The sequence below is a fragment of the Zootoca vivipara genome, chromosome 8 (genome assembly GCF_963506605.1).
Source record: "Zootoca vivipara chromosome 8, rZooViv1.1, whole genome shotgun sequence".
Classification (NCBI taxonomy): Eukaryota; Metazoa; Chordata; class Lepidosauria; order Squamata; family Lacertidae; genus Zootoca; species Zootoca vivipara.
In genome coordinates this window covers 62,823,634-62,895,722 of record NC_083283.1, presented here as the reverse complement: position 1 = coordinate 62,895,722, position 72,089 = coordinate 62,823,634, and the positions used below count along the sequence as shown (strand labels likewise).

Below are 72,089 nucleotides of genomic sequence, written 5' to 3'. Positions count from 1 at the left end.
ATGATGTCATGCCAGTCCTATTTGTACAGTGGTACCTCTGGATATGAATGGGATCCGTTCCGGAGCCCCGTACACATCCAGAGCAGTACTTGCCCTGAAGCGCCGAATCTGCACATGCTCTCCGCGTGATTTAGCGCTTCTGCGCACGGGCGTGACGTCATTCGGCGCGTCTGCGAATCTCCGAACCCAGGAGGGTGGGTGTTGATCTGGTTTCAGCTATTTTTGAAATTTCCTGTGTGGGTTGTGCTTTTGACAGGGGCATGAGAATGGATTAAATGAGTGAACGCTCCCCACATCAAATGGGGGGCACCTTTTAGGTGGTCGTGCGCAGCCCCCCGAATCCCAGTGCAGCTCCTGGTAGTTCGGGCTGGCTTCATCCTCCCCAGGCTGGATACTTGGAGGTCTCCGCCTACCTCAGCCAATCGCCCAATCCCGTCTGGGGAGGCGTTGCCAGGGGATCGGCCAGGTAAGGGGAGGGACTGCCCTGCCCACACAACAGAAGGTGAATCTTACCTGCAAAGCCTCAGTTGGCTCCAGAGCTTCTCCCACTCTGCCCTCCCTCAGTTAAGTCTTCTTTTGCAGGTTAACCTCTTCTCCATAGGTACGCAGGCACTGCTATGTCAGGGTCGCTGTTGAAGGGCCAGAAAGGAATTTTCCTGCATTGGCAGGTTTTGCCTTTCCAGTAGCAAAACACCATAACTTTGGCTGTTTCAGGGGGCTTGGGCGGAATCCTTTAGTCTGTCTTCCTAAATAGGGAGGGGGCATCAAGCGGTTACCTATGCCCCCCTTGCGGCGGTGATACCAGGGTTCCCCGCTAAAGGGGTCTTGAGGGGAGGCATTGGCCATACGCCGAGAGGCTGTCATTGCTCTCCCCTGCAATGGCGGCGAAACGGGGGGCAGGCTCTCTGCTTGAACATATGTTCTCCAGAGCCAGCCCAATCCCCACACATTCTGGATAACCCTGATGTCTCCCAGATCCCCAGCTGGGGACTGGGAAGGATAAACGCCCAATGCCTGAGCCAAGGTCTCCCGACACCTGAAATTTAATAAAGTTGTGGCCAATTTTAATCCCATAGCACTTTGTCTTGAGTCATTATTCCGCTTTGGGGGTCTCCTGGGTTGGGGGGACTCCGCCTGTCCACGCAATATAGGATATGGCATAAATGTGCATATCTCCATCCTGTTTCAGCCATTCCACCAGTTTTTGTGGGAGTTTTAGTAGTATAACTGTCATGGTGGAAGTATAACTTGAGCTCAGCTGAGATTATGGGGCTTCCATCACCTAGATTCCACAACTGTTGGATCTTCAGTACTTATGGCCTGAGTTTATTTTCTCTTCGATACAGGAGAAATCGAGCTTATCTTAGAGGTAAGAAAAGTCTTGAATTCTGCAACCAGACTTCTCCCAACAGAAAGACTAGCTCCTTCAATTCATACCCCATCAGGAAGATAGGAAATCCTGCATTTATTGATTGGATTTCAGGTCTTATTTATCAACTTGGTTTTCAAGTCTCACAAGGCAAAATATGAGATTTAACAATGTTTTCTCTTCAAGATTCTTTTAAAATCATAGCTACAGATGGAACATTCGATATACAGAAATAAAAATCAGGGACCTAAACTGGGTGAAGCAGTTGTGCCCCTTGACTACATTAAATCTTCTTTTGCAGCTTCTGTTAACTAACCCCTGAGTACACCAAACTTGTTTGGCATTGCTTGGTTGCTATCAGAGTTTTTGGGAGACGCATCTTTGGTTCATTGCACAATTATAGTCATGCAAATTCTAAGATCTCTGGCTCATAACAGTTTGTATAAACTGTTGATCTTGTTCAGTGCAGGAGTATCAAACAGGTAACTTAGCATAAGTAGCAGGACTGCAGGCACCCCCCCCCCCATATTGTATTAACACAACTGGAAAAGGTGAAAATTGATTTATTGAGAACTGTGAAAATATCCCCTCTGCTGCTTCTTTTTGATAGGGGTTGACCAAAAATGCTTAGTATTGTCAACTCAAAATATTTTTTTAAATGTGCAAAATTTACATCTCCTCAAATCATTGTATTGGTTTTAAAACGTGTAATTTAAAAATCTAGGGACTTCTCTCCCTGCACCAAAATTTGCATCCCTTGGACTTTAGGATGTGGAGAAGGGAAGAGAGTATGACAAAATATTCCGAACTGAGAAGACAACCTTTCTGTGCTGAATTTTTCCAAAGGCTGAATCAGTCAGTGAATCTGCGGTTGCATCAATAGTTCTTAACAAGGACAACATTACACATTGCATGGAAGACCTTCGGTTTCCAACTCAAAGTCTGCTTCATAATGACAATGTAGGGAGGGAGTTATTTGGAGGGAACCATCAGCTTAACAATTTCTCCCCTCTAAACATGCCCCCGCCCCCGATCATTTTTATGTTGATTTCTCCACAGTGGTATGTGTGCGTGTGTACTTGATGGAAGAAAACATGTGGGGGCATTTTCAGGGTAGAATCAGCAGGCAGGCAGAAGAGTTAAGTATCCCTCTCCCAACATGCTGACTGTCTTGCACAAATTCAGACCCCAGCACATCTCCCAGATTTGCATTAGCTTGTCAAACACAGGTCTGAGGACACATGTTTTCTGAGGAAACATCTAGTTATACCTTTGTGTGAGATGAAAAGGTGCAAAGAGGACACAGTTCTCCTGTACCTTTAATATTTGTGTAGAAGAGGGTATTTCTGCAGCCTGAATGACAAAGCTATACATACTGAAATGTCCACTTCTACACAACTATTGAAGGTGCAAGAGCCTTTTCAGGTTTTCACCATTCACTTATTAGAAATGCTTCTTCTTAGAAGAAGAAGAAAATAAGTATTTGAAAGGGGAACTCCAAGCAAGAAACATAGCATTCAAATAGTGAATCAGATTATAAACTAATTATGAACAATATTGTACTGCTTGCATTTGCCAAAGAATAGAGTCGCATGCCATGGTTTAACGGCAGGACAGTTTTCCTTAACAATAATTTCGGCATGCTAAGCAAAACGTTATTGTAAGATGCAGATACCGGTATACATGCAAGACATGGCAAATGCATATTAGCACAAAGTCTGTTGTTGGTAGCATTCATTCTTTTTCCTGTCATCTGTGAAACAGGTTTGCTAATTACTCTCTTTCTGTCTTCTGTGTGAATGTCAAAAGACATTTAATGTTGGAGGTAAAGGAGGTGCTTAAACACTTCATCGAGCTCAGGATTCCACATGGTCAGATTCAGATGTGCTAATTTACCTGCTACAACTCATTAACATTGGGTTCGGGCAGGTGTTTGATGGCTTAGCTCAAGCAGCTGAAAGGAATGGTGATGAATCCTAACTGTTCTTGTTTGCAATGAATTTCATTGAACTTGCTTTGGTTGATATTTTGAAGCAAAATTGAACAGGGAAGGGGTGGAATCAGCAACAAATATGTAGATTTCTCCTGTGTGCTATTTTCCTGCCATTGACCATCATACTTGAGGAGTATAGACTGAAGCAGCAGAGGGGTCATTCAATGTCAATATTTTTTGGGGGGGGGGGATTTGGTGGGATTCAGGGCAGACTGATGGAAGTACACAGCACACTACAGTGGTACCTCGGTTTATGAACACAATTGGTTCCGGAAGTCTGTTCATAAACTGAAGCGTTCATAAACTGAAGCGAACTTTCCCATTGAAAGTAATGGAAAGTGGATTAATCCGTTCCAGACGGTCCGTGGAGTAACCGTTCATAAACTGAAGCGAACTTTTCCATTGAAAGTAATGGAAAGTGGGTTAATCCGTTCCAGACAGGTCCGTGAAGTACTTAAATTGAAGCGTTCATAAACTGAAACATGGGTGTAATTGGTTCCGGAAGTCTGTTCATAAACTGAAGCGTTCATAAACTGAAGCGAACTTTCCCATTAAAAGTAATGGAAAGTGAATTAATCCGTTCCAGATGGGTCCGCGGCGTTCATAAACCGAAAATTCATAAACCGAGGTGTTCATAAACCGAGGTTCCACTGTATTACACTAATAAATTTGCTACCACAAGGTGTAGTGAGGCTGCCAACTTTTTAGCTTTTTAGAGACATTATATTACAGATTCATGGAGGATAAAACTAATCACTAGTCACTAGCCATAATGGTTGTATACTATCTCCAGGATTTTGTTTTTTACATATGCATCTGATTAGCCACTGTAGGAAACAAGTTTCTGAATGGAGTAAATCTTTCGTCTGATCCAGCAGGGTTCTTCATTATACCTATATTGTGATGTGTGCAGTTCTATTGTATTTTGAAATGCAACAGACTACAACAAACCAAGCGGTCAATAGACAGACCTATACACAACCATTCAGAGAAGAAGGAAGGCAGTGGTTATGGATTATATTACATTTCCAGCAGTTACTTCACACTGTTGGATATTTTCTGCTTACTTTATATGGAGTTAAATCCCATGGGTATAACATTTACTGTAAAAAAATATATGATCATTTTGCTTTAGCCCTAACTTTAAACTCTGAATGCTGCAAAATGTGAGTTTTCCCTTAATCCTTGTATTCTTTCTTTCCTCCTTATAAATAGTTTAGCCACTTGCCCATGACAATAAAAACCGTCCTTTAAAAACCATGAAGCCAAAAATTCACATCTCAGTCCTAGGACTCAAATGTAGATTAAATGTAATGAATTTACAGAGTATTCAAATGTTACTGCTCAAGCAGTGATATACACCCTTGTTCTGTGGCCTTTATTAAGTGCCGACTTTTCCCATACTTCACAATGAGGAAAGAGGGAACCAACTTCTCTCGGCTTTGACCTTTCGGAGCCATTTTGTTGCCTCAAGCCCTGTCATTAACACAGTGGCAAGCAGTAATGTTTATGATAGAATGTAAAAAAAGCTTGCATAGAAAACAGCACCCTTCGCTTCCCTCTGAGTCCCTAAACTTCAGTGGTGTGTAGGCAAATCCTTCACGATGTCTACACTGGGAGCTTGTTCTTTTTGCGGTCTCAACAAAACATGGTGCAGTGCCTTCAAAATAATAGCTCTTTTGGTATCTTTCCTTTAATCATTTCCCAACCTTTCAGTGCATAGGAACTAGCAAATGGGTCTTTTCTTCTGACAAACATTTGCCTTCCTTCATAACATTGCTTCTTCTGCTCCTCTTTGTATGTGTGTGGCTATAAGGCCTGAAAGCAGTGGCCCTGTTTCTTAGCAACAAGGATGCTCTGGCCTCGGCCTTGGTAGAGGGGGAAGAAGGTCAATTAATGTGGCAGGCCTGTCCTTAACAATATGCTATCATGGCACCAACTTTTATTTCCTTACAGTAATATATCATAATAAGTTTTGTAGCTCTTAATACTTGTGGCTCTCCTCTTTGAATAAAAGCATAACTAAGACTTGAGGGTATGTCTGATATAACAGAAAATGTAACTATAAAAAAATACCACAGAATAGAAATCATCTGAGTGCTGACTATCCTGCTGAGTTGCCTGCGGCAGTTACATATTTCCATTGAGTTATTTTATGATCAGGCCAGTATGTTATTGAAATATTATCTCTTTAGCCTTTCTCATTCTGATAAGAAATGACAGGCTCTCAGAACAGTAATACACATGGAGAACAAAATGTGGGGCTGTGGGGAAAATTCAGTTGTGAGGGGCAAAGAACAGGGGCACAATAGTGTCCCTGTTACACCTCCCCAACCATACAGTTGTCTTTATTCAAACAGGAACATATTCCTTGTTTTGGTAACGTAATTAAACAGGATAGCACTAGCCTAGAATTGTCCATCATGTGGAGATGTTATTGCTTAAGGGGGAGATTTGGCACCACACTAGAAGTTAATGGAGACTGGGCACCTAACTGTCCTATTTGTCTGTGAACATTTCTCTTTTTCATATATTGTTGCTGTCTATCTTCATTCATGTGAACAGCCTCAGGTTGAAGGCATCATCCACAACGCTGGGATGAATAAGTGCTTTGCATAGGGCTACACTGCATAAGGATACAAGGGGGCACATCAACTCTGACTTTATTCCACTAATAAAGAGTTGGATAAAACAGTTCAAGAAAAAAAAAGATGCATGGGTAATCGGAAGAGTTTCCACCAACTGGTGCTTTCAGATGACGATGACTAAACTGAGGAAAAAAGTTCACATGATTTCTATGAACTTTGCAGGCATGTGGGGTGAAAGCATGGACACTGGTTACACGGGGAAGCAGCTGAGAGTAATTGCGTCAGGGCAAGCCCAAATTCATGCTTTCTCAATGCCGACAGACATTTTTACCGCCCTGTTTTGAAAACTGTAAGTGTTTGCCTGTGTGGACAATGCTGAAATATCCATGGGCACTAGAAAAATAGGCGTACATATTTTGATAAACATAAATATTTTTATACCGGTATTTGATGGAACGTTATGACCATCACCTTTGGTCCATTCCAACTCTGCCTTACCTGGCAGTGGCTTTCTAGGATTTCAGGCAAGAGTTTTTTCTCTCTCTCTTAATATATATCTTTATTAATTTTTTGCATATATTTTCCAAACATCACATATCATTCTTTCACATCTTATACAATGTTTTGTTTTGGACTTCCATCAACCCTGCCTGATGATTTTCACTCTTCTTCACTTAATCATACATTTTATTAATTTCACTATTACTTTTAACAATCCATCACTAATTATCCTTTTCATATATTCTCCTTGTAATATTTCATATAGTCCTCCTTACAAAACTTCTTGCAGTTCTACTAGCATGATCTGTTGTTTACAGTTGTTTTTCAAATAGTTCACAAATTTATTCCAGTCTTCCAAGAACATCTGGTCCCGTCGGTTTCGAATTCTCCCTGTCATCTTGTCCAATTCTATGTAGTCCATCAATTTCGTCTGCCACCAGCAAGAGTTCTCACTCAGCCCCACCTGGAGATGCTGAGGATTGAACCTGGCATGCAAAGAAGATGCTCTAACATTGACTTAGACTCACTTTTGTGCCAATAGATGCCTGCTTAAGTGCCAGCTGCACTACCACCAGCCTGGCCATTGTGGAGCTACCATGATGGAGCAGAGAATGTAGTGTCTGAGACCTGCTGCTGGAATTCTTTGTTTTAAGACCCATACTGCCTTAAATTGAAATTTTTCCTTATGCTTGGGATTGCTAACACGCCAACTTGCTTCCCCATCCCAATATCTAATTCGAGAGTATTTCATTCTATTGTGAATGAAGTAAATCCCCATAATTTAGCCTTTTTCTGCTGTCACTCGCATTCTTCCATTTGTTACAGTGGAGTTGTTCTTGGTTTTATATTACAGTGAAGTGGAAAGAGAAAAGCAAACCTTGATTTGTGGCTGGTAGCCTGCGAGTAATACTTCATGGTGTTCCCATCAATGTCCCAAATGTACACAGTAGTGTATATACAGACCACCAAAATTGTAGGTAGCCCTTCTCGTTTGTTCAAGCTCTGATCTGCTAAAGTTATGATACTCATGTGTGTTTTGCTTCTTTTCTATATATATAAAAAATAGCATTAACGGGGAAGCAGATGTTCCCATCCTCCCTGAAAATGCTATACAGTGAATCATCTTAGCCTCTCCGTAAAATTTTAAGTTAATGGAGTCCTGGCATTTGTGATGAGCTGAGGAACTTAATTTTATAGAACAACCTATTGAACAAGCTGTTCTTGGACATTCCCATCTCAACTAAATGTTAAAAGTATTAAAATTCACATTAGCGCGAGAGGAAATTTTGCATGGGTAATCCTTTAATACAGTGTTTTATGGCTCTATTAGCTGCACAGCAGCTGGTGACATGATGAATTTAATCCATTAAAAAATTCAGTAAGAGGTTTAAAAGTCAGCTTTTTAAAAACATAATCTTGCTGCAAGGAAAGAGAACTTCTCCTCGGGGCCAGAGACATGGTGGGTTCACAGTGTGGCAGGTATAGCTATGAAAGACACCTGCATGACTGGGTTCCATATGCTCATGGCTTCATACATAGCTGAGAGAGGTTATGGTGATGAGAGGGAACTCAGTGGAACAAGCAAATTCTAAAGGGGGCAGGCAGGCAGACATCTGCAGATAGCTTTCCCTAGCTTTCTAGCAAGGAAAATATATAAATCAGTTGTACTAAATAAAAATGTTTTAGCTCCGAGTCAGGCCCGCAACAGCTTGTGATCCACTAAACTGAATGCAGACTATCACCTTTGCATTGTAATCTGCTGCTCTGTGACGGGCAGCCCCTCTGATTTTGGAGCCCCAAGGATGAAGCAAATGAAAAAAAGAAAGGGGGAAGGGAAGTTGTGAGCTCCTTTTGGGACTTACATATGGCTGGTAGGCCAATTCATTGAATGCATCACAACTTGCACAGACTTACTGTAGCAACTCTTCCTCCTCCAACCCATTCCATAGTGACTTTGGGAATTTCCCCTGCCAGATTTTTTGTAAAAAACAACAACAACCAGAAGCATTTTTGTTAGGGATTCCAGGACAAGACCTGCCAAGGAAGATAAAGAACTTATTTATGTATGCTACAACAGCAGCAAGAGTCTTATTAGCACAAAGATGGAAGAATGAGGAAATCCCAATGAAAGAACAATGGCAAGAAAAACTGTTGGCAAAGATGACATACAAACTATGTGAGGAGGACAACCGTGACTTCAAAGAAGAATGGGAACTTTTCACAAACTATTTAAAAAGACAACAAAAGGATTTGGACTCCTTGGCAGGTTTTGAATAGACACCCACAATTTATCAGTAGAACATATGATAGATAAGGTCATAATGATATGTACAATTTTATAACATGCAGAAAACAATATGTACAAACAAATCAGAGGGGGGAGGGGGTGGGAGAGGGAGGGAGGGGGGATTGTAATTGGCTATGTTATTGGTAATTTGTATTGTTCAAAAATTCTTTTTCTTCAATAAAAATATTTATATATAAAAAAAGAATATTCACAAATAATCTGTAAACAGATAAGAAGATTGGCAGGGTTATTGTAATAACCTGCAGTTTTACAAGAGTATATATTTAAAGTAGATGGAATAAATGAGCAAATTAAGTCAATTTGGATATGCAGAAAATATTAAAAATAAATTTAAGGAATCTCAGAAAGAAGGGGAAGGAAGTCAAGTTTTGAAATGTTAAAATGATTGTAAAAAAATGGAAATGTATAGAATTGAAAATCATAAAAATAAACCACAACTCAGTGATCCACCACAAATGATCTGAAAATGGACTGAGTGACAGTGTGATGAACCGAATGTATGATGGAGTGTACAGGGGATCTCTGTTTCATGGCATACCACAGGGGCAGCCAGTGTGGTGTCCATCAGACATTACTGGACTCCACTTTTCATCAGCCCCAACCAGCATGGCCAATTCATTATGCATCTGCCATATTGATTTTATTCCAGAGTGTCTATACAAATTATTTGCGTGGCCTGATCCTATATACACAGTTTCTTAGAAGCAAATGTCATTAACTTTAATGGGACTCATTTCAAAATAGATGTCCTAAGGGAGAACTTTCTTTGAAAGGAGAAAACAGTGAAGAAAGGTAGGATGGTGATTTTGACTTCAGGTAGCAAAATATTTCACATAAAAATCAACAGCTTTTTTCCCTCCCCAGTCTTCCACTAGGGTGAATGGTACTCACAATTAAATATATAGGAATGAGTTGTTTGTGCCTTTTAAAGCTTTATTAATATCAGCCAACTAACCTCCACTGTGCCTGTTTAGCGTGTAAAAATCTGCACCCACATACTTGGGAGTAAGCCCCTTGAAAGCAATAGTACTTCCAAGTAAACATGATAGAATAGCGTTGTAAAATAAATCGGGTCCTCCCTCAAAGAGGGCACGTGTTGCGGTGAGACCTGGAGACCAACCTCCTGTGTTGTGGGTGGGTAAGTTGGTCAGCCACAACACCCAATTGGTAGGTCCCTTGATGATGGGTTCATTCTGGCCAATGGTGCGCAGTCCAAACGGATCGAGAGACCTACATATACCCATGCACGTGACCCAGAGCTTCCTCTTTCGGTGTGTTCATTCGGAACACCTGCCCACCTCTCCCTACTTTTAGGGCTTGTTGCGCTTGACCTTGCTATGCCGTTGTGTGTTGCCTGTTGTTGGGACAGGGGCACGGCAGGAATTTTTCCCACTTGGCTGATTGGCTGTTGCCATTTGGGTTTCGCCTGCCGCGCAGCAAATTGTCACAACTTGTAAGGTTGCGGATAGGCACTGGTTCAGGTGAATGCTCTTGCCATCCCTATGTGAAGGGTATTCTGTTAAAGGAATCCAGGGACTCAATGGTTTGGTCAACCCCTGAGAGGGGGTTGTGCCCGTGCCTGAGTCCAGGGGGACATCTGGGTGGTGGACATAGCCTGTTCCCGGCTTTCCACCTATCCAAGTGTTCACCTATGCAAGGGTGCAGGGAGCTAGTCGAACCAGTGCCTATGCAACCACTCACTTTCTGTAATCAATAAAGTTGTGGCCTAAATTCTGCCAAAAACCAAACCAAAATTTGAGTCAAGTGTGAATTTATTTAGAGGGGAGGTCTCTGGGTCTGAACACGCAAGCATTGTTGTTGGACTCAGAATGCATTAAAGAAAACCTAACAGCAAATAAAAGAGAAGCGCCACCCCGCTCTTAATTATTGATACACTTGATTTTAAATGCTTACTGTATACTATAAAATATGTGCCTTTAAGCACTGTCTGGAAAGCACGCATTGTCTTTATTGTTATAATAATAATAAATGTTACTGCCTTTTATTTTATGTCTGAAAAGAGCTTTATATAAATAGATACTGCACTTTTAAAGACTTTCTTCAAGAGACATAATTTAAAGTAACTTTTTTAAAAACAAAAAACCCCAAACACCCTGCATTTTAGAGCCTACTATATTTTAAATATGGCCCTGGGCATTCTGCTGGAGGCAGTTTGGAATCGCTCATGGTTTTATTCTTAAAAGGATTGCCTGAGAACAAAATTTTCAAGAAACGCCAACATAAAACACCCCACCACAAAATTCAGAGGAGGGCAACTGAACCTTCGCTGGTGGGTTGTGCTTGCCTTGGTGGGGCCAAGTTGTCCAAACCCAATGAGATGACCCTCTGACCCCCAGTAGCAGCACAAAAGTTAACCAGCTCTTGAAAGCAGAATAGTGATTCAGTTAACACTCTTGCCAGCAACATGGCCGCTTCTGTGAGCTATGAAGAGGACGAGACTCTCCTGAATTTCATTAAATTAGATGGTGAAATACAGTAGAACAGACCTTTAATAACCTGTGTTTTCTAAGCACTTCTTTTCAGCAGTAAGGGATAGCAATACAATCATTTCAGTGTAGTTTTCATGGAAGCTGTGGTGGTATTTTCATAGCTTTGACCTTTTCAAGTGGGGATGAGATATTTATCTTCCCTAACCTCAACTGCCGTCAGCAAGGTGTCCCTCAGCTTTGAAACTTTTTTTTTTTTTGCATTCTGACAAAGGCTCTTTCTAGACGTGTCAGTTCTTGTTATCTACTTCATCTTCTTGACATGTGACACATTTGTCAGCTCACATTCTTTTCAGGCCTCCCTTTGTCCGCCCTGTTATAGGTGGAATATTATAGCAGCTTGCAGTGTACATAATTTATATTTTCTAGTGTTTTAGCGGCTTTTCTCATTACACCCCTACACTGCAGTCCAAACACAACCATTCTAATAAATTCTGGGGTTGGGGGATGGAATCAGAACAAAATTGGTTTTCTAAAATTTCATTTTTATCCCATGAATGTGCCTCTTGGGAGCCAATGGGCGATTTCCATCCCAGTACAAAAAAATAGCTGCAGAACAGAAATCCCCACCCCCTGCTCTGGATCGCAGCATTGTAGGAAATGGTTAAATCCACCCTCCCCAAAATGATCTAATACCATTATTTTATTTCAATATCATTACAGTAGTCTCTAAGCGAGTGACTCAATACAATAATGATAAAAGTCAGTTAAAACTATAAAATCAAAATTTAGTTAAAATGTCTACTGAAGTCTTCAATAGGTGCCAGAAGTTCACTAGGGAAGTTCAACTGGAAGGGAGTCCCATAAAATTGGGCCCACAATACTGAACCTGGCGGACATGAGCAGTTTATCTGATCGATGCAGTCCCGTTAACAGTGACTTCCCCCGAGACCTCAGTGGTTGGGTAAGGATATAAGTCAAGTGGTCCTTTTTCAACTTCCCCCCTCCCCATCTGGTGTATTCTGCATTTTTGAGAACTCTGTGTGATAGACGCAAAAGGTGTATTTAATGTCATATGTAGTGCAGTCCTTAAGACACATGTCTATAAACATATTGAGAGACATCCCTGTAGTAGAAGAAAACTTGTTATGTTTTGGTTTCTGAGTTTAGCACACTCACCTTAATGGAGTTTACTACATTCGGTGGGTATCTGATCAACCTCCAGCAAAAGATGGTTAACATTTAAATAAAGAACTTCCCCACTTGTTTCCCTCTAACCTGGTCTTGGTGATTGTATTGTCATGAGCTGGGAATTGGATGTTAGCTGAAGATGGTACTGCTTTATAAGAATTCAATGCAGGCTCCATGGCTGTGTGTGTGTGTGTGTGAGAGAGAGAGAGATCTCTCCATCTTCACTAACAGAAAGCTCCTTTTTCTCAAGGAGTCTTGTAAGGCATGGTGGACAAAATAGGAAAGGACAATGTCACACTTGTGAAACATGACAGTGCCATCTGGAAAGCGACAGAGGGAGAAGAAAAACAACTAACTCATCATTACAGCACAGGCTTTTCCTCTGCACTGATGATGGACTGCTAATATTTCACATTTCAGCGAATGCAACAGAAGATGAAAGAGGCAATGGCTAAGTTAACAGCAATGGCAAAGAGTAGGCAACACATTTAGCTCGAGTAGTTTTTAATTTTATGCTGCCTGTATTACAAAGGAGAGGAAAGGAACAAGAATATCTTGTTCTGTGTGTGATTCACTAACATGACCAGTGGCCAATGGCAACTGACCTAAAGAAAAAGAGTTCCACTTCCTCGTGATTACATTAATTACTATAGACCAGGCATCCCCAAACTGTGGCCCTCCAGATGTTTTGGCCTACAACTCCCATGATCCCTAGCTAACAGGACCAGTGGTCGGGGAAGATGGGAATTGTAGTCCAAAACACCTGGAGGGCCGAAGTTTGGGGGTGCCTGGCCCATAGGTGCTGCCTCCTTACGCCTCCTTTTCACCCTTCTCCCCATAACTTACTGTTTGTACCTTCAGTCTGCAATTCTATCTCCTTAATTTTCTGCTAGCTGTAGCAGACTCTCTAGAATGTCACCACCATACATACAGCGCTGGGCTGTGCAACATCATACTTGTACCTACGGACATTGCTTTTCTCTAAAAAAATGTTTAGGGCTACTCTCATTTTCCTACTCATATTGAAATACTGCCCCTCAATGAGGCCAAACTTAGATTCACAAAATGTTTAGGGGTATGTGTACCCCTGCATCCCCCCAGAAAAAGGATTGGCTACAGACAAATGTTTCAAATGATGAGAGTATTTTAGAGTAGCACCTTAGAGTTTCACCGCCAGAGAAACTGGCTAAGACGGAGACACCTCACCATAGCATAGCTGGGCAGTCTCAAATGTGCATGGTAGCATTGCTAATCTACCTATGAGGCATGGTAAGCACACCTGGTTGGTAGCTACAGCACAATAAACAGCTTGCTCCAATAGAGGCTGGAGGTGGAGGCCCCTGTCTTCAGTCCACCCCTAGTAAGCTCCACTCCTTTGCTTGGAGAATATAGTTTCTTAAAGGGCCAACTCCCAGGCCTAAAGACAGGTGATTCTTCTCTCTGTGGCCTCTCATGTGGCCTGCTCCCTGCAAAGTTGAACAGGAACAGAAGTGGAGGAGGCATTTGATTCTTTGAGCTCAGGAGAAGGTGATCATGAGGGTCATGGCTGTGGTTTGCTGGGCTCTTGTCTGCCAATTCCAAGCTCAGTGAATTCCTGACCTCCAGCTTCAGGCTAGCCCCCTGGAGCCCAGAAGTCATGTGCCTGGCTGACTTCTGCTCCTCATCTGAGCTTGAAGCTGGGGGGGGGGGAGCGTCATGAGATCCAGTTCCTTGACTGATGGCAGCCAGTTGTGTGCAATGCGTATGATACAGTTCCTGGCAAGCCACAGCAAATTTGCTGACGTGCTCAAAGCTGAATCCTGATTAGCAAATGATACAACCACTTGGTAACGAGTGGAAATGCAGCACACGCTGGATTTTCAAACAGCATTCCTGCAACTAACTCTTACCTAGAGCAGTATGAATTGGACTTCAGCATCAAGCATTGCTGGGGAATAACCATGTAATGAATGTTTCTTCCTCTGTCAAGGACATTTTCTTCCATTTCATGAACATGAAGGGACAAATACAAAGTTGCTCGGTGTTTGCAGAGTTTCATGAACACGGAGGAACACGTACAAGGTTGCTCAGTGTTCACAGAGAGTCACAAATCACATTTCATTTATCAGGCCTATGGATGACAGGATATCATCTAATCTCCAGAGAGTAGTATTCATTAAAAAGAAATCTTAAGTAATTACAACAATTAATTGACTTGAAACAGTTTCAGATGGTGAAGGTTTACATAATTCATTTTCCAGACAAAACAAGCCTGATGAAGTCAGAAAAGCATGTCACTTAGAGCATTATAGTAAACCATCGCAACCATAATCTTGGTAGTGGATTTGCAATAATTACATTCAAGTAGGTAGGACTGGAAATAGGTTTCACTGTACTGTGATCACAGCAAAAATGATGCTAGACAATCCATGGTTTAATTGCTATAAAAAACACTACTGTGCAATCTTTCTGTTTAGAAGTCAGTCCCACTGAGTTCAATGGGGTAAGTGGCTTAAGACTACAGCCTCAAACACTTTCTTCAAAGCTATAACCAAACATGTCATTGCTTCAGGTGTTTCCCATGTGAAAGTGTATCATTCAAAAACATAGGTAATGCAATGTTCCGTCACTTGATGGTGTGTATAACGTGTACATTGTCTTTGTCGAACAATAATATTTCTACATGGCTTCAGTCAATATCCATTATACCCATTTGTCACAATTCAGAGCAAAGACTTCAGGCATGCTTAAACCTGTTGACTTCAGTACAGTCAATCACACCTGATTCAGCGTTGGATTGTGACCAATGTGTCTAAATCCAGGAACATCAAACTTGGTTGAATGGTCAGCTAAACAGAAATACTGGGTTGTATTCAACTATGTCCTACTCATGGTAAATGCGTGGAAATCAATAAACCTAAGTGAGTCATGTTTATTACCTTCAATGGGTCTACTCTGAGTAGGACTAACATTAAATACCAACCACAGTGCATTAGTTTCAAAATATTTAAGGTGAAGTAATATGAAAGTTCTGTCTGTGGCATATAATCTGTAATGGTTTCTCAGTAGATGGAAATTCTCACTTTTTCTCACAAGGGCAAATTCTCTGTGTGTATGAAGTCTCAGGTCCAAAAACGGAGAGCTTGAAATCAGTTCTTTTTCTTGTTTTTTTTACATTGGATGCTACCCATTTTTTTATGTGTGTGGACTACAACTCCTATCATCCATGACCTTTGGATGAGAGTTGGAGTCTGGCAACATCGGAGGGCTACAGGCTCCCCACCCCTGCTTCTCATATTGTGCCCCTGTGTGTAATTTGTCCATGTATTTGAGTGGCTTTTATATGCTATGTACAGATTCACTGTAGAACCTCAAGGACCACATTCCTCAGCCTTGAAGTCCCCACATGCTACTTGATTACAGCTTTTAGTGTCTGTGGCCATTATCTAAGGTCAAACAATATTGCTTTAGAATGAGGTGTTTGTGTGTAAATGATTATGAGAAAGGTCCTTGTTCACATTGCTCTGTGCAAAAATGGGGAAGCCGTGCCATGACATTTCTGAGTGTTGGCCCTGGCTTTTATTTATTCATTAACATCGTTACCGCCAATTAACAATATCTTCTGGGCAGACAACAATAAAACATAACCATAAAAAAGCAGAACCCGAAAAATCAAACAGAATAAAACTACAGTTCAGTTTGAAGCTAGCTAAATAAAACTGTCAGCAGCAAGAACTAAACAAAAAGGACTTAAAACAGCAGAGAAGAAGAAAAAAACATGCTGAAGATCTTTACAGGATTTTGAAAAACCTAGGGAAATGAAAAGGTCTGCACCTGGTGATGAAAAGACGATAACATCAGTACGAGGGGAGCCTCTCTGCAGAGGTGCCACTACCAAAAAGTCCCTTTCTCTGGTGGCTACCCAATATACCTCATTTGGTGGGGGACCTTGAGAAGGGTCTCTGAAGCAGATCTTAGCATGGCAACCCGGCTCCATGCTGTTTGGGACTCCATGCTGTTTGGGTTAAATGCAGCACACTTTGAGTAGGTTCACACTGGAGCCTGGAGGTTCTGTTGATGGTGGTGGAAAATGGGCAACCTCTCAGCCATGGTATGTAAAGGTAGTCAGATGGACATGCCAGGTCCCAGCCACAGAACTGACACCTTGAGGGGAGGGGGGTTTCCATTTCTGTGGGGAAGGACCCATATAACTGGTTCCCTACTTGCACGGCTAAACAATTTAAACATCGCCACAGCAGTTGCTCGAGGAAAAGCAGATCCTACCACACAGCTGAAGTGATGTTTAGAAGAACTTGTTTGGGAGACCCTTAACCACAGCTGGGTTAACAGCCACCCCGGTGAATGTAGTAAATAAGGTGAATGGGTTCTTCTTATCTCATTTCACAGCTGAGCAGCGTACGGCAAGATAAATCAAATCAGGGTAAATGGCTTCATCTAATAAACTGGGTCAACATATAATGTATTTGTTCAAGTTTACACATTCATTGATTCTCATTTGATTTAAGAAGTGATATTTCAGTTTATGTCTGCAACATTTTTAGTATCGTCTTGGAGAGAGATGGAAGGAGGGAGGGAGAAGCTGCATGAACTGGTGACATGAACTGGAGAGAGAGAGAGAGAGAGAGAGAAAGTTTTCCTGCCCTTAGTTCCTTTTCATCTTTATATGACGAGGAAGGAATTGGTAGGCTGGACTTGGGGGTGGGGAGAGGAATCAGAGAGTTACGGCTATCTCTTCATCTGCATTTTCCCAATAATGTTTTAGTGATGTTTGCTAATGTATCATTCATTAACCATCAGCCGCTATAAAAAACATAATCTGTCTCACAAAGTGGACATTATTATCGCATTAAATCATTTCACAATATACCTGAACGGTTCCACATGATGGGCCTGGCCTGACTGCGCTCGGTTGCCTTGGGGGCAAACTCTTCAACAGTAATGAGATACGAGGTCTGTCTGTGATGAATACGATATTACTCGTGTCAGTGGCTGTGGACTGTACCCAGAATATTTCTCATCCTACAGGTCCCTCCTCCTTCCTCCCCCCCCCCCGACTATCGCAAAGGAACTCAGGCAAAGCACTATTAACCCAGTAAATGAAGCTCTAAAGATCACAGAGTGTGTTCATTAGTTGACAAGATTGTGACTAATCCAATTTTTCTTGCAGGGAAAAATACGCATACATCTGCAGCATCTGGGTTATCGCAGACTCGGGAATATTTCAGACATATACATGCAGAAGATGTTGTTTCATTTTTAAAAAAACAAACAAACAATGTCTCTTTTCACCCTCTGTAATAGGCCATTATTATTTTATTCTTCAGCTGTTATTAATATTTTATTCTTTGGAGGAGATTAAGATGTTTGTGGATGGCGGCAGAAATGTGAAGAATAAAAGCCAAGGAAGGAATATGGAAATACTGTAAAATAAGCCTGAATAACACACACACATATATATATGAGAGATAATAATCAATTGGACATCTATAAATATGGAACATGGCCCCATAAGGTGGGGCATATTTTTAAGCTTCTTTTTGTTATTAACATTTACTTTTGTTATTAAATACACTGCATTGAATTCAGTGCAGGTTCATAAGCCAAAGTCTAAAGGGCTTAGCAGTAGTTCTCCTGTACTGCCTTTTGGGACCTCCTTTCTGGAGACATTTGTAGCTACATTAGTATATCAGAATGCTGGCTCCAAAAGAGGATGCGTAAAAGATCATTCCACCCCATTATATGCCTGGACAACCACTGTTCTGTGCAGGTGAGGACCTACTGTAGGTCCATTCCATACAATATAGGAGTTTTGCCTTTAGTGTGGTGGCACCAACCCCATACCCTTTAACTGTCCCGATAAAACCGGGACACCCCATTTTTTCACGTGAGAGCATGGTGCCAAAAACCATGCTTCTTGGGGGAACTGCAATCTCATGCGGGTCACATGACTCGCATGGGAGTGCAGCCATGGAAGACACATATCTCAGTTTTTCGCCTTGACGTGTTGGAGGTTATTTTACCCTTTGGAATTTCTTCTGGGTACATGTCAGGCTCCATCTCTCTCTCTCTCTCTGGCATGTATTGAAGACCCATCCTCTTCCAGCAAGCTGTTAAGTGGAGATCTTCATCCAGGTCTGCATTTGTATGGGAACTATTTCCAACTTTTCCACATATGGAATCGTTTTTAAATATTTTATGCAAGAGAGGAGGGCCATAGCTCAGAGGTAGAGTATCAACTTCCCAGGTTCAATCCTCCACACCTCCAGGTGGATCTTAGAGAGAACCCAGTCTGAAATCCAGATCCTGAAGAGTGTCAAGGGGCTGTCAGGAATGTAGGTTCATCCACAGGTCAGGAAGAGGACTTGAGATGTGAAGTACAATCAGCTTTTATTCACCCAAATAAAAACACAACAGAGTTCATCTAGGCTAATCTGCCCTAGTTGAAGACGTTGCTGGGACTGGTGTCTGGCTCCTGCTTCCCTCTCTAGCACTCTCCCTCTGGACTCCTCCCAAGCAGCCGTAAACTGTGGCAAGCTTTGGGCCTATCTGGTCATTCCTCAGCAACTCACAAGGCTCTTGTGAGGAGGACAGCTAGCTGAAGAAGGACTGTCTAGCTGCTGAGCAACTGAGGCAGCGTCTGGCCTCCTCTCTGTCGGAGTCCGAGCTCACACTGAGACCCTTGGTGCCCCGCCCTGTCATTGCACAGCTTTCTTCTTCCAATCCCCCATGTTCACTCATATCTCCTGCCTCTATCACCTCCCAGCTTGTCTCTTCCACAGGCCAGTCCTCAGTGATCCCACCACCACTTTCCTGGGTCTAGGTCTTCTCCTTCTGTGCCATCCCTAGGGGGATCTTGGGCTGGTGTCTCCCACCACTATTTGTCAGTCCCTGACAAAGAGCCACTGCCACGCATAACAGGCAGCTTCCTATGTTCCTATAATTATTTTTACACTTTTCTTGTTTTATAGTTGTTGTTTTTTATAATTGTGTGTTTTATAATTGTTATCCACCATGGTACCTTATGGTAAAGGGTGGGGAAGGTATTGAGCAAACAAACAAATGCTGACCAAAAAACAAACAAACAACTCATTCCCACATGGAACCTTGGAAGTATGCATCCATGGTACATTATCAAATGCTGCTGAGACGTCCAGGAGAATCAATAGACTATCAATAGTTCATCCATTTTCAAGCATAAGTTGTTCACAAAGGTGACCAAGGTAGACTCTAGCCACTGCTCTAGGCCTAACCTGTTTTGTTGTTGTTTAGTTGTTTAGTCGTGTCTGACTCTTCATGACCCCATGGACCATAGCACGCCAGGCACTCCTGTCTTGCACTGCCTCCCGCAGTTTGGTCAAACTCATGTTTGTAGCTTCTAGAACACTGTCCAACCATCTCGTCCTCTGTCGTCCCCTTCTCCTAGTGCCCTCAATCTTTCCCAACATCAGGGTCTTTCCCAAGGATTCTTCTCTTCTCATGAGGTGGCCAAAGTATTGGAGCCTCAGCTTCACGATCTGTCCTTCCAGTGAGCGCTCAGGGCTGATTTCCTTCAGAATGGATAGGTTTGATCTTCTTGCAGTCCATGGGACTCTCAAGAGTCTCCTCCAGCACCATAATTCAAAAGCATCAATTCTTCGGCAATCAGTTGTCTTGGCAGGGATACTGGAGTGGCTTACCAGTTCCTTCTCCAGGTGGATCACGTTTAGTCAAAACTCTCCACTATGACCTGTCCATCTTGGGTGGCCCTGCATGGCATAGCTCATAGCTTCTCTGAGTTATTCAAGCCCCTTCGCCACGACAAGGCATTGATCCATGAGTACCTAAACCTGTTTTAGGTACTTTCTGTTCAGACGGACCCCAACACGTAAACATGGAAGCAAGAGATGATCAGTGGGGCTTGTTTTTGCTTTGATACCAACTTCTCCTCACCTAACCATGTTAATATATTCAAATATCATAACAGCAACCTTGGAAGGAAGGTGAGGATTGCCCTCACACTGGATGTGAGAGAGACACTGGATGTGAGAGACTAAGGCAGCAGCTAGCGTGAAACCACATGGCTCAGAGAAAAGATTTGTAGCAGGACTTCACAACTCATTCTCCCTCGCACATAGCAGGTATATAGGGAAGGGAAAAAAAAGCTTAAAACACTTAAAAGTAGTGACAATAAAAAACCCAAAACCAAACCAAACCTCATCAGACTTCTTTCCTCCCTCTGAAACTAGAAGATCCCACTATTGTACTTCTATGCCCTCCCTGGAATAGGAGGATATCTATACTGCTCCAAGAGATCTTTCTCCTATGAAAGATTTCTGAACTATATATATAACTCTAGAAGCTGGACTCTATGAGGCTGAATGAAAAAATAGAAATGAAAAGGGCAACTCTGTGCAAGGTATATTTCTTAATTATTACTTCCATTAGGTTTTTGTGAGACAAGTAAATATTATTGATAGCTGTTCATGTTGCATACAGGTCAATTTACAAATAAAAATGAAGAAGGGAAAATGATAATTCTGACCTTAGTGACTCTGATAAGATCAGTTCTTTACTGATTTAATATTGTTTCATAGTTTGTGCTGCTAAATCAAAAGGTTATCCATAATACATAATGTGAGGATCAGGGGTATTCAACAGACATTTATTCATTATTAATATAGATAATAAAGGATCATTTATGAGGCTACAGATGAGATTTTTATCCTCAAAAGCTTAAAAAGGGAAATTTATTTTTGCTCCAGGACAAAGATGAAAGGAGTCAGTAATGGGAAAATATAAGCACCAACACAAAACTGTCAGACTCATTTTGTTCCCAAATATGACTCGCACTTTACATCGATAGATTAAAACCAAAATAAAATGTCTGCAATGTAAGAAAATATTTTTAAAATCTTAATTGATGGGGAATTTGGGAGCTTGTTCTGATTTTGTCCTTTTGTCTCTCCTGGAGTAGAGATCTTGAGTGCCTTATGGAAAGACTTAACAGTCAGAAAATACATCACTGTCTGAAGAGCTTTGGGAGATTTTTGACAGATACTTTCTGAGGCGCCAATGTCAGCCATTGGACCATTTAATACACAAATACCAGAATTTGAAAAAGTGTTGCGGTTGTGCGGTCGCACACACAGTGTAGCTTTCTCATTAACCTGATAGGACCAGCCCCCCCCTGCTATTAATATTCCTTCATAGTTTATGTTCTTAAATCAAATGGTTCATATAAAAAGACTGGAAGCTGAATAGTAGGGCTGGTTCAACATATTTTTCAGTTCGAAGTCCAATCACTACAAGTTCCTGTGGTTTTTTTTCCACTCAAGAGGAGTGCCCCAGGATCCCTTGCAATGTATGCTGTGATACAACTCCCCAATTTGAACTGTTTCATTGATGCCCCCGTCAAGCTACGAAGCCCTGGTACCATTCAGGTACCAATTTCTGTCTTTGTTTATGCTCCACCATCTCCACCACCAGCCTTAAGCTTGTTGCTGAATGGTAGGGCTGTCTCCTCTTTTCTGCAGCACCAGAACTACAATATTACTTAATCTGAGCCCTTGGAGAGCTGTTGTTGGTTAGGGAAATCTTCCCTCTGGGACTAGGGTGGTGATCTTCTTTCTTTCTCCCATAGATGGAAACTCAATAGCTTTGAAAGACCCTACATCTCTTTAGCCCTAACGTTGCTGCGATTGCAGATTCCTCATGTCACCGAGAAAGCGGTTCATACTCTATATACCATCTATTTCATGAAGCAAGGAAAACCCTATCTTATAAATTGGCCATATTATTACATGTGTGTGTGTGTGTGTGTACTTGACAAGATGGAAAAAACAACAACCCCTGTTATCACATCTGGCTCCACACTAGTCCTTGTACGCCGAGAAGGTGAATTTAACATTTGATTAACCAGAACAGTTTATAATAAGGAAAGAGGCCTTTAAATTAGAAGTTAATTTAGATAATTTGTCATCGCCTACCAGTGTCCTCCCCTGCCTTTCCCTACCAGCAATATGCTAATGCATCACGTAAAGTAATTGTCAGTCACAATTGCATATCATTCTGCCACTGTAACAGTCCAAGATCTAATTAAAGCCACAGCGGCAGCAACATCTGGGGTTTCTACTGGATACTGATTAGGGGCACCTAGGAAGAGGCAGCGGCAACCTTGAAAATGTAGTGAACCTTGAGAAGGCATGGGAAAGGCAGAAACCTGATAGCAACATTACCCCCCCCCCCCGCCCCCAAGCACAATGGTTGTGATTTGTGATATACTTTGCCACTGGCAGCTCACTCCTTATTTTCCAGCCTTGTCAGATGAGCTTTTGACTACAGCCAAGTCACCAGCTAATGTTTAACTTGGTCCACACTAGCAAGTGCTGAAGCACCAACAACTTTGGCTCTGCTAGACTTCGATTCATTCTCGTGAGAGCCAAGAGATGCAAAGAGCACTCGTCTCTGGTGCGAATTGTCTGCCTTTTTTCATAGCAACTCAAGGTCACACACAGAGGTTTCCCCTTCTCCAATTCTGTCCTCGCTAGAATCCTGTGAGACGGGTTGCGCTGACAGATAGTGACCAGCCCGAGGTCAACCAGTGGACTTCATTGCTGAGTGAGGATTCAGCCAGGATCTCCTCAAACTTACTCTGACACACTTGAAACATCCCATTACAGTGGCTCCGCTGCCCTGTGCTTTGCTTGTGTGGTCAGTCAAGCTGAGATGCTCCTGACAGAGCTTCTGTCCATGCTGGAGAGTGAAGGGGATTAATGAGTTCTTTCCCTAAGGCGAGCTGACTTGTGGGGTGCATAATGTCAGAGATCCTTAGAGCTAGAATGGACCACAAATGTCTAGACCTTCCCCCTTGTCAATGTAGGAAACCCACTGGGGAAGAGTGGTCCATTAAGGCAAACAGAGCACTGCTCCAACTCAGTTTGGCCTTAACCAGTCCAGGGACTAGCTGCTCGCTTCCTTTTCCGCCATCTCAGTGTTGCACTTGCAGAAGTCAGCAAGGAGGAGGATGGGGACAAAACTAGAATTATTTGCATCCATTTATCATCAGCTCTATCTGCCACGGGTTCCAGCTAAGCATACTGGTGGCCTCCCTGCCTGCCATCGTGCCAGGCCCAATGGACAACAGCCACCACTGAAACCCACTACTACAGCACCCTCAAAAGATGTATCAAATATGGTCAGTTTCTTCTTGAAAACCTCAAATGAATGAGAGTCTGCCACCTTCCAAGGCAGTCCATTCCATTATCAAACAGCTTATACTCTGAATAGGTTTTTCCCTTATGTTCAGTCCAAATCTTTTTTCTTGACGAATGTAGCCAAGAGCATTTCTAATAGCTTTTTTCTTATTAGTAACCCAATCAAGCAATGATTTTCCCAGGCCTAGGTTTCTTTCTTCCTGAGGGATCTTCATATTGAATATTGAATATGATAGATAGATAGATAGATAGATAGATAGATAGATAGATAGATAGATAGATGATAGCTAGCTAGATTCATGGTCTTCATTGCCCTTACATCAATCAGATTAATTTATACAGAGGGCACATAATTAATTAACACTTATGAATTTTGAAATGAAAGGACCTTTGCAGAGATTATCCCTGATTTTTGTTTGTCGCATTAAAAATGGAAGAGGCAGAAAGACATGAAAAGGGGACAGGAAGAACTCTGGAGCTGGGCTTTTCCCTCTCTCACTTCAATGATCTCCAGGCAAATGAAAACAGCAAACTTTGCCCCACATAGAAGAAACTGGGTTATCAGCCACTGCTCTAGATGGCTGCCATTCTATTAACTGATTATTAAGCTATATATATATATATATACATACATACACACACACACACACACACACATAATTCAGAATGATATTTAAATAGTTAAAAATAAAATTACAGTTTGCAGAGAGAGATAGCTAAAGCCATGTAGCTATTGCAAAACAACTAGCTTTTTGGTAAGTTGCATAAAAAATGTGTGTGTTAATTTAATAAAATCTACAAGAAGAGTGGGGTTTTTGACAGTACAAAGAAAAACAACTTTCTGACTTTATTAGGCATGATTTCAAACAATTATATTTGTCCCGTTACCCCAAGAAGATCCCAAATGATCCAGGCAGCCTGAAGTTGCATGAAAACAAAACCTGATGGGCTGCAATGGCTTGAGGCTACACCCAGGATTTTGATATGGAGGTATTGTCAGATATCAGGGTTTAGATAACGAAAGGGCAGTGCTACTATATTTAATGCTAGCAGCACCATATTTGGTCTTGCTCCAGGATAATAAAAATAAATAAATCTGTGCCATTTTGAAAAGTTCAGTCCACCATCTTGATTCAAAATGGCATCCAATTGAATCCAAACAGTCAATCCAATGTCCTACTGCCTGTCTTTCTCATCTGGTTAGCATAACAGCTTCCTTCTGAGGGGTTGCTGAGGATGTTGCATTAATCACGCTTCCTATCCCTATTAGCCTTTGTTTAAGCTTTATCCCTTCCTCCCTTAAGTATAGAATCCTATATGCACATATTCATTGACATATGTGGTATCATGAAGCTAATAGTAAAAAATTAAAAAAAGATTTTCTGCACAAACTAGTTAACTCATTTTGATGTCAATGGAATTGGCGATCTAATTCTGCCTAAGTCCTACTGAGTTGAAAGGGATTTGCTCAGAAGGAAGTGCAGACACCATCGTTTATTCTACCTTTATACTTCCAGGTGATGTCTGAATCTTCAACCATAGACACACCTGAAACTCTGTATGTGTACCTCTCCAAATTCCTGGACTAGAAGACCCTGTAGGTCCCTTCCAGCTCCAGGATTCTATGAATTCAGTTTGGGGGACAGCCTAGGAATGAGAGCACACAACTCAACCCCTAAATTGTGTTTAATTGCCTGTTTCTTTCCACTGAATCATCATAACCATTTGAAGAGCCTCCAGGCAACCTAATTACTATGTCACACAGGACTGCACGCATTAATGTTGCTCTTATTTCTGCACTGCACTAGAAACCTATGGCGATTTTGGGAAATGGTGGCTGTGGATGTCGAAGGGGGTCAGGGGTCCGCATCAAGTGCAAAGTGTCTGATATTCACAAAGCTTGGCTGGCTGGCTGGCTGCTTGCTTCTCCTTCATTTGCTTTCCAGGACCAGTAAAGGGAGACCACACCACAATTATTTGGCAGCGTAATTGTTGCAACCAGGGCTTTCAAATGGGACTGGGGGTGCTGAAAGGTTCTCTGGCTCCCACCCCACACCTCATGATCATCTTCTGGTTCCCATTGTAGATCTACAGCTTCTATACATGCGATATGAAACAAAGGAACAAACAGCAGAACTGGCCACGATCAAAGCATGCGCAATGGTTGAATACAGTTGGGCACTCAGCCACGCAGAGAGCTGGTATTCTCAGTGGGGTCATTGTGCAAGCCTTTGGGGCAAACATCAAGGTCCTCACCCACCAGAATGTGCAGGAGGGTTCCTAGACAGCCATGTTTTGAAGTACAGTGGTACCTCGGGTTCAGGGCCGTCTTAAGCCTATCCCGCGTCGTGGTGCAAAGATCCCTTCGGCAACCCTCCCCCCCCCCGTTATACCATAGAAACAGAAACTAAATCATGACGCCTCGTGTACAATAGTGACTGAATTGAAAAAATCCCTTAAATTTCCACAAAGAAAGGACTTGCTCTGAAATATCCGGCAGTCGGTCCCCCACCCTTTCCCCTCCATAATTTTGGTCATTGCCGTGGCAGCCGAGAATAAGGGGCGGGGCCAAGCCTGAAGAAGACGACAAAACTCTGCCCTTCTCCTCCAGTCTACAAGTACCCATTTAGAAGGGTGAAGAGGAATGTGTCCACCTTGCCGGGCCAGTAATTCTTAGATCTTTGGTGAACACAAGGTGGAATGCATCCTGCCCGCGCCGTCCCGCGCCCTGTGAGGGGAAGCGGCGGCAGTCACTGCTGGGGCCGAGCCGCTTGCCATATGGTTGACGGGGCGCAGCTGGCGACGTGCAGGAGGGAAAGGGGAGGCCGCCGGCAAAGCCGTGCAGCTCCCTCACTTGCTGGGGCGCCCCTGAGTGCCCCCTGAGTGCCCAGCGCCCTGGCGCACCATACCAGTAAACCCAAGGGGAAAGACAGGCCTGCTCGGGTTACAAACACTTCGGTTTACAGACTCCACTAACCATGGAGGAGTACCTTGGGTTAAGAACTTTACCTTAGGATGAGAACAGAAATCGTGCGGTGTCGGCGCAGCAGCAGTGGGAGGCCCCATTAGCTAAAGTGGTACCTCAGGTTAAGACATAGCTGCCAAGTTATCCCCCTTTTTAAGGGATTTTCCATTATGCTGAATAGGCTTCCTCGCGAGAAAAGGGAAAACTTGGCAGCTATGGGTTAAGAACGGTTTCAGGTTAAGAACGGACCTCTGGAGCGAATTAAGTTCGTAATCAGAGGTAACCACTGTAACTGAAGCAATAAAGACACATTGCCATCTAAATCCATCTGCTTAAAACTTTCTTTTTTACCACACACACATATTGAATGAAAACTCCTGGCAATCATGGGTGTGGTGATAAGATTCTGCTCAGCACACTGTAGATTCTACTTTGGATTCTACTTTGCCATTGCAAAAAAGGCTACCCATTGGGAAATGGCTATATTCACCCAGTTTTAAGACAGCTTCATTCATACAACAGGACCAGTTCCACAGCTCCCATTAGCATTCCACAAGTGACAGTAGTTTCTCCATTTCATTGCTCTGCTTTCCCTGATCTAAATCATGCCGGATGCTTTTCTGCTACAAATCAAACTCAATAAAAATCTAATCCTCAAAGGCAGTGACGGGGAGGATAAAAATTCCACAATATGTATTTATGAACTTGATTGAGCATGGCAATCTCAGTTTAATAACCTTATATGAATTGGTTTTGAGCTGTAGGGTATTATTTCAGCAGTTAAGCGCAAGTATCCAAGGCTATATACTAGTTAGGGAGATCAAAGTCCATTTTTGCAGATGGTCCTTGATGCTGATCACAAGATATTAGTGGCACTAATTAAGGTTGGAGGAGGGGCAAAGAGAGAGAAATGCCGTAATAGGAAGTGCCATTTTCCAGGGAAAACAGAGACACTCACATTTAGAATAACGGCATTTCCTTTGTCTGCACTTGCTATTAATGTATCGCTGCAGAAGTCACTTTTTGTTTGCTACTGAAAAGCGACCCGTGGCAGTAGGAAATGTCACTTTTTAGTAGGGATAGATATACCTGTCAACTTCTCTTTCTTTCATTTTCTCGTTTTCCCAGTCTGTTTGCCCCAAATCTGCATGAAAAGTCATATGCATGTCTTCGGTTGCACCTTTGCCTAATACATGCTCCCTCACAAGTCAGTTTCTCCTAATATAACACATTTAGTATGTTATTTTAATTCATGTACACCTGTACACATTCAAACAAATGTGGATTTCAGAGGATCACAGTGTTTCCGTTTGTATGTTGGTTCAGAAAATGCAGATTAGGTGGGTTTTCATTAAAATGTGTACTGAATGCATTTCTCCTTTATCCCTACTTACATTTTTTTTTAAGTTTGAAGTTCTTTTACAAGGTCTGGTCTACAGCAGAATGATGAAGCAGTAGAATCCTGAGGTTGTGGAGTGGACTGTGCCATTTTGGGTTCTAAGTGACCATTGTCTTTTAAATATCCCCCCCCCATATTAATGTTCTTTTAAATGTTCCTCTAAAAGAAAGAGTCCAGTCTGTTGCTTGTTGTCCTGGTTTCTATTAAGAAGGAGCATTTAATCCTATGGAATGTGGTGTGCATTCATCACCTCACTCATTTATAGATCATCTTTTCCCAATAGGCATTCAAGGTGAGTCAGCTGGTGTTCATTGCCGTCTCCTTCTTCCCACCGACAATCCTGCCGATCTGGAATTTCATGTGCTGTTGCTGGGGATGGAAGAGGTAGGGAATGGAGGTAAGCCATAATGAATATGAAGGAATGTGTGTTTTTGACAGGGTGGGCGAGTTCCAATTTCAAGGGCTTCTCCTCCTTTCTGGGGTGATCCCAGCTAATCAGAGAACACATAGTGAGCATGACACCATGCAAGTATGGCTGTGTGATGATGCCACTAAGGGCCAACAAAGGCAAACCTCACCCGGAAAGCTCATCCTGGCTGCCGTCTACGCTGTTGTCAAGAGAACCAGGTCAGGGATTCCCTGCCTGCTCCACCCATTTCTAATCTTGCTCTTTCTACAGGGGATTGAAGGCACCCTTGGAAAAATTACTGGAAGGGAAGTACTATTTTTAACCTCTGTTTAATATGCTAATGCCCCATCCTATTTTTAGTATCTTACCAGTAGCACAATGGAGGGTGGGGGCTTGACCCTCCAAGCTTGCCTTCATCATGTAGTGCAGCGTTTCTCAACCGCTGTTCCGCGGCACACTAGTGTGCCGCGAGACGCTGGCTGGTGTGCCGCGACGAGAAGGGCGATTTTGCAGCTGCAAACTCCACCTCCCTGGGCGTCCTATTTCTTCGCCCCTTCTAGTTTCCACAGACCAATCAGCTTTCATTATTTCCATTTTCCCCATGCCTCACGTGACAGGATCATCCCAGAATCCTTTAGCCAAGATGGCAGCCCCCAGCAGCTAATAGTGCCGCACGTGTGTCTCTTTTTTGGAAAATCGAGCGGACTTCAAGTAGCTACTTTTAAAATATTCAATCTCCATCATTCAAAAGGTAGTTTGTTGCTAATTCACGGCGGCATGAAGACCAAATCGTCCTCTCACAAGTCCGAGAACACACACAGGGTAAGATACGGGACGGCGGGGTCGGGTGGAGTGGATCAGAAACCCGGATCTTTTAAGAACTCGGCAGCGCTGACCCGCCGGAAAGCAATATTTGGCAAGTGTTTCTTACAGTCATAATTATAATATAGGGCGGCACAGAGTTAATTTTTAAAACTTTTTTAATGGTGGTGTGCCTCGTGATTTTTTTCACGGAACAAGTGTGCCGTGGCCCAAAAAAGGTTGAGAAACACTGATGTAGTGCACGGGACCACACAACAATCGGTCTTGAGTCAAAAAGGTATCCTTTTAATATTTTTTATGCATATAATCGCAGGGCACCTGGAAATCTCCAATTTTGGAAGCGAGTACATATTTCAGGACTTACTGGAAAGCTACCAAATTAAGGATGTACCATGGCCTTGGGAGGGTGGCCTTTTCAACTACATTATTAGCCTTTTGCTGGTGCCTAGCATATAAGACACACTGCCCACCCTAATAGCTATTTAAAAGGTCTGTTGCATCCCAGCACAGTTGCATTGCAGCTTTATTACAACTCTTTGCTAGCAGGGCTACATGGCGTTGGAACATTATAGCAAGGGTGTCCATTAATCTTTAACTAATAAGAGCAGACTAGTTAAGATGTTAAGATTCACAGGAGTAACAACACCAGAAACCTCTCCAGGTGATTTATCAGAGCCTGTAAGGTACTATAAGAAGAGGTAGAAACCCTGATGAACGGAATCAGGATTTGCATCTTAACAACGTCACGTAAGAGCGTTACATGACATGACATTCTGCCCGTAGCCACTTCAACATTACTCATGTTGACACCGCTCCATGTTATGACAAAGGGAACAAACCAAATCACAGCTGCACTTACTGTTTGGAATTGGGCTGAGGGGGGAAGGAGAGAATCAAACACCTGTCGTTATTTATTGGCTGTCTACTTGATAACAGCCGCTGCAGTTCTGGCCAATTGTGACTAGAATCCGAATATTGGAATTCCATCCTACAGTGTTTGAAATTAAAAGCTAATTTGTTACGCCGTGCGGAATGGTAAGCATAATCGTAACGGTAAACATAAACAATATCGATAGCGGCAAACATACAGCAATTAGGTAATTAACAGAATAAATGTTAATAATTTCCAATAATGCAAAACAGTTTCTAAGTCTGGTCTACAACCTACGTATGAGACTTACATGCCTGAAGAAGAAGAAGAAGAAGAAGAAGAAGAAGAAGAAGAAGAAGAAGAAGAAGAAGAAGAAGAAGAAGAGTTTAGATTTGATATCCCACTTTATCACTACCCGAAGGAGTCTCAAAGCGGCTAACAATCTCCTTTTCCCCTCCTCCCCCACAACAAACACGCTGTGAGGTGAGTGGGGCTGAGAGACTTCAAAGAAGTGTGACGAGCCCAAGGTCCCTATCAGGAACAGCAGTGCTTCATTATTATCATTTATTTTTCATTTCGTTTCTATACCACTTTATATTTTAAAGAAATAATAATAATCTCCAAGCAGTTTACAACCTACATTAAAATATCAAATACAGTCATACTTCGGTTTGTGGCTGCCTCTGTTTGCGATGGATCGGTTTGCGACCGCCGTGGACCTGGAAGTGTTTACATCTGGGTTCCGCGGTGTGTGAATGTGCAGAAGTGCTCTATTGGTGCTTTGCGCACATGCAGAAGAGCCCCTCAGTTTACGACGAACTCGGGAAGCGACTGGCTTCCTGGAATGAATCACGGTCGCAAACCGAGGTATGACTGTAAAACAGCTGAGAATAAAACATTACAGAAGAAAGTCAATGATACATTCAAAGCAACATAATTGACGGGAAGCTAAAATATTAAAGATTTTTTTAAAAAAATTGCTAAAGGAAGTCAAATATAAAATGCCAATGGTGGTCATGGCAGATGGTGGCTGTGAAAGCACAGGCTCAATGACCTGGGTCTGCACTTAGAGATAGCTAAGAGATAGCTAGGGTCTCTTCAGCAGCATCAGCTTCTGTAGGTGAAGTCAGTCAGGACCAGGTGGAAATAAGGCCTACAAGGCAAGGAGAGGGTCTTCCAGGACCAAGATGCTTAGGTCTTGAGGACCAAGCTGGTTGGCCTGAGGAGCCCTAGCCCAGAGAGACCTCATTCACACACCACTTTAAATCATAATTTAATGTGAACATGTAGCATACTGGTGCGCTCTTCTGAAATCTTGAGTGCTTTGACCTCTTTTACTCCTGCCACACTGTGAGGAAACAAGCAAGGTATGGCTTAGCATTATGACTGGACCCTGGCTCACAGCTTATTTCTCTCCAAACAAGTGACGAATGGTAACAATCATAGATTGTTCTTGGCTTACTCCTTCTGGTTTGTTTGGGGAAAACAAGCCATGAGTCTAGGTTTAGATATAATGCTAAGCCAGACTGGCTGCATGGCAGCAAATAAGACTGGGAGAGGAGAGGAGAACCAATGCTTTACCAGCATAGTTTAAGCTATGGTTTAAAGTGACATGCAAACCAAGAGTTTGTCTGCATGCTCAAAATACAGAGTCCTCTTTAGATGCAGAAGAGGAGTCTACAGGGGTGCCAACTTGAATAAAATATTGGTAAGCCCTGCCCTGCATAATTGATCACATGATGCGGTGCACACACATCATTTGAATGGCAATGCCCATCAACTCCCCCCTCCCATCTCAAATATTTCGTGGTGGTGGTGGGGGGCCCGAAGCCCCCTTGGCCCCTAGGAGTTGGCTCCTATGGGAGTCTGCAACATTAGGCTCTGGGGTTGCGGCGCTCATCTCGTGTTATTGGCCGAGGGAGCCGGCGTACAGCTTCCAGATCATGTGGCCAGCATGACAAAGCCGCTTCTGGCGAACCAGAGCAGCACACGGAAACACCATTTACCTTCCTGCCAGAGCGGTACCTATTTATCTACTTGCACTTTGATGGGCTTTCGAATTGCTAGGTTGGCAGGAGCTGGGACCGAGCAACGGGAGCTCACCCTGTCGCGGGGATTCGAACTGCCGACCTTTTGATCGGCAAGCCCTAGGCTCTGTGGTTTAACCCACAGCACCACCAGGTAGCATGAACCTATTGATTAGCCAGGCCTGATATAAATATTGCCAGGAGGGGTACCCTTTAGCAGTTGCCTGGACTTCAGGCTCAAAGCTTCAGCTACTGACTTCAAGTTTCCTGAGATGGAGAGCACACGCTCCAGGTCTGTGTTTTGTGACACTGCCTCCAGCCCCTAGTGTCACCCAGACAGAACCTGTAGGTATGTATAATATACAACCACACACATATATACTAGGAGGCAGTATTCTACAGGCATATACTCCACACACACCCCACCCCCAAAGCCAGCAAATGTAAAAATAACATGACAGCAAAGTCTGTGATAACAGTAGCAACATCCATTAGCCAAGTCTATGGTAAAGATGATGTTCCATCTCTGGCAAGGCAACAGGAGGGTTAAAGCTGTTTGTACCAACAATTATTGACTCCAAGATCTACAAACGATTGCATAAAATTTTCCAAAATATGCCTGCAAGCTTTTATTATTGATGTTGTGCCTTAAGATGTGCACATATGGGTTTAATTGTCTAAATGGTTTTATTAATTAAATTGCTATGATTTACCTCTCCCATGCTAGCATTTACGGGTGTATGAAATAGCCCTGTAATTAGAAAATGACTACATGGATGTTGCTTGTTTACTTTGCAAGCAATACATAATAGCACTATCTCCTGTGTTTGAAGCCGCCCTCCTAGACTCCTGTTTCCCCCCCCCCTTTTCCTGAATAATAGGCAAATGCTGCTGGTGCGTTAAATTGCTTTTTGGGTGACGAGGAGAAGATAACTGCGCAGGGTATTTCTCCCCCTGTTGAAACGCATCCATTTGTTCAGGCAGAGTTTGATCCAGAACATACATACTTTTAGTATTTTCTGCTAAAGTAAGACTGAGTCTATAAAGGAGGGATTACACAAATTCCTTTCATGAAGACAAGCTAGCCTTAGGCTGAAACTACAGATGACGGCAATAGACTCACGTCTTTAAATCTGAATGTGTACCAATCACTGCGTCTGTATGTCCAGTTCTAAAAGCAAAAGGGCACATAAGCAGTGTGCGCTGAATCTCCCCCACCTGCACCTTATCCCCCCCATAAGACTATGTACAAGTTAGCGGCTTTAATTGCATGGAGGTAATTTCCCCGCAGCTGCGTTTCAAGTCACATGTGCATGAGGGGATGGGATTGTCTTCACCTGATTTGGTTTTCCTACATCTGTACCCCCATTCCCCCCAACTCCTCTCACCTGAGCATGTGCAACGGCTGTCTCAAATGTATGCCCCTCAGCTTAACTGCAAAGTGAACGCAACCTACGTTTTCAAATGTGGTGGAAGCAGCTTAGGGGGGAACCCACCAAACAGCTGCATTTCTCAAGGATCGATTTGGATCAGGGTTAATCAAGTGTACATGGTTGCAAACACCAATGGTGTGCGTGCACTGCGGCCAAAGTAAAGGGTAATGTGTACACAGCCATAGTCTACGCAACGAAACCACTATTCTCTCAGCTGGGCTTTAATAGAAAGAGTTAGATTGGCTGGGACAATGGTGCCTGGGCAGTTTAGGGGTCTTGTTGGGGGTAGAGGGTCTGGACGGGTGTGCAAGCCTGAACACTCCTCAGCAAAGCACCTTTTTTGTTTTGCTCTTTAAATTAGAACCTAATCCTTGCTTCAGAGATGACTAATACATTTCTTGAAGCATATGGCTCTGCCATCACGACACGTAGTTTGGGCCTAATAGCGTGAAGTCAAATTTCTGCTCAAAGAACCTTTTTATGTTACAGCTAATGGTGTTTTGCTTTTTCTTTCTTTAATGAGTCATTTCATCATTTGTTTAAAAAACGTTACAGATGTCTGCCTCGAAGTCATGCACATCTGGATTTACTGGGTTTCTAAACAAGTGCAGAGCTTTCGGTGTGTGTGAAAATCATCCGACTGGACCTTGTGATTTATAAGTAGATGTCTTACTGGCATAGGCTGCTAATGCTCTTGTTCAGATAGCCATCCCCCCCGCCTTCTTGATTGTTATTTCTTGTGAGCTTCTAATTAGGTTTAGATTGGTACATTTTTCCTCTGTTGTAGTGCTCGTGTGTTGTTTTTTAATCCCTCGTTAAGATTATAAGGCGAGGCAAAAAATATATATGAAAACGATCAACCATAATCCTATGCTTTTCAAACCAGATAGTTTGTAATGTTTTAGTTTGCATGTTAGGACAATGATTGAAGACAAAAACCAGCTCCTCTCCAGAGTCTGCAAAGCTGCTCAACGCCCAGAGAGCAGCGGCAGACTGGGAGGGGGAATAGCAAGCAAGAGGCAAGCAGGAGAGAGACTAGGACAGGAGTCGGCAAACTAAGGCTCATGAGCTGGATCACGCCCAATTGCCTTCAGGATCCGGCCCATGGACGTTCAGTGTGGGGATTCTGTTTGTTTGGGCTGCGCCATTCCCCCCCAACCCCATTCCATTTCCCCCCCTCTCCCTCACACACCCCGTGGTGGTGCCTCCTCCCTCCCTCCTCCTGGCTTCTCCCCGCCCTGCCTAGAGGAGGAAGGGGCTGGGCTGAGCTGGCTGAGTGCCATTTTAAGCAGCCCCTCTCTGGAGCCAGCCTTTCGTGCCACTCATCTTCCCTCTGCCATCGCCACTGCTGCCCTGGTGCTCCTGTGGGCCAGAGAGCGGAGCGGATGAGCTCGCTCTGCCTACTGACGAGAAGCAGCAGCAGTGACGACAGCCTCTGGGAAGGTAAGCGCAGTGGGTGGGGCTGGGGCGGGGAGGAGGACTACTTGTCCCCCTCGCCTCTTCTTCCAGCTCCCCCCAGTGCCGCTTCTCCTGCCCGCCACAAGGTCTGAGGGATAGTGGACTGGCCTGTGGCTAAATTTTTTTTGCTGACTCCTGGACTATGAGGAGTTAACAAGGGAAGCAGTGGAAGTGAAGGAAACTAGCATGGGGCTAGGAGGAGGAGGAGGAGGAGGAGGAGGAGGAGGAGGAGGAGAGAGCCAGCAGCAGACATTTTGCCAAAACCCAGACATTTTGACAAATTTTTAAAATCCACCCAGACAGACATTTTAGCCCTGAAAAAGAGAGTATGCCCAGGAAAATCCAGACACATGGCAACCCTATCCTATCTAGGAAACATGCGTTGTTGGTTTGACTGCATTGTAAATACCCCACAGTTGCATGGTACTGATATGTCTTCCCTTTGGTCAAAGACTGTGAATGTATTTCTATGACGGGGGGAACCTGGCACCTATGGTGTTTTTACCAAGCTGTTTTCCTTTCATATTTAATCATAGCTGCCAAGTTTTCCCCTTTCTCGCGAGGAAGCCTATTCAGCATAAGGGAAAATCCCTTAAAATAAGGGATAACTTGGCAGCTATGATTTAATATTGCTCCATTTATATTATGCATGGACATTGCTTCTTTGAGTGGCCTATATTTGGTTATTATACATGAGTGCATGAGAGTGAAAAGGGAAAAAAAAATCAGGCTCCCAACCAACTATGGTGCAAATAGTTAACCTTTATTAATTGCCACCAATGAAAAGGTGAATCCATGTACATTGTCTCTTTGATACTATCCCTTGTGCCAATATTAATCTCACATTTCAATCTATGACTTTTGTGTCGCCACTTTCCTTCTCATTAAGTGCTATCCAAATCCTATATTACTTCTGAGAACAAAAAGAGCCACTGGTGTGAATTCGTCATTAACATGCTAAAGAGTTCTGCTCTAATAACAGTGTGACCTGCTCCTTTGTATGTTAATACAACTCGTGTCTAGGAATCTCAAACGCAGCCCTTTGCTAAACACAGGGAGACCACTTGAAGACACAAAGGGAAAAGAGAGAGGGGGTGGGATTTATGTGAACCAATAATAATGGTAAATGGTTAATGCGTTGCATTTCACCAGCACACTACTGAATGCTTCTGCAAATTAATTATACATTCCATAAAGGAAGTTATTTGCAACAAGAAGGTTAAGGGGTGGGTGGGAGAGAATTTTCCCCGCTGGAAACAGAAACCAATCTCCCCGGAGACAAGACTTTTCACATCTAAGCAGCACCATTTTGCAGGAGCTTGTGCTTTACCTGGAGCAGCAACCTTGGAATTTCCAGCCCCAATTCCATGCATAGGTTTCAAGGATCCTCTTTGCAGGGTGGTCAAGGGGCAAAGGATAAGTACAGTGGTACCTTGGGTTACAGACACCTCGGGTTACAGTCTCCGCTAACCCAGAAGTAGTACCTCAGGTTAAGAACTTTACCTCGGGATGAGAACAGAAATCGTGTGGCTGCAGCAGGAGGCCCCATTAACTAAAGTGGTACCTCAGGTTAAGAACAGGTTAAGAATGGACCTTCGGAACGAAGCAAGTTCATAACCAGAGGTACCACCGTACATAAATGCTGACATGGGAGTAAACATGCACGGTTGGCCTTAAAGAGAAAAAGAGAGAGAGGCTAATGATCTCCTGCTTGGGCATTTCCAGTGGCGGCCCATGGGGTGAGGCAGAGCTGCTCTCCCAGCACCATTGCTGCTAACTTAGAAGGGGTGGGGAGCAGGGTGGTGGGGTCAATGTGTAGGTGCACTGCTGGGACTGCCCGATTGGTGGTGGCCCCTCTGGTGCACCTGCGTCTCCCCAACTTCATTGCCACCACAGCCCAACCTCATCCGGGGAAGCTGCAGCAATGCTGTGTTGGGAGGGCAGCTCTGCCCCACCACCCACACCAGTTCTGCATCAGGTCCTGCTTGAGGGCTTGCCGTAGGCATCCAGTTGGCCAATGAACGAACAGGACGTTGGCCTAGATGGGCCTTTGGCCTCATCCAGCAGGGCTCAGCTTGTGTTGTTAAGAGGAGGAGGAGGAGCTCCACTCATTCAAATGAAAGCTAGCTATTTATAAATCATTATTATTTTAGAAGACATCTGAAGGCAGGGAAGTTTTAAACGTTTAATGTTATATTGTGTTTTTATATGTGTTGGAGGCCACCCAGTGTGGTTATCAAGAAATAATCGAGAACTTTCTGCCCTTAAAATCCTACAGAGCAGCCTTCCTCCTGGTTGTGCCTGTTTGTGTTCAGCAGGAACTCCAGAAAGTCCCAGATTTTTGCACTTCCTACTAAGGGAGGCTTGTTTCACTGCTGGATTTCCACTAGGAGGCAAAAAAACTCAGTTTTTCTCTACCGCTCTGTGTTTTAATCTGTATTTTTACTGGCTGGCATTTGCAGTAAAGCATATTAATCAAGTGATACCTCATTTTAAACAGGTTGATTGTGACAATGCCTTATTATTTCACTGGATTGGCTTGCTGCTGAGGATTTTATTGTTGTTAGCCATCTAGAGCTTTATTAATAGAAAGGTGAGGTAGAAATATAATAAAGAAATGAGAGAGCACTGGACATTTACCAAACACTCCCCTGCCTGCCCAATTAGAAGAACAAGAGTGTGAAAATTTTGGGAGGCACCAGCATGGATGTGGAATACCCAGTTTAAAGCTCCATTCAGTAATGGAGCTACTGGGAGGTGTGGGGCAAATCACTACAAGGAAGCTTAACTTATCCTGCAGATGTAATGCGAATAAAAAATAGCATAACTCCATGTATCAGGGTCTGAGCTGCTTTGAGGAAAGACAGGTTACAACTATGGCAAATACTTTTGAACTGGGAATGAAAGGATCTGTCAATTTTCAGGTTTTTTCAGTTTCTCATCTTTCCAGTCTTAAATTCAGTTCCCCACCTTTCTGTAGCAATTATTATTGTTATTATCAAGAAAAATTATTTAGAAAAATCCTCATGGAAATCATTCAGCATTTTAGTGTAGTTGTTTTTCCTGATAAACACATTTTTGTATGCAGCTTTGACTAACATACACATTTCTTCAGGAAATTTCTTTTAATATAATTCATTTTGGTATGTTATCTTCACTAACATTTTCATTTCTTATGCCCACTTTTGCCTAGCCCATGTATCGTTGAAAACACTGGCTGGAAAACTGCATGGCAAAATTCAGATAACTACGAATTTTGAAGGATGCCTGTGTTTCAATTCTCATTGTTTTTGGAAGATGCTAATTTGATAAATTTGCCTTTAAAGGAGAACTGAATCAAATTCTTTTTCTTTCTTTTTTTGCCCCATCCCTATTCTCGATTATAATCTGTCATAATTTTGAATTCTGATTCCATAGAAAAGTCACACCTGAGGGGAGCAGGATGTATGTATTCATAGCTGCCAAGTTTTCCCTTTTCTCGCGAGGAAGCCTATTCAGCATAAGGGAAAATCCCTTAAAAAAAGGGATAACTTGGCAGCTATGTATGTATTACAGCCAAGCATAGAAGCTATGAGATGCGAGAACAAAGCAACACGAAGCATCCGTTGTGTGCCAGTAATCCACAGTAAATAATTGCGAGAACAAACCCAAGATGTGTGAAGTGTATGAGAAAAGAAGGGAGACTTCAGTCACCCCCTCCTCTTTTGCCCTGGGAGAAGCTGCTGAGGTAAATATACAAGATTCCCCACCTTCCCCCTGTCAGCAGGAAGCTAGGAGTCTATGACAACAGCAAGAAGAACAGCAGGATGAAGGGAGAAGAAAAAAAAAAGACTACCTGCAGCTAAGTTCAAAAAAAGGTAAATCTTGTTCCTGGACTTTCAAATTGTTACTGTATGTATTTATTTTTACAGAAATACAAATGCCCTTTTACATTATTTAAATGGCATGTAATTAAGTCGCAAGGTTCTTGGCTGCTAGAGAGGGAAATCCAGCTTGTGCTATGATTCCAAGCCCAGAGGGCTACAGCGAAGCAGGAGAGGAAGAGAAAGAAAAAAGAGGGGGGAGGGGGGAGGGAGGAGAGAGAGAGAGAGAGAGAGAAAGAGAGAGAACAGAGTGTTTAACATTCAGAATTTGTCCACCGCCGATAATTTATTGGAACTCATCTGTAACAAGGCCTGGCACTGATTTATAAGTTGATTTGAAAAATAAATAAAAGTGATAGAAACCTGCATTCGGTTTTAATGATAGACTGTTGCAGCGTGAAAAGTAAGGATATGAGACATTGCAAGGAAATTAGATATTATGCCCTCAAGACAACTGCAGCTACCAGCCCATTAATTGTTAGATATTTATTATTAAAAATTTCTTTTCATGACTGACTGCAGAATATTTGCGCTGTTAAAGTTGTTGAGTTCTGACATGAATGAAGTGCATGGAGGAACTCATTCTCTCTCTTCTCTCTCTCTCTCTCTCTCTCTCTCTCTCTCTCTCTCTCCCCCTCCCCCTCCCGCCTCGCCTTCAGCCCTTTTTGTCTGTGGGCTTGTATTGTGCACGCCTGACGAGGCAACTGACCTGAAAGAGAGAAAGGAAGGGGTTTTTTTTCTCTCCGCAAACATGAAAAAGAACATATGCTGCTTCCAAACCTCTTGGTAAATCTTCAAGGACAGGAAGTTATTCTGAGAAAGTCCCATTCATTTCAGTGGGGTTTGTGCAGAAGGACATAACAGGTGGATTGGGCCCTTGTTGTGCATGGTATGTTTAAACTTGAAGTAATATTTCTGCTAACACTCAAGTCTAAGATGCTGGCCCTGGTGTAGTCAATAGGAAAATATCACACCTGCTATTCTGACAGAAGTGTGTTTCTAGTCCCAACAGAAACTCCACGAACTAAACAGATGGGCAGTATTTGAAGCTACTGAAAACCACCTTATTCTTTTTGATAGTGCCCATTCTGAATGTTCTTGGACCACAGCTTTCATCATCCCTTTCCATTGGACTTGCTGGCTGGGGCTGAGGGGAGTTGGGGGTCCAATAATGTCTGAAACGCCATAGGTTCCTCACTCCTGGCTTATCAGAATAAGGAGACCCAGTGTTTTAGAATCACGTCCTTAAAAAATGTCCAGTTTCTGCAACCACCACAACTTTCGTGACTGAAATGCAGTTCACAAACTCAGTAAAGTTACATAAACAGCTTTTATTTAGTCAGCTTGTTCAACTGCACAGTTCTATTTTCCAACACCAAAATAATCGGCTGTCTTTAGTGCAAGAACTGCACCGGCGTTTCAGTGGGCATTTGGTGGGCAAAAGGCATCTGGAGCTAATGCTCTGTAAGAACCCCTTGTCCTTACAGACCACTAGAGGTGAGGGATCTGAGGCATTCCAAATCCTGCCAAACTCCACTTCCATCAGCCTCAGCCAGCATGGTTAACTGTAAAGGATGATGGGCCCTGGAGACTAGCAAAAAAGTCTTCTAGGCGGAACACAACACATCAATGGACAAACTTTAGCACAGTCTCTCAATGCAATTGATGGTCAATACTTGTGGTCAATACTTGTGGGTATTCAGGTAGTGATGAAGTGGGATATCAAATCCAAACTCTTCTTCTTCTTCTTCTTCTTCTTCTTCTTCTTCTTCTTCTTCTTCTTCTTCAGAAAGGGCACTATCAAAATACCTGGCGTGCTCTGGTCCATGGGGTCATGAGGAGTCAGACACGACTAAACGACTGAACAACAACAATTTGTGGTGACACGGAGGCAGTCCTTTTCACTGCTGGCACCAGTGTTATGGGATACACTCCCTGAGGAAGCAACAGAGGTCTTACATGCATTGGCATCCCACTGGGTTTTGAAGATGCTCCTGTTTACATTCCGTTGACTCTTGATCTGACTCTCTTAATTGCTATGCACACACACACACACACACACACACACACACCATACAGGGCTGTTTTATTACTGTATTTTTCACTCCATAAGACGCACCTGACGGACTTAGTTTTTAGAGGAGGAAAAGAAGAAAAAAATAATATTCTGAATCAAATGTTGCACTAAACTATTGGGAGAGGTTGGGAGAGGTTGTCAGCGGCTGTGGCGGAGGGAGGAGCAGCCCACTTTCGGGCTGCTCGTCCCTCCCCTGCCTCTTAGCTGTTGGCGGCTGCAGGGAAGGAAAGAGCAGCCATGCCTTCGCTCCATAAGACACACAGACATTTCCCCTTCTTTTTTAGGAGGAAAAGGGTGCTCCTTTTGCTCTTTTTGCTCTTATGGAGCAAAAAATATGGTATGTGTTTTAATTAGTGGTGACTATAATTTCATGCTTGCATCATGTAAACCACTTAAAAGCCTGTTTTGGTACTAATCCGTATATTAATATGTTTCTGAGCACAATTCAAAGTGTTGGTGCTGACCTTTAAAGCCCTAAACGGCCTCGGTCCAGTATACCTGAAAGAGCGTCTCCACCCCCACCGTTCTGCCCGGACACTGAGGTCCAGTGCCAAGGGCCTTCTGGCGGTTCCCTCACTGCGAGAAGCAAAGCTACAGGGAACCAGGCAGAGGGCCTTCTCGGTAGTGGCACCTGCCCTGTGGAACACCCTCCCATCAGAGGTCAGAGAGATAAACAACTACCTGACATTTAGAAAATACCTAAAGGCAGCCTTGTTTAGGGAAGTTTTTAATCTGTGATATTTGATGTACAGTGGAACCTCGGTTTATGAACACCTCGGTTTACGAATTTTCGGTTTACGAACGCCGCGGACCCATGTGGAACGGATTAATTCACTTTCCATTACTTTCAATGTGAAAGTTCGCTTCAGTTTATGAACGCTTCAGTTTATGAACAGACTTCCAGAACCAATTACACCCATGCTTCTGGTTAAGTACGCTTCAGGTTGAGTACTCCACGGACCCGTCTGGAACGGATTAATCCACTTTCCATTACTTTCAATGGGAAAGTTCACTTCAGTTTATGAACAGACTTCCAGAACCAATTGTATTCACAAACCGAGGTACCACTGTATTTTAATGTTTGTTGGAAGCCGCCCAGAGGAGGGTAGGCGGGAGATGTGAAAGGTGAGCGTTGAGGGGCCAGGGAACGGGGTGGGGTACCCCCCTACATATCCATCTTCAAAGCAGCGAGGGGGGGGCGCATTATTATTATTATTTATTATTAAGAAACAGTAGGATGTGCTATATATATTTTTTGAGAAAACACAAATCATTGGCAAGTCTGACCGCAGTTTCTGCTTCAACACTCAAAACTTTGAGCCTCCTTAGATTTGTGGTGTTCTTTTGATATCTTTCCATTGGGCCAGTGACTCCACCAGGCCATCACAAATTTGTCACATGCTAAGAGTACCTTGCTGTGTTTTCAGTTGCAATACGACTCCTCTTCCATGTGTTCCCCACCATGGAGGCCTCCTTTGGATTTCTTGATACCCAGCCTCATTGTGGATCCAAAGTTATTAGTAGAAATGAAAAATGGTGTTTGTGTCTCCAACTGTGAATATTCATATTCATTCATCTTTCGTGCATGAAAGCCTCCACTTAAAGCAAGAGGAACATAACATTTCTCATCAGTTCTGATCTGTTTAAACTTCATGGCATGTATAGTCAAACTGCTGACAGGGAGAAGGTACTGTTCCCCCCCCCCTGCCAATAAATTGTCTCTTAATGGCATGAACTGCCAAATGCTAAGTGTTATCTTTTGGCTTAACAAAAAATAAAAGATTTCTCTTTGGATAAAGCAGTAGAATACCCCACCCCCCAGTACCATTAGCACCATAGCCAAGAATCAACACAGGAAAAATCAAGATATCTACTGTATAGAAACTGGATTTCTAACATTTGGAAAACTGTCTCCCCTCACAGATGAGTGTGATATTTTTCTTTTATTTCAAACATCATAAAAACAATGAGGGGGCTGAATTCAATGCTCAGCACCTGCTCCTTTGCATAGTGTGGGCTCAGTTCCACAGAACAGGGGTAGCCAATGTGATACTCTCCTAAAACTATGGACCGTATCTGCCATCATCCAAGATTGGTGGCCATGCTGGCTGGAGCTGATGATACATACCTCTAGTCCACAATATCTGGAATACACATTGGCTACCCTTGCCACAGAACCACAAGGAATCTAACCCACCATGGAATGGCCAAAGGGTCTAGTAATCAGTGTAACAAGTAGTTTAGCCCACTGCAGGAGGCTTTCTTACTTCAATTGCTGCAGACCCAAAACATAGCTGCCAAGTCTCCCGTATTCCCCGGGAAACCCCCGTTTTTCCAGCTGTTCCCAGCCGAAAAAACAGATTTTTTTTTTGTTTTCCCCCGGTTTATTCTGGCACAGCGGCCATTTTGGAACTTGGCGGAGCATGTTCAGAAGTGACTTTTGATGCTGCTCTGCCCAGTTCCAAAATGGCTGCAGCGCGACTTCTGGTGCGGCGGCCATTTTGGAACTGGGCAGAGCAGCATCAAAAGTCACTTCTGAGCATGCTCCGCCCAGTTTCAAAATGGCGGCAGCGCTACTTCCGGTCCGATCCCTTATTTTTCAGGCAGGAACTTGGCAGTTATGACCCAAAACTGATTCACAGTTGAACAATTCACAAGGTATTAGTGACTTGTGATGGGGGGGGGGGAGTGTAGAAGAACCCAGTGGCAAATAGCAATTTGAGCTTTACTTGTATATATATTTATTCCAGGAGTTAAATTCCATCTACAGGAACATTAACTGGGCTGTTTCTCTGTATGTGTGTACATCACTTGGGGTTTTTTAAAGACTTCTTAACTGTACACACTCTGGTTGGCTGCTATTTGAGATGGTTTCAGTAAAAAGCATCATTAGGAAAGATATGTGATAATATATTTACAATGAACAATAAATTTACAGTGGACCACTCACACTTGTAAGACATCAGCCCAGACCAGGCATCCCCAAACTGCGGCCCTCCAGATGTTTTGGCCTACAACTCCCATGATCCCTAGCTAACAGGACCAGTGGTCAGGGATGATGGGAATTGTAGTCCAAAACAACTGGAGGGCCGAAGTTTGGGGATGCCTGGCCCAGACTATGTTGCCGAGCTGGACCTGGATACAGCTAAGTAAACCGTCAGAGAACAATGGACTTCATACCATCTACTCAATATAAAAACAAAAAGGAAGCTTCTCCTGTCTCCCCCACCCCACCAGCAAACAGTCTATTTCAGGCATCCCCAAACTTCGGCCCTCCAGATGTTTTGGACTACAATTCCCATCTTCCCCGACTACTGGTCCTGTTAGCTAGGGATCATGGGAGTTGTAGGCCAAAACATCTGGAGGGCCATAGTTTGGGGATGCCTGGTCTATTTCCCTACTCTTTATTTTAAAAAGCTACATTGATTGGGGTCAAACTTCCGTTTCACCAGTTCCTGTTCAAAATTATAGAGCACACCCTGGCAGGTGGGCAGGGTATCTACTGCAGGAAAGAGAATTAAAGATTCTTCTCATCTTAAAAAGAACTTTTAAGAGATACTGGTGCAACGTTATGATTTTAATCTATTACCATTTCTTTCCCCACGCTTTTTAGCCCGTTACTGAAAAAACATGGTATTCTTCGCCCCTCTCTTCTCCCATTTGCCCCTTCATCTGATTTGGGTGACCTCTACTATTTCCTCCGTCTTGCGCAATAAATAATGGGAGATGTCTAAAGCTCATCACAACAGCAAATAAGGTGCTGTATAACACATCATCCTCTCAAAATTGCCACAGCAGGAAGGACTGGCAGCCCATCCATTACCTACATTATTTCAGGAAGAAGCTTTCCCTATTTGTCCTTGGACATGGTAAGGCAGCAACTAAGGGATGGAATAAAGAGAGTGTTTTGATGTAGTGGTCTGAATCTTCTTCACAAGGACCTAGTCTTATTTGCCATTTTAAAGATGACACCCCTCCCCCTTTTCTAGGTAAAGAAAATAGCGAGGGTTATATCACACATTTAATATTCAGCATGTATTGTCCACTGTATGTAGGCATCCCATTGAACTGCAGTCATTCCTGGCTCTCTGCTACGACAAGTCTACGTGTGTTGGGAATTACAATTCGGGAACGAACATCTTACATTTTTATAGGTAAAAAAGTAGGCCATTCAGTGACAGCTGAGGCTAAAGGCCTAAGCCCTACATAATGAGAAGTACTGCAGAGAGAAGGCACAGTGGCGAGTACCGTAGTTCTTATCTGTGTATCTTTAGAGATTCCTGGCTGTTTCATTTTGCAAATACATACATATCAATCCCTTTTGAAGGCAGGAGACAGATTAATAAAAGGTTACAATATATGTGCTTGTTTTGGTACATCATGCTTCAAATGTCCACTTTTTCTAGGGTCTGTTCTAAATACATGCTTCTATTTTGTTTCCCTTTTGTGGAGTTGTTGGGGGTGCCTTGTAAAACCTTTTGTTAAGTCTGCACACCCCTCCAGCTGAGTTCTTCAGGTTTCGGAGTCTCTCTAGGAGTTTTTTTTTAAAAAAAACACTCTCAAGATGGTTAATGTACCTCGATATGAATGTGCATCTATGTAAATAGCTTCATGTAGCTTCATGCAGACACAAAATGTCATCTTCTCCTTTTGGAGTTGGAAAATCTGTGGCTTTCCAGTTTTTCTGGCCTCCATCTCCCATCAGCCCCTACCAGCATGGCTAATGGTGAGGGATTATGTGATCTGTAGTTGAACAACTGGAGAGCCATAGGTTCCTCATCTCTGGCATAAGCTAAGAAGAAAAGAATTTGGTAAAAGACAAAACCATACCTTTTTTTGAATATCTGGATACAGTACTGCAGTGACTGTAACAACTCATGAGATTATAAACCAATGTCAGGATTGCCTATATTTTTCAGTTGCAACCCAAGGAAGTGAAAACTGGGATTATGTGCAGCATTTAGCACCCTGCGAATTTTCATATTTGTTTAAAAGAAACTTCTAGCTCCTAAGTCTATATATAAGCTTAAATGTGTTAAGAAGTTAAAAGGGAAAGCTAAGTTAAGTAACAGGTAAAAGTTTGGCACGAACATTCTATATAACTCTAGTTCTCCATGATTTGCAGAGGCACAAGGAAAAGTGTAAAACAAGCAAATACACACATGTGCAGAATTTATTCACGTTGCGGAATTCAGCTTTTCATGGCACAGAATTTGTTAAAGTGCACAGTGTAGAAAGCGCTCCACTGAACGAGCCCATTTCTAAGCTAATTACAATATGCAATAATCAAAGTAATCCACCCTCCACTCTTTTAGCTACTTTCCCTGGTCCCACTCATTTCATTACAATATGGAGAGGTAGCAAGGAAATGAGTTGTCTGGTGCATTAAGACCTTCTTGATACTTTAATGTGAAGGATCATTCCTTAAGAATCAACGAGAGAGAGAAAATGCATAGACAGGAGGCTGGTTCCCTTAAACGTGTCTCAAAGCCATCCACTTTAAGAGAATTTCATTTTGCTTTTTCCTTCAGAAGAAAACCTTCAATACCAAAAACAATGGGAATAGAAGCTTTAAGACATTTTTTTTAATAAAAAAAATGAAAAAATAAAAAAGTTATGGCATAATTAAAACCTTGCCGGCATAACCTTTCAGTTTAGTCAATCAGGTTCTGATTAGTGTCTATCTTGTTTCAAAACAGTGTTACATTTAAATAAACCGATCCCAACAATAAAACACAAAGACCCACTTGATTTCAAGAGCAGCAGCGATTAAAATGCCCAAATTAATCACACACACCCTCTCCTATGTGCCCTATTTGGAGTGAAGATTTCAACAGCTCACACGAGAACCACTGTCCCTCAGAGCCCATCGTCAAATGCCATTATCCAGACCGGGCCCCCGCACAGGATGAGACCTGAGCGCTTCCAAGAGAGGGTTTTCACAGAGACGCTGGTGTCCGCCCTCTGCAACTCGACGAAATGCCTTTGACTCCTTTGGTTTTAGTATCATTCCCTTTGGAAAACAAGTCAACTGGAGACTATTGCAATGAAGTAACAGAAACAAACAGTCCAGCGCAAGACATGGCACAAGCCACTGTCTACACCGTTTGGGACAACGTCCTTGTCTGTTTTTCTTCGGTACATTTATTCCAGAGACTGCGCACTGAAGTGAGTCTGAGTTTATCCATGTTCTTGCTGTAAACATTGAGAAATATACCAAGGACAACCAGCAAGCCTGACCACACGTACCTAAAATGGAGAAAGAGGGGTGGAGTAACACATTAGCAACTGTATGTATGTATGGCAAGGGTCTTGTAGGAAGCAAAGCAGTAGTCCCAGAATTTAAAATTGAATTTGTAAAGGAGTGGAGGAATATGGTAGACCTAAAAAATTAGCTTCCTTAAGTATTCATCTGCCCCGGTAGCTCAAGTCAGTAGAGCTGAGACTCTTAATGTCAGGGCTGTGGGTTCAAGCCCCATGTTGGGCAAAAGATTCCTCCACTGCAGGGGGTTGGACCAGATGACCCTCGCGGTCCCTGCCAACTCTATGATTTATAATGCACCTTCTAATTTCCATATAGCAAGATGGATTTGTATTCTCTCCCAAACCAAGGTTTCCATTTATTTATTTCACACGTCAGTTCACTGCTATTACAAAATGTGCGTTTTCCAAATTTCGTGAGAACTAGGACATGTTTTCGCTCTAAAAATTGGGTGCACACTTCGCTGTTATACCTATAAAGGTTTATTCTTAGGGACAATAAGCACTGCCTGCCTTCTGAGCATCCCAACTGCTGTGTATGGGTCCTGGAAGGAAGGATGCCACACAGAAAAAAATGAGGCAGCTCCCTATGAACGGGGTGGGGGTGGGGAGAGAGACTGAGCCCCCCCCATCGTACCTGGTGGAGAGGTGGGGCAACATTATCAACCCTGGTGAAGACTGATTAGGAGATAAGAAGAAGAAGAGATTGGATTTGATATCCCACCTTTCACTCCCCTTAAGGAGTCTCAAAGTGGCTAACCATCTCCTTTTCCCTTCCTCCCCCCCCAACAAACACTCTGTGAGGTGAGTGAGGCTGAGAGAATTCAGAGAAGTGTGACTAGCCCAAGGTCACCCAGCAGCTGCATGTGGAGGAGCGGAGATGCGAACCCGGTTCACCAGATTACAAGTCCACCGCTCTTAACCACTACACCATGCTGGCTCCTGAACACATAATAAAGCACACATCTTCTTTGGGTGGGGCCTTAATTCATTTTAAAAGACCGTTTACATTTGTGATGGCATATAATTTTGGGGTTTCTGGCAAACAATGTAACAACCTCCCACTTATAGCCATGTATCAAATTAATTTATCCAAGTGCCCCTTAGTTCTGTTCTTGGTTCTGTCCTTCATGTCTTAAGCTCATGAGTCAAGGATGGAAGAAAAGGGGAAAACAGAAATCCCACTGTGGGTGTAGCAAAGCATAGGCTTGCTTATGTGGTGTAATGGTTAGAATGCAGGACTAGGACATGGGAGACCAGAGTTCAAATCCCTACTTGATCAGGAAGTTCAATGGGTGACCTTGGGCCAGTCACTAACCCTCAGCATTGTTGCAAGGAAAATATGGAGAAGGGAGAGCCATCTATGCTGCCTTGGGCTCCTTGGAGGAAAGGTGGGATACAAGTGGAAAATAAATTAATAAATAAACGATCCTTGCAGGTGGGCCATATATTATTAAAAAAAAATTATAGGATGCATTCGTGAATACATTTAAATCACAACATTATATACATTAGGTTACATTAATTAAAGTCAAAACATGTAGGTGGATACTTACTGGAATGTAAATGGCTTTGCAAAAAACAGAAAAGAAAGTACAATTGTCATTGCTTTTCTTCCTGTTGTGACTGAAGGAAAACAAGTCCATTAAACATTTGTCCCATCCCAACTAGAAATACAGTTTCAGTGCACCAGAACAGAAGCATCATGCAAAGGGTGGCAAACGCGTAATTACAACCTCGCGCCTTACTGCAGCTTGCATTTACTTGCAATAGACTGACATCATGGCCCCCAATACAGAGAAAGTTAGCTGCAATTTCAGCTCCACCCAAATGAACGGCTTTTAAGTTAGGTATCACCAACTTATTCTATTGTTTTCACATTTGATTTATTACTAATCTTCTCTGGATTTAGAGGGGTGGTGGTCACATGGGTGCCACAGTGCGTGGTCTATGGAACGCAAAGCATCAAGGTAAAGTTATTCCAATAATAACTTTATCAACATTCACCAGGCTGCAGACACAATATAAAAACCATAACTCTTTAAAAAAAGAGAGATAAAAAAAATCCGCTTGATCTAGAGCTCTGATCAAAGCTGGAAAAAAGTTCTCTCAGCTGGCATGATGATGTGCAATGCTTGAAGGTGCTTCTACAGGGGTACCAATGTTTTGGATACATGGTCGCCCAGAGGTGGTGAAGAAAAGGAACCAGAGAGACCAAAATCATTGCATGAGATCTCGTGTGTTTAACTACATAATATGGGCTTTAAATTTGTAGATCATTCAGCAAAAGGTTTAGTTGCTTAATCAATGGGGGACCAATTTTAATTAACAAGAGTACATTTTCATCGGCGAGGTTTCCAGTTGTATTCTTTACGCTTGTTTTGGTCATGATTCATTATTGCAATAGGGATTTTTTTATATTAAAAAAATGCATTAAAGGTAGTTTGCCTAACTGTGAGTGGTAAGGTTTGGTTCTATAATAAACTGCAAGTCTCTTCCTTCCTTCAGTATCTCAAAATGGCACCTACTGTCTAACCGATTCAACTGATTAACTGGGGGGAAAGGCAGATGATCAATCTATCAACTGGGTCGGTTGCTCTAATAAATCTTTCAGCATTGCTGGCTGGTTACTACGGATCCAGCCCATGGCAAGCTCCTCATCCCCAGCACCTTTAGGCATCTATACAACCAAGCAGACTTCACAGGGTCTATGACTGTGCATGCTGGAATTCCCCTGCAGGCACAACACGGTCAGCAAATTATGTTGCTCAGGCTGCCTGTCAGTCTTCAGCTTTAGCAGAAGATTTTGTAGTTATGAAGCCCTTTTTATAGGGCGGCTTATCAGCCTTTCACCATACCGTATATCTGTCTCATTCTGCCACAATCCCCTGCAATGAAATAATATGCAGCAGTAACACAGAACTTTTTTCCCCTTCCTTCTTCAATGGATAGCCAAAGCACTTCTTTATGGATGCGTTAAATATTTTATTCCCATTTTATAAAAAATGAAAAATGGAGGCACGAGAAGGTGAAGCGATTTGTCCAAGGTCATTCGGGTGTTTGTTGCTATAACTAAAAATGAGAGCTGGACATTAATTGGGGAGGAGGAGACTGTTCCTTCTATTTATGCTAAAAAAAATTAATAATAATAATAAAAACATTTTTTTCCCCAGGTCTCTTAACTGCATTTACCTAATGGCAGGGCTCAATGAAGGCTGACAATTGGGCAGCCTAATTCCACACTTTAGCTGCTGTGGTCTAAAGTGGAGACTTGTATAGCTGCCAAAACTGCATCCTCTGCTGGACAAATGGAGCAGTAATATGCAGCATTGGCCTGTGTGCCATTTAAACAACTATACTGCAGCATGCTTGGCGCTGGCACCAGTCAAAGTGACCGCAAAAGCCTTCAGAAACAATCAGGCAGATGGCAACCCTTTGTATCCTTGCTTACACGCTCCTTTCTAAACAGCTTTGCATATACAGCTGCTTCCAGGGAAGGCTGAAGTTGGAGATCCTGTGACTCTTCTAGATGTGTCTGGACCTCACCTCCCATGAGCCCTGACCACTGGCCATGCCAGTGGGGGCTGGTGGGGGCTTGGAGCCCAACATCTTGGGTGTGTGTGTAAATGATCCTTTTTAACTTCTCTAGGGTACAAGGCCGAGTGACCCATCTACTCACCAGTGCAACAGTAGGCTATCTGGTCCAATGTGGGTCATTTGATCATTCTATCCAAGTCTACTATGCTGTCAGGGGAAATTCTTGGATATGGATTTAAAGTAATGCAAATGTGCTTTTAATATACAAAGACTAGCCCCAGAAGTCTGTTTGATGTACTGTTCTAAAATAAATTTTATTAAGGTTTATAGAGAAAAAGGTAAAGCTTAATACCTTATCCCCCCAAACCAAGGCTTTTATCTGCTTGATAGATGTGTCTAGGATCCTTCTACAGCTTTTCACCCCACCCCCTTTCTAAGGTTAATATTTGGTCCCACCCACCACCAAATTAATTCCAGTATTGATTCTGAGAACATTTTATCATGCCTGTATAACAGAGCAGTGAATGTAATGCTACTGAATTGACAGAATTCTTATTCGTATATAATTGGAATCCTGTTGAAGTAAGGAAAAATGAAAGACACCCCCCCCCTCCCCAATTTACAGTCGAGGAGCTTAGAGATGCTATAATTTAATCATTTCTTTTTCTCTACCTCATTTGCTTTTATACACATTTCTTTTCCATTTAATACATATCTGCCGTGCATTTTTGAATTGCAAATGTGGTGGAAGGTGACATTTACCTCTGCTGCAATGATCTATGTATTTGTGCAAGCAGTCTTGTAGGTGGGAGCATTGGATCAAAACAAAAAAAGCGCTACGTATCTAAGACACACTACCCCTCACCACATGAACCCATTGAACCATTTACAGAACAAAAGAACAGGAGTCGGAGCAGAAATAATGTACAAGCTTTATCCCAAATCAGGTTTTTTTAAATTCAATTCGTCTATTAAAAAATGAACTAAAAAAATGAACTGTACCTGTTACAGCTAAAAGAGCTCCAAAGATTTTAATCAGGGCTAGGACAAAAGAGATTCCAAAATAGCCAGTCAAGGAGAACAAGAACGCGTAGCCGTATGTTTGAACCGGGTGCTACAGGAACAAACCAAAATATTAAACGGAGGAAGATGCAAGACAAAACCCGAGATACCGCAAAATGAAATACATGCCTTTTTAATCAACTGCCCGAACCAAAGTAACAAAATGTTAAATCACTCACGATTTTATTTATTCTTATTGGAAAATTGAGAAAAGTCCTAATGAAATGATAAAAAAAATTACTCCTGGACTTTTCGAAGAATAAAAGTAATTTCTGATGAGGCTGGGTAGATATACCCAAGTCAATGGATCGGAGAATCAACTTTATTGCACATTTGTTTGTTTGTTTGTTTATTTATTTATTGCGGTATTTATAAACCACCAACTCACAAGAAAAGTATCAAGTGCAGTGAAAATCATCAAAGCGTCATAAAAAAATGTTCAAGCAGGAATGCAAAGCCTAGTAATGTGATTTGGTCAAAAATAAGCTAATAGCACATGAATGGAAAATCACATTTTTTTAAATGGAAAAAAAATTATTTACCTTTGAGCAAAATGTTACTGCAGGGGTTAAGCCACTAGTGCATGTCAGTCCCAATAAAATATACAGGAAACCTATTGAATAGGAATACAAAACCTGGAATAGTTACAAAAACAAATTATTTTAATCTTGTGGTATTTTTAAAACGTCATCTATATTGTGTGCTCTATGAGCACATCTCTTTGCTGGAAGAATGTAATCTCTTTTGAAAGTTACGTTTTTCAAGTCTAATACAGGCAATAACCTCAGATATTAGCTTCTGAGTGACTTGCTTGATAAACACGCCTCAACTGGCAACTGATATACAGTTACAAGGTGATTCTCTGGTTAACAGCTCTGCCGTTTTATGCAGCCATGTTCTGAGTGATAGTTACAGTTATCATGAATTAAATGGCAATTGCGTGCATTGGCCTTACCCAAGTTACACAGCAGTAGTAGCTGGTTGTGAAGACAAATCTTTTAATTTTTAATAAAACTAAGTTGCACTCCGGTCTCTTATTTTTAAATTCACCGTTTCTCTTGCCATTAACTTAGGCCCGAGCAACAAATTTCCACTATTGCCAACAACCAGACAGGACTAATCCTGTACAGGCAACCCTCCATTTACGTGGGGGTTATGTTCCGAGGCACCACACGCTGAAGTGAAATTGCGTATATTTGAAACACTGTTGACAAAACCGGAAAACACTCTGTTCCACCCCTGCCCCACCCCATTCCTCAACGTTTTTGTGATGTTTTCAAGTCACTTCTGGGTTCAGTGCAATGCACATTTTTAAATCTCGGCTGGCTGACTTAATAGTAGACAGAAATAGAACAGAACTCCGCCCCACAGCTCCCATAGCTGAATGAAATTATAGAAGGGGAACATTTACCATTTCAGAGTTGGAGCCATTGTGCAGCTTCATAGCCTTTTCCTGCACGTTTCCTATAACGGCGTCTGCACAGAGGGCAAGGGATATAAGGACCACACCTTCAAGGAATCCGAAAAGGACATAACATAAAACAAAGCAATAGATTATACTCTAACTTTATGGATAGAATTCACTGTTGCATTAAGGGAATTGTTCTGTCAGAGCAAACGTTTTTGTCTGCCAGATCGAACTCTCTCTCCTCCTCACCAAAACTGGAATTGTCTCATTTGTGCAAGTGGGATGTCACAAATAAATATCGCCCATGGTTCTGCCGATGTAGAACTATTGGGAGTCATAGGTGCCAACTTCCTGGGGCCCTGGGTGCCTGAGCGCCCACAAAGTTCCCCATGAAGGGGTTGGGTACCCACAAAATTCTGTGCCAGGGTCATGGGGCCAATTTGGCACTCCTGATTGGAGTTTAGAAAACAAAACAAGGGCTATACATTCTCTTATTCTTTGCACTTTTAAAAATCTGTGTAAGACACGCTTTTTACATATGATGCAAAGAACAACACAAAAGCAACCATATTCTCCATTTTGATGGGGGAAGAGTAGAAGAGAAGACAAACATTTAGAGGGATATACTTTGTAATATATATTATTTCCAGATAGCAAAAAAAAAAAGAAGAAGCAACAATTGCTTGACATGCAACAACATTTTAAATCAATCAACTCAATTAATTAATAAAATTAACAGAATTTGTATTGCTGCATATTTAGGCTTATTGCGTTTCCCATTTTAATACACAACATTGCTTACCATGTTCTTCAATACTATTAAAAGAGCCTTAAATCTAATTTTCCAGCCTTTGATGGACACAATATGGGTGATACTGTTCACACATCCGATACTTTAAATTCACTCAGCTTTTATGCTTCTAACATACAAAAATTACAAGTTCCGTTTAACCTCAAAGCTCAGTTTTGTCTCCTTGGGCAAAAGCTGTCACATGTAAATAGATTTGCCCTTGACAATGTGAATGTTTAAAGAATTTTGATTAAATTATGCAACTCAAAAAATGCTTCAGCTAAGAATAATACAAGCTTGAGTGTAAATGCTTCCACAACAATTTGATTATAAACTAGTGAAAGGAAATCTAATATTATTTAGTGACCAGGAACTGGGCTGCATGCACTGCAAGGCAAGTTAAGAAATTGACATTGTGACTGACTTATGAAAACTTTATTTCAGCACAATGACAGCAAAACATTTTGCTTGAGACACATAATTTTTTAGCAGGACCCAAGGCAAATTGGAACACAATGGCCTTACTGGGATGTCAACAAAACCATAGCTTAGTGACGAGATCAAGCTGCAGTCTGTGCTGCTTGCTCACACAATTACAAGGAAGAATTTTGAAGCATTTGCTTAGGTTTGAAGTTGACTTGTGTTGTTAATATTAGCCACCGTTGACAATGCAATAAGCTACAGTTAAGCAGAAACAAAATTGAACAGTTCTGAATTCCTTGTGGAGGAGGGACAATGGGCAGAGTTTAACCTCAAGGCTTGTTTTGATTTGTTCATATCATGCTAAACTAGAAGTCAGTGCAAGGGTGGGTAACCTTAAGGTTCTTCATATTCCCCCACTTTGACAGGTGGGCATCTCCACCCATCATAATGACATCAGGTGAGTTATCCCACACACCTGTTAAAGGTGGTCCATGGGCTTGCGGGAAAATAGTGACTTCATGGCACTACTTCCCCATGGATAACTTTTCCAGCCAAACCAAGCAGGCTTGAACTTGGCTGAGGAACTTGGCCAAGTAGCTGAATCAGCTGCCACTCTACCTGCCCCACATATGACATTGGGGGAGAGCAGGTAGGTGCCATTTAGGGGGAATGATCTGGTGGGTTATATTTGGCCCACAGGCTGGTGGTTGCCCAACCCTGGTTTTAGTGTGACATCTGAACCGGCAGATTGAATTTCCTGCTGTAGCATTAACGTTATTTATTTACACCCTTACCATCCATGTACACAATGCTTTAAAGCAGAAGTGAAGAAAGGAAACCGACTCCCCGTTCTCCGGGGAATTTACATTTATATTTGGGCAGTGGCAAAACAGATGAAGGGCCAAGGCCAACATAAGAAATATGAGCAAATGCAGTTTACATAAACTTCATTGCATGGAGACTGGGGGTTAAAGCAAAAACTTCAGAGAAAAGGGAGGACACCTGGCACCATCCCTACAAGTTCAGGCTACTTTATTGTACTGATCCTTGGATTATAGGTTCCTCCTTCCATCTCCTAATGGGTTGACAATTCATTTCTCTTAAAAAAAAATCATCCTGATAAAAGTAGAAATATACAAGCCTGTTGCATTACAACTGGTAGTAAAGTAAAACCCTGGTTATAATTACTCAAGAGTCATAAACACCATTTCTCTCTCTCTCTTTTTTTTGTACAGCAAATACACACATGTAGAAACCAGCAATAATATTAAGCACTGAAGGAAAGAGATGGCTTTACATAGATTTTTTTTTTTTTGAAACAGACATATGGGATCAGCTTTGCCCTCATAGTTTCCTGCTTCATTAGGTATGCATCTTGTAAAGGTCGTGGAGTTCGACTGCTATTCAGCAAAGGGTTCCGCTTTACAGATCTCATTTTCCCGACTTTTTATTTTTTATTCTCCACATAGAAAATTGCATGCAAAAGTATATTCCCAGGCTGACTGCAAGTGAAGTATTGAATAATCAGGAAAAGTCTAATTTAAAATTGAAATTTTAATTAAAAAATAAACCTAGGATGCAATATGGAAAAGTACAGCATTCTGTTATACTGCGAGCAGAATGCAAAGGGGTATATGGCTGGCTGGCATTCCTTCAGGGGAATGGGTTCCAAACCTGACCTCTTCAACCATTATGAAAACAGCGTTTTCTTTTTCTTTGGTAAAATCAACAAGGAGGTTCTCCTTCACAAGCTCTACAGAAATTTTCTCAGTGGCTGTTAAGGCATAGCCCTAATTCTAGATCCATAATCCTAGATCCACTGGGATGAGAGAGTTAGGACATGGCAAATCTCCAGCTCAGCCAAGCAGGTTCCCAGTTCAGCTGGCCTATGCCAGTGTACGACCCCCACCCTGGCTCAGCTGGAGATACGCCAATTTTCCTCTGCAAAAACACATCAATTCCTATCAGAGTATGAATTTCCATTAAAGATTTTACCTGTTAAGTCAAAATTCGGTGCAATGGTGCTGTCAGCTAGAGTAAACCATATTAAGCCCAAGCTCATGCACACTGCAGCAGAAACGTCTGCAATATTGTAACGTTTTCCTGTGCAGGAAAGAAGGGAGAAGTGGACACCATGCAATGATGGAAGATTTAATTCTTCAGTTCATTTGGTACTGAGTGCACAGCAAGTAAACAAATATTCAATTCACCACCTAACTCAAGCTCTTGGGGCCAAATCCGAAATCTCATTATCAACCTTGTTGCTGCTTCAGTGTGGTCTTTTTCCACACTGGTGCAGTAACATACATAATAAAAAGAACCAATGGAAGGCTTGGATGGAGTTACACACTGCATCAGGGCACCCCCTTCCTGGGAGCCCAGTGTACACTCATCCTTTGGATCCTGAACGCCCTGGAACACAGACGTTTTGGCTCCCGAACGCCGCAAACCCGGAAGTGATTGTTCCAGTTTCCAAACCTTCTTTTGGAATCCGAATGTCCAACAGGGCTTCTGATTGGCTGCAGGAGCTTCCTGCAGCCAATCAGAAGCCGCGCTTTGGTTCCCAAATGTTTTGGAAGTCGAACGGACTTCTGGTACGGATTCCATTCGACTTCCAAGGTATGACAGCACTGGCATGAGAAGCATCCTTTGTCTCCATGGTACGTACATTTGCATGTGGATACCAAAATTTTGCAGGTGGTATGTTTCACCTCCCATTCTAGATGCTTTAAAGGTTTTAAGAAGTGCTGAGCCTAGAACAGGCATCCCCAAACTGCGGCCCTCCAGGTGTTTTGGCCTACAACTCCCATGATCCCTAGCTAAGAGGATCAGTGGTCAGGGATGATGGGAACTGTAGTCCAAAACATACGGAGGGCCGAAGTTTGGGGATGCCTGCCCTAAAATGTTCAGTTTAACCGGTAAAGAGGATTTCAAGTCTGAAATCAATCTCTGAAATCCAACTTCATTATCATTAAGTAAACCAACAATTATTGCTACTGTTTTCAGCTGTTTCACTCCACCATAACCAAATTCAAAAAAAACTAGCCAGCTGCACTAAAAGCAGCAGAATGCCAATTCAAAATGAGGTTTTCCTAGGTTTCCCATAGAGTAAAAATAACCCATATAAGTGAGCCTCTCCCCATCAAATGAAAGCAGTAGCACCTTGGGGATTTCATGAATAGAGTTAGTAGATAAATTATTCTAGGCTCAGGCAAGAAATGTCAAACTTTTTCAAAGTGAAGCTGCCACCACGAGCCTTCCCAAAAGCATTAACAAGACTCAACCCTGCAATGTTAACTTTTATTCAGTGGCTGAGGTGTAGTATGATCAGCACAAAAAAATGAAGGCTCTGGTCATATCCTTAAAGAAACAAAAAGACTGCCTTATTTGCCTCTCCTCCCCAAAAATAATTCAACAGAACAACACAATTATACCCACTTTCACCAAACTGTGCGCGTGTGTGAGAGAGAGTAATGGAGGAATATAGGTCTCAAGAGACACTCAATGCAAGTTCAGATAATAATTCTGCCTCAATTACCAGCTATCTACATTTCGGACAGTGTAAATCAGGAATGCAACAAAAATAGTTTCCCAATCACATTCTAAGATTCTCCACCCTACACATTGCTTCTAGGCCTCCTTTGCAGTTTTGTTTTGATTCATTTTGGTTATTGACTCAAATTCAAAATCAATCCAGGATTTGAAAGTAACTAAGACCTCTACAGTGAGGCAATGGATAGAGAGGGTTTAGGGAAGAGAAAATGAACCATTGCTGGGTCTTTGCAAGTTTATTTTCTGAAATGAATAGCATTCAATAGCAAGAATAAGGCATACCTTGTATAAAGACTCCTCCTATCATAACTGGGATCAGTTTACAGCACTTGAAGATTACTTGTGTAGGATAATTCAGATATCCTAAGGAGGTATTTGATAAACCCATTGTCCCCACTGTTAGAAAAGCTATTATCATGTAGGTTTTGCCTGGGATCCTGGAAAATATAAATGAAGCTCTGTATTGGGGAGCAAATGTCAACACTAAAAGAGAGGCTTTAATATTGTGGCACGTAAAGCTTATTTATCAAACTGGTGACTTTTCATGGAATTCAAAATAGTGCTGAAATATGAATTTATTATTTATTTAATTAGATATAACAAACCAGAAAACCTAACTACTGTAATATCATTTACTGACACTATGTTGGCGATTTATTCTATTTTACAACGGAAGATCTAAAAGCATGATGTTTCATGTCTTTCATTCATTGTCCTACATAGACATGCAGAATACAGTGGTACCTCTACTTACGAATAACTCTACTTACGAATGTTTCTTACGAATGTTTCTACTTACGAATGGAGCTCCGTCCGCCATCTTGGATGCGGTTTAGATAGGATTTTTTCTACTTACGAATTTTTTCTCCCAATGCATTCCTATGGGATTCGACTTACAATTTTTTTCTACTTACGAATGTGCGTTTGGAACACATTAAATTCGTAAGTAGAGTTTCCACTGTACAACATATTCTGTACCATTCAGTGGGATTAATCCAAAATAACTGCCCTGAGAACAGTGACTTTCCTGTAGGTTCAGATAATATAAAACCTCAAACCCCTGAACTCTACTTACTAAACAGCCCTAGAAAATTTTTTTCCGCCCAAAGAAGAGTTGGAATATCAACAGCCCACTTTCTTTTCTGAGTGGCCTTTGGACTGAACTGGAAGGCTGCTCCTACAGGTCTTCCAGATTTCAGGAGTAACTTCTTAGGAGTTACTGGATGGGAGATCTGTGATCTGTAAGGTCTGCTTCATGGATGGAAGCTTCCCATTCAGTCCATTGGATCCTAGTCTTTTTGCAGGAGTTTCCATTGTAACACTACTCAAATTTAGAAACTCTGGAATCAGCTGACATCTAGCATGTGATGTGAACAGATTATAAAAGCCACAAAGAAAAAACGATTCTTTTCCAGTATAAAATAAATGAGAAATGTATGCATCTGTTGCTATGCTTTTATTAATTTTAAAATTTGTGCCAATTAAGTGATCTTAAAGTAACTCCCCACATTAAGAGGGGAGGGAGAGAAATTCTACTTCATGGTCATTTTTCATTGGGCTGACAACTCCACAAGTCGACACCATGGGCATTGTCATGGAATCTCACTAAATCAGACAAAATGTTTAGAAAAAATATTTGACTGATTTCTGCCCCAATTCAACTTCACAAATCATTTCTGGTAAAATAGTTAATCAAATTTAACCCACATAATAATCTGAAAAAGTAAGACAATATAGATAATGTCATACCGTCTCCTTTTGTCCTGAATAAGCTGTAGTTCTATAAGTCCAAAAATGGAATAAAACCCAAATTGCACTAATGTAAGATACCACCCAAAGGGTTTAAAACCTTCCACTGAAAATATCAGTTCCTGGAAGAGGGAAAACAGGGAAACATTATATTTAAAACATTGCCTATGTGACCATGTTGTATATTTATTACTTTTAAAATTAGACTTACTCAGAAATGTGCTTTAACATTTTTTCCCTCCCAACTTAAGAATACTGAACAGAATTATCATTAGCTTAATGAATCTGGCTAGCCATCCTGTCAAGTTAAGACGTGGTATTAATTTGTATACTCTTTTTGACTTGGTTTTAATTCATGTACTTTGTTTTTCAACATCAGTGTGAAAAGCAAGCACCAGCATTAGATATCCTATTTTGTTGGCCCATTGGGTGGGTTTTAAATTCAGAGAAATGTCCCCTTCATCTACTCACCTCTTGTGCAAGACTCCAGCATCACATAAGTACCTAAGAAAAACCCTACTTGGTGAGTCCATCTAGGCCTGCCTTCCATTTCTAAGACTGATGAGACAAATATAGGGCACAAAGGCCCACTCTCAACTCTTTGCTCCTCAGCATCTAGATTCAGACTGCTTCTTAACATGGAGCTTCCATTTGGCTATCATATAGCCATTTATGTCTCTGGATTTGTCTAAACTCCTTTTAAAGACTTCTAAGTTATTGGCCATGTGAAGAAGTTCTTTGTTTAATCCATTCTGACTCTTATCAACCTGTTTCCTTGGGTGATCCCGAGTTCTAGTGTCATAAGAGAATTTTCTTTGTCCTTCCTCTACACCATTCATAACATTATAAACTCCTATCATGCCCTCCATCCCCTAGTCATATTTCCCCCCTCAACGACAAAGCATTAAATCATTTTAAACTTTACTAAGGTGGTAAGGAGCTCCAATCCGAGGGCCTTCTTAGTAGTGGCACCCGCCCTGTGGAATGCCTTTCCATCAGATATCAAAAACCAATTATATGACTTTCTGTAGACCTCTGAAGGCAGTCCTGTATCGGGAAGCTTTTAATGTCTTAAGTCTCATGTATTCTTTTATTTTCTCATGTATTCTTTTATATTCTGTTGAAAGCTGCCCAGAGTGGCTAGGGCAACCCAGTTAAATGGGTGGGGTAAAAGTAACAAATTATTATTACTATTTTCATTACCCTTTGCTACACCTTTTCCAGCCGGTGGTATATTTTTAGAGATGTGGCAACCAGAAGCGTACACATTATTCAGTGTGTTATTCCTATCAATCTGTTATGGGCACATTTTACTGGTGTTTTCTTTTAAATCTCTTTCCCTAATACTGTAACCTCAGACATGGCTTTGGGAGATTTTACTGAAGCTGCACACCAATTTGATGTTTCCATTCCATACACCAAGATCCCCAAATCTAATTCTTGTTACTCACGGCCGGTTCAGACCCCATCACTGTGTATGTGAAGAAGACAAGACAACAGGTCCCAAGTTGTGTCTTGCCAGCTGAAGCTAAGATCTGGGTCTGGCAAGATGGAAGACATCTCATGGTTCTACTGCCCTCAAGACATTCAAGATGATGGTAGTCTGGGAGAGGACATTCTCACCGACAGCGCTTAAATTGTGGGACTGCCTCCCCAAAGAGGTGTGTGTGTGTGTTGCATCTCCGCTATCTTGTTTATATGCTTTCTTTGATGAAGACACACCTTTTCACCCTGGACTTTGACAACTGACACTTCGACATTTTTAGGACCCACCCTACTCTTGTGGCTGTAATTTGTTTTAAGCTGTTTTCGATAATTGCATTTTCAAACTGCTGTGGCCTATCATGAAACCTTTGGGTGACGGGCAGGTAACAAATTAAGTAACAGTAGAAAATAAGCCCTCATATCTGCATCAAGCCACTACAGATTACAATAGAATTTTATTGAGTAATACATTATTCTGAAGAAGAGAACACAACAAACATTACCATAAACAGTGAATTACGACACTTACCTGCAGATATCCATAAATAAGATAAAACAGAAATACTCCAGAAACGCAAATGAAAAACTGGGTAGCCTTGTTAAATTTGCTGAGATTAATGCCTAGGACAACTACATCATCTACTGATTTGATGTGTGGTGACATAGCTTGGGACTTTGAAGGTACGCTGATAGAAACATACTTCCGAGAGGAATTGAATTTCAGATCCATAATTCCTAGCTTGCTGCATTCGGTGGCGATGGAATCTTTGATGTTTGTTTGAAAGCTGGAAGAAACAAGTTTAGACTGAATCATGACAGCGTTCAAATGAAAACCACGACAGCCCCATATTCCAAGCACATTTTTTAATTTTAATTGAATCAATCTAAATTGTAGAAGGATTTTTTAAATTCCATTATTATGGAAACCACCATGCCGACTGGTGCATGCTTGTTTACTCTGTCGGCATGGTGGTTTCTATAATAACAATAATAATAATGGAATTTCTATATGACTAAAATCTTTGATCCTGATTCTACAGAGGCAGCAGAATTAACTTAAGACTATAGGTAGGAAATTTGACAATTCCCAATTTTGTTGGCTAAACTTGACACAGCTGCTTAACAATCAAGCTTCAACAAATGTGAAGCCAGCACACTTCCCTTTTCTTGAAATTCAAGCACATCCACCTTGGATTCGCTAAAAAGGTGGGGGCAGATTTAAGATCAGTTATAATTTTGGCTGCCTCAGCCATCTTTCTGTTAAAATACACTTGCAGCAGGGGCATCCCATGTGCCCCCATAGTTGCTGGATAGAGAGAGTTCCCTGCTCTGCTACTATAAAATGGTATTCTTAATTTGTGAAACCAAAACGATGTGCACATTCTCATCTGTGAGTACAGGATAAACAATGAGAATTTAAACATTGTTGTATACTACCTTTCTTGCAAGGTGTTTTGAGTAAAAGAAACAGGTTAGAAAGTAAGGAACTATATAGGTATGTATTATGCAAGAAAAAAATGTATTTATTAAACAGAATGCCTAGCTGGATTTGTCAGTCATACACTGCTTCAAAACACTTAATACAGTAATTGCTAACTGTGTTACACGACGAGGTTTCCTGTTTTGCACCTTCAGGCTAAATATACTGCTCAGTCAATGCTCTCTAAAAGTTCCGACCAGCAGCTTAGCTAGGAGTTAGTAATTAATTTTCATTTGCCTGGATAGACTAGTAAAATGCAACTTTACGCATTTGGAGATTATCTATGGAAGTATGCCCTTTATAGTTCTTTACTTTGTGGTAAGTGTTTCTCCACCTAAGAGAACATTCCCCCAATAAAATGGATCCAAGTGGAGATTGCTACTGCACAAAGCTTGTGCTGTGTGAGCCTTCAGCGTGTGTTGACATCGCAATGCTTACAAACTCATATGAACGCATTACCGCTATGCTTATTCACTCCCATGCTTTCTTCCTTTCTTTTTTCCAGAGTTAAGATCACAAGTTGCCAAACAAATCCTCAGCTGTTCTTTCAAAAACAAGGCACACCGACCTTTTCATTTGCGGATGTGCTAAACTGACAGCTGCCATTGATGATTAAATAATGGATCTCTTGAAATGAGCACACATCTTAATAGAACATGTATCAACACATTTACTCTTCCCCCAAAATCTTTTTTCACTTGTCTCCTTTGTCCTTGTCACAAGCATGCTTACTGCTTCAAAAACAGATAAATTCTCTGTGTGTGCCAAACTGGGCATAGCTCCAGATGTAAAAAAAAAAAAAAAATCAGAATACCTGTCATCTTGGATGGAGGGTTAAAAAAGTCTGATCTCATATTTCTATAAAAAGTAGAGAACAGTGCCCCCACTGGTACATTCTTAGGTTTATTATGTGATGCATCTAGGAGCACATACTTATATCAACCACATGTTTGGAGATGTGTGTGATAGAAACATACGAAGCTGCCTTGCACTGAATCAGACCATTAGTACAACTAGCTTGGCAATGTCTACACTGACTGGCAGCAGGTCTCCATGGTTTCAGAAAGGGTTCTCTTCCAGTCCTGTCCAGAAATGTAATCTGGGCCCTTTTGCCTATGACCCTTGCCCGAGAAGGGTCAGCTAATTTTTTATGGAAAAGGTGCTGGGCATAGGAATGAGCACTTTTCCCTGTGAGAGTTGACCACAAATCACTTCTGTGGCAGGGACTCTGCACAAACTCTGCACCACCTGTTGACAACACATCTTGGCCACCCTCCTTGGTCACACGCATTCCAACTTGTCAACATCCTTCTTAAATTGTGGTGCCCACAATTGGACACTGTATTCCAGGTGTGGTCTGACCGTGGCAGAATAGAGTAGCGTTAACACTTCCCTTGATCTGGACACTATAGTTCTGTTGATGCAGCCTAGAAAAGCATTAGCCTTTTTTTCTTTCTGCTGCATCAAATATCTAAAGGGCTGTCATGGAAGATGGATCAAACTTGTTTTCTCCTGCTCCAGAGGGTAGGACCCAAACCAATGGATTCAAGTTACCATACAAAAAAAAAAGGAGATTCCGACTAAACATCAGGAAGAATCTTCTGAGAGTAAGAGCTGTTTGACAGTGCAATGGACTTCCTTGGCTAGTGGTGTACTCTTTTTGGTGGAGATTTTTAAGCAGAGGTTGGATGGCCATATGTCATTGATGCTTTAACTGAGATTCCTGCATTGTAGGGGGTGGACTTGGGGTTCCTTCCAACTTTACAATTTTAAGATTCTATGAAGAGGATGCTAGCTCTTTGTATATTTTGTGTCCTGCCTCTCAACAGCAGGTGAAACATGTTTAAACAGAGATACAATTTTAACATGGTTTTTTTTTTGGGGGGGGGGTAATATTGTTTCTTTTTGTCTTTTGTTGTTTTTGTTGTGAGCTGTTTTGGGTGGGCATTTGCCCAGAAAAGTGGCAAGAAAATGTTTTGATTAAAAAAAACAGAGAGGCATGCAGCTCAGTGGCAACATGAAACTTATTGTCCCAATGTTTTCCCATATACACATAACAGTTGCTTGTAAGAATGTAAATGTAAGTACAAATGGGTAGTGTAAAGTGCACAAGGGCGAAGAAATCAATACTGGGCTACAATTCTAACTTATCTGAAAGGAATTCTCATAGAACTCAATCTCGCAGGTCATTTCTTAGTGTCTAGGATTCGGCTGCAAGCAAATCTTGAATATGCATTTTCCATTAAAGGTAATTTGGAACTAATGTTTTCACCAAAATATCCTCCACCATCAAATTAAGAGTTTTATACAGACATAATTCTTATTGTCCTTCCATTATGACAGGAACGTCTCAATCTGGTGTGGCTATACTGTGGCAAGGCAGAAATGGCTCTAGGATTGCCAAACACATCAACCACGACACAGTTCCTTGCTTTAACAGCTGAAAAGACAGGAATTCACCAAGTGTCCCTTTTCCCAACAAGAATATGTAGCAGTGGGCATATTTCATTCTGTTACAGTGTTGTTCAAAGGCACAATGGCCTGGTTCACAGGTCATGATTTCATGTGAATGCGGCGGCGGGGTTCCAGGGAGGAGATCAGAGGCATTTCATTCCTCCAACACTAATGGATCCTGGTGGGTCACACACACTTTGCAAAGGAGCAAACTGTTTTTCTCTTATCTCCACATCCCCCCTCCTTCCCCCTCCTCCAATCTTGCTTTGGCACTGAGATTTCAGGTAGAAATTTCATGGCAAATGCATGGGTGGAAGGATGCAAGAAAATAACTGGTAGGAAACAAGTTGTTTTCCTCCCCGCTCCTTCAACACACAAAAAGTTTGTGACCCATTCAGAATCACCTGGCGGTGGTGCAAACCCAGTTACGCAACAACAGCAACTTCTAAGCATATCTGCCGCTGCTTTACATCCCATCTTTTCCAAGAAAGAGAAGCTTATGGTGCTACCTGCTGCTCTCCCGCCCACCACACAACCCCAGTCCACTTTGACTAGCCCACTTCTCCTTTGACATCTTGCCTTGCCTTCTGCAGCTGCCATACAGCAAGGGTGAGGGAATGAAAGTCCCATTCTCTCCCAACCCTTTCAGAAAGATAAAAGCCACACCTGAATGGGTGGCTGAGGGATGGAGCCCAGGATCTCCTTCCACTTTTGCAGAGAGGACATTGCTGCCATGTGGCAGACAGGTGGAGGATAGAGCCCCGCGGCCTCTCTACCCCTCACATAAGAAAGAAAGCTAGTTGGCCTGCCTTGCCGCTGCCATGCAGATGGGCAAGGGGTGGTGCCCTTGGTCTTCTTAAGCCACAGGGGGAAAAAAGCACCATCTTTTATGCGCTTTGCAGTTTCCTCTCCTTGCACCAGCTTTGGGAAGGGAATGAATTTCTGTCATGAAATTATGAAACAGGAAATGTTAAGAGTTGCATATGAGGCAATATGCACCCTGCTTTCAGAAGTGGCTGCAGAGCTGGCCCAAGACATTTTGCTCCCTGAGGCAAAGCGGCAAATGGTGTCTCCGCGGCCAACCTTGCACAGCCAGCCAAGTTATTTTGGTGCCAAGGCAATAATAATAATAATAATAATAATGGCAATCACTTTCCCACTCAGACAGTAAGAACACAACAAATCACAAACCCATTTGCTACCTTTTCATTAAGGCAACCGAAAGCAGCTTCCTCAACTCTTCCCAATAGAAGGGGCAGCCCAGAGCCATTTTGCGCAAGTTACTCTGAGCGTAAGCTACTTATGGGTAAGTGCACCTAAGCTGTTTGCCAGGTTGATGGCTTGAGCGCACCTAGGGGTTGGACTAGCTGACCCTAGGGACCACTTCCAACTCAACAATTCTCTGATTCTACTTTCCTAGCCCCAACACTAAATCTAGAATTCCTGATTCGAGAACCTCCCTTAGGCCATCTCCAGACTGAAGCCACCCACCCCTCCTGCCCTTCTCCCCCTTTCCAAATCTGTCGATGGGAAACAGGACTGCAGGGAGGGAGAGCAGCCGCGCTGGAGCAATACCCGTTTTGTTTCTGTTTCCTTCGGAGCATAAGCTTGAAAATGCAATGCTAAATCCTTTTACACCTTCAAACAAACAAAACACAGACGATTCACACTTTTTAAATAATAATAATAATAATAATAATAATAATAATAATAATAGGGAAATCGCTTCTGTTTCTTTCAGAGCTCAAGCCTGAAAATGCAATGTTTTTAAACGGTTTAAAAGAAATGCTGTTTGCAAATAAAAGGTGTGGAAAAGGAGGAAAGCCTCTGGCTGTTAAAGCAGAAGGTTGGTGGTTCGAGGCCACCCAGGGTCGGCGGTGGGAACGATTCCTGGGTCGCAGGGGGTTGGGGTTGGACTAGATGACCCTTGGGGATCCCTTCTGTGATTCTAGGGCAGCCGCGGGAGGAGGAAGCCGCAAGAAGAAACAGCCGCGGACCACCCCCACCCCACCCCGGCCAGGCGTGGCTCAGCCTCTCCCTTCCCCGCCCAACTTCGGGAGATGCCCTCCCGGAAGCGGCCCTCCCATCCCGCCGCCGCCTCCTCCCCCCGCGCCCATGCCTGTACCTGAACCCGCAGAGGCGGGCTGGATGGGGCCGTGGCGGGGAAGAGGAGCGCAGGCAAGCCGGACACCGTCGCTCCGGCCCCCGCCGCCGCCGCCGCTCCCCCTTAAGCGGCCAAAATGGCGGGGAGCGCCGAGCTCATCGAGCTGCCGCCGCCGCCGCGCGTCGGGTTGGTTGCTCGGCGCTCTTCCGGCTCGGCCTGGCGCCGCTCGCCGCGGCTTGGAAGCGGCCTTTCAAAGCTGGAGCTCGCGGCACTGGCGCTGCCTCTGCCTTGCGCGGGCGGGGCGGGCGAGAGCCACGTCGGCCCTGCTGCGCTCATCGAGCTAGACACGTTTCCAGGGATCCAGGCGCTGCTCTGTGCATGCTCCCTCCCGCCTGTCTTTCTCCACTACCTTGTTGCCGTCGTCGTCGTCGTCGTCGTCGTCGTCTTCTTCTTCTTCTTCTTCTTCTTCTTCTTCTTCTTCTTCTTCTTCTTCTTCTTCTTCTTCTTCTTCTTCTTCTTCTTCTTCTTCTTCTTCTTCTTCTTCTTCTTCTTCTTCTTCTTCTTCTTCTTCTTCTTCTTCTTCTTCTTCTTCTTCTTCTTCTATGCCTTATGTTGTACTATGTATATATATATGTAGACATACACACACACACACATACATTTTTTTATTACATTTTCTGTTTTACAATTTAAAATGCTCATTTTAACATCCTTAAAATATCAGTGACTTCCCTTCTCTTTCCATGGTTCATTTTGCATATCACAAATCCTTGCATAATTTACAAAAACCAAACCGTTCAATGTTCCATTATTGCATCCATCAAAACTAATTTACACTGTTGAATTTATCTTAACGCTGCCGACGTTTTCAGGTGTACACAATTATTTCCCATATATTCAATAAACGTTTTACAATCTTCTCTAAACGTATGTTCTTACTGTTCTCTTATTCTACATATTAAGTCTGCAAGTTGCATATTTTGTCAGTTTAAGTTGCCATTCTTCTTTGGTTGGGACCTCACTCATTTTCCATTTTTGGGCTAACAAAAAAAAAAGTTTTTCAATTTTTTATGTGCTGTAAACCACCCAGAGTGGCTGGGGAAACCCAGCGTGCTCTGGTCCATGGGGTCACGAAGAGTCAGACACGACTAAACGAGTAAACAACAACAACAAAAGCTCAGTTGATAGAGTATGAGACTCATAATTTAAGCCCCAAGTTGGGCAAAAGTTTCCTGCATTACAGGGGGTTGGACTAGTCAGGCATCCTCAAACTCGGCCCTCTAGATGTTTTGGGACTACAACTCCCATCGCCCCTAGCTAACAGGACCAGTGGTCAAGGATGATGGGAATTGTAGTCCAAAAACATTTGGATGGCCGAGTTTGGGGATGCCTGGACTACGGTAGATGGTCCTTCTGGTCCCTTCCACTCTAGGATTCTATTATTATTGTTCGTGTCCCTGGGGTTAAACAGTTTGTGTTGATTGCTGCTGGGACTGAAATGCATTGCACGTCACAGAAGAAACTTTTCGGAATAGCTTTCCATCTATGCAGGTTGCCCAAGCCTGGCTCCCGTGTCTCCTGACCTGGGAGTAAGTCTTGTTGTAGCTGGGCTCGTTTCTTTCTCTTGGGACGCCTTTCAGGTCACTTGCCACTCTGGATAAAGTGAGGGGCAGTCTGGTTTTATGTCCTTCGTACTTTTGAACTTTTCACCCAAGTCACTTGTCATTCTGGACAAATCATTGTTTATTATTATTAGTTTTATTTATTACATTTGTCGGCTGCCCTTCATTGGTAGATCTCGGGGCAGTTCGGAGCATAAAATCACACCATAAAAAGCACAAAATACATAATAAAAACAAAGCCAAACCTATAGTCCCCTCCCTCCCACATCACATTTAAAAGGGCATCAGATGTCAATTAGCCAAAGGCCTGGTTGAAGAGGGACGTTTTCACCTGTATAATGATCGCGCCAGGTGAACCTCCCTGTGGAGAGCATTCCACAAACAGAGCCAAATAAGTGAATTTATATGATTTGTGCTTCTTTCAGAGTTCAATCATGGTGCAACCCTGATTAACAACTGGAGAAACCATTACACTGAATTTGAAGCGCCAACTTACAGGGCAAGTGTATGCGTTAAGAAATAAGTCCCGTTGTACAATTATTCCATGCAGCCTCCGTCAACATGCTGTTCCCCACATCCCACAGCTCTGGGGTGCAGTATGGTTTCAATTTGGACAGGGGACCGCATGTTGACATTCCTGCATTGCAGAGGGATGGACTAGATGACTCTCAGATGACCCTCAGGGTCCCTTCCAACTCTACAATTCTATAATTCTGTGGTTCTATGCTGCTTTGCTAGATAGCAGCAAAACGGCGAATTCAAAGTTCTGTGCAGCTTGAAAATGGCACAGCACTGAATGGGCTGGGAGTTAATGGAATTGATGGCATACTTGGAAGGGAAAGAAGAAATAACTTTCTCCGGATTCAGACTCCACATTTGCCACATTACCCTTCCTTCAGCGAGCTTCAAGATGTATAGTTGAGATTCCTAGCAAGTTGCCTATTTGTGTACTGTTGTATTCTATGTTGGAAATGAAACTAAACAGCATTCAGTCCATTCTCAGGCTCTTCAGTATAAGAACTAGATAAAGCTATTAGCAGTCGAGTCTTCGCTTTCGTGGGTGTCTATGTCTGCACCCTCCAGGCAGAGTCTTGCTTGTTTTCAAACAATGAAGAATGGGATTCTCTGAATGTAAGCCAAAGTTTGCAATACGAGGTGTAACTGAAACCCTGCAAAAGTCTGATGTTCCTGGATCTAGATATTTTGCAGAGACTAAAAAGGAAGGAAACATTTCTAGGCCAGAAAACAAATATATGATGGGATTATGAGTGACTCTCTTGTCCTTGGATGCTCCAGAACAGGTGGGAAGTAGATAGCATAAAAAAAAAGTTATGTGACAATATGAAAGTCATAAGGTCTGGTTTGGTGGGTGATAAACATATTTGAAAGTGAATAAAGAACTTGGGAATGATGATACTATATCAGTTCTGATTTGAGAGGACAGCAGATAACATTCATAATCTCCTTTGAGGAAATTATTATGTGCCATAGGCTCTTTTGCCCCACCATCGACCAAGTCTCTTTCCCCCATAATTCCAAAAGCAAGCTATCAGGAAGAGAAGCAATTCTTCAGGTTTTCACCTCTCAAGAGTTATTCCATCAGCTAAGGGAGGTGTCATACTGTATTCATGTAGGAGGTGGGCCAGTCAAATTCCCATTTCCCACATGCCAGCCTCCCCCGCCTTCTTCACGGAACTCCTGGCAAACAGCTTTGAACATGCTTTTGTTTCCGTTCACCTTTACCTGACGTTGCTCTCAGAAATAGATCCCAAGTTCCACATTTGTCAGTGGGGGCTCTGCTATGTAAATGTATCGACTAGCTAGGATCATCTGTTGACTATGGTCACCAAACCATCGTTCTGACCTTAGGAAAACCACTCATTTATTTTCTTTAACCGCTCTCACTTTACTCCTTGCACTTGAATGACTGGCATCCATCTGTCTTGGGAAAACAGTGGAGGAGTGTACCTTTGGAGGTGAAGTCAAACTGTTGGAAGGTTGCAGTGCCTGCTGTGGCTGTAGAGAATGAAAAAGGAGAGACATGTTTTGTTGCAGCAGGGGCAGATGAAGGCATTTGCTTGTGCTGTTGCTGTTGCAGGTGTACCATGGCCTTTCTTCTCTCTTCGCTCCTCCCAGCGGTCATTTCTCCTCTGGTCACTGCACATTTGAACCACATTTTTTCTCTGAAAGTATTCTGGACACTAGTTTACCCCTCACAGAGTTATAATTCCCAGCAATGCCTAACTACCATGCCCAGAATTCTTTGAGGTACAAAATGTGCTTTAAAGGTATCTCTGTGTGTACAACCTGACTCATTTGTCCAACCAGCCGGGGTCCATGCTATAAATGTGAATGGCAACATGCTTGGGACTAACGGTTAAGTCTAGCTGGCAGTAACCAGCCTTTTTGGGTGTTATGATCTTGCATAATTTTGCACCAAGATCTGGCCTCCCTCCCAAAGCACCTTTTTCGGGGCAGTGATCTCGCATGATGCCCCAAAATGTATGGCCCTGAAAAAAGTGGATCTTTTGGGCTACCTGATCTCGCGTGGGTCACGTGACCTCCACAGGAGCATGGCCGGGAATACCCGTGGCCTGGTTTGGGGACTCAGCATGTTAGAGTTGTACGCACTCTGTGTGATATACTGTGCTCTGCAGGAGAGGGCCTCTTGCCGATACCATCTGATGAGAAGGACCATTCCATACGATACAGGAATAGGACTCCCAGTTAGATCCCAAGCTATGTTCAAGGTGCTGTCACCGGTTTACAAAGCTCTATACAGCTTGGGCACACCTAAAAAGATGTTTTACCTAAAATATTGTATTATCCTGAAATATACTCGGAGTCAAGAGTGAATTTCATGCTCTTTATTCAGCTCATAGTCATCAAGGAGAAGAAGAGAAGAATCGCTCTTTTCCCAAAACCATCTGCTTATATACATTATTTACACAATGGGCCTTGCGTGATTGGCTACTTCAGGGCTACACCTGTGGGCCAATCAGGTTGTGGATTGACTTCTGCCTGCAGCCTGATTGGCTGCTCCTACAGGCCAGTCAGGTTGCAGATTCACTTCTGCCAGCCGCCTGATTGGCTGCTCCTGCAGGCCAATCAGGTTGCGGATTCACTTCCACCTGGAGTTGGATTGGGTAGCTCCTGCGGACCAATCAGACTCCTGATTCTGAATCCTATTGTTCTAAGATTCAGCTCAGTACATAACAATCCTTTAGATACCCAACTGATCACTGTGCT

The 72,089-nt window shown here is 42.5% G+C and overlaps 1 protein-coding gene across 1 annotated transcript; it reads right to left on the bottom strand.

Moving 5' to 3' along the window:
• Window positions 1–46,068: 46,068 nt before the first annotated feature.
• SLC35B3 (solute carrier family 35 member B3) lies at window positions 46,069–67,355 on the bottom strand. Its single transcript, XM_035125525.2, has 10 exons — window positions 67,240–67,355; window positions 61,710–61,965; window positions 59,696–59,817; window positions 58,229–58,383; window positions 56,390–56,497; window positions 53,185–53,282; window positions 52,316–52,408; window positions 51,714–51,825; window positions 48,731–48,800; window positions 46,069–47,162 (listed from the first exon to the last, which is right to left on the bottom strand). Exons 2-10 carry the CDS (start codon window positions 61,908–61,910, stop codon window positions 47,012–47,014), a joined length of 1,110 nt encoding a protein of 369 aa, XP_034981416.1. The 5' UTR covers window positions 61,911–61,965; window positions 67,240–67,355; the 3' UTR covers window positions 46,069–47,011.
• Window positions 67,356–72,089: the final 4,734 nt, after the last annotated feature.

Excerpts from the sequence above, each read along its gene's own strand:
- SLC35B3 (XM_035125525.2), bottom strand. The coding sequence starts at position 61,910 with ATGGATCTGAAATTCAATTCCTCTCGGAAGTATGTTTCTATCAGCGTA. Across the intron at positions 59,818-61,709 it reads TTATTTATGGATATCTGCAG|GAACTGATATTTTCAGTGGA; the intron begins GTAAGTGTCGTA and ends TCCCTCTTCCAG. Across the intron at positions 51,826-52,315 it reads CAGTAACATTTTGCTCAAAG|CACCCGGTTCAAACATACGG; the intron begins GTAAATAATTTT and ends TTGTTCCTGTAG.